The sequence below is a fragment of the Juglans microcarpa x Juglans regia genome, chromosome 1D (genome assembly GCF_004785595.1).
Source record: "Juglans microcarpa x Juglans regia isolate MS1-56 chromosome 1D, Jm3101_v1.0, whole genome shotgun sequence".
Classification (NCBI taxonomy): Eukaryota; Viridiplantae; Streptophyta; class Magnoliopsida; order Fagales; family Juglandaceae; genus Juglans; species Juglans microcarpa x Juglans regia.
In genome coordinates this window covers 14,176,280-14,248,368 of record NC_054594.1, presented here as the reverse complement: position 1 = coordinate 14,248,368, position 72,089 = coordinate 14,176,280, and the positions used below count along the sequence as shown (strand labels likewise).

Below are 72,089 nucleotides of genomic sequence, written 5' to 3'. Positions count from 1 at the left end.
TTTCTCATAGTTCTCCTGGCCCGATTGTTACAATGAATTGCATCGTACCTCTTAGGTCACATTTGTGTTCACAACTCCTCTCATCTCATCTAATCATTATAACTTTTTCAAATCCCAAAACAAAATTAATATTAAAAAAATATATTCTAACAATATTTTATTCAACTTTTAACTTTAATCTCAACTCATTTCATCTGCGAAAATAAATAAGGTCTAAATAGTGTTATTTATGGGTCTCTAAACAGAGGTTTCAGAAGGAGTTTATCTAGTTATGGAAGCTTGGCTCAGAGGTTTTTTTCTCAAGATGTGAGTTTAACAAATAGATATGAAAACATTGGTGTTCGTGGTAAAGAGGGTGATGGGAAGTCCTTGAGCTTCCAACCATTTAGTGAACACGGGAAAGGAGCAAAAGCATTGGCTGCTCACATGAAAAAAAAGCTGCAAATTTGAATATTTCAGCCTCTAAAGATGTCGACATGATGACTTCTAGTGAACAATTAGTGGGAGATGGGAGTAAGGATGTGAAGCTGGGATCAAATATTTCAATTTCTCCTGTTAAAAATGATAATCAGAACACTAAAGTTCATGGGAAACAAAAGCAGCACTCAAGAAGCAAGAAAAACAAGGTGCATAAAGTTGCTGCTAATGCTTCAGAAGAAGCAGTTGAAGCAAAAGGACCCCAAAGTTCTTCTCAACCAAAGATGCCGAATGTTGGCAAAAGATGCAAGAATTCCACACAGGCGTTAGAGGTTAGTGGTTACTAATTTGTAGGATCACCAAATTGACTTATTTATATATAAAAAAGATGTAACCGCATCAAAGTTAAGTCCTTTATTTCATTAGAACATTTAAGCTAACACCTCAGTTTTTGAGAAGAGTTTAGTTGAATGAAAGAAATGGGAACTCTTGTAGAAAGGTGAAATCTATCAAAGCAGCTAACAAGTCACCAAATAAACAGAAGTCACAAGAGAGGCCAATTGAATAATCAGGGTCCAAAGACATTGAAACAACTATATTCCCCCCTTGTGAAATCTGTAGTGGTGGTAGAGTCTACAACAAAGGCTAAGGTTATTCAGGGCTACCTTGGTGATATGTATGAAGTATTGCCTAGCTATGATTGGCTAGCTATGGTCATGTAAGAGACCTAGCTGCAAGGTCAAGATCTGTGCGGCCTGATGATGACTTAGCATGGTGTGGGAGGTCCCATCCGCCTCCTGGACCCATCTGAAGAGCATCAAAGTTGCACTAAGTAGGTATGGTTCTCATTGCCTTCAATCACCTTGAACTATTCTAGAGTAGAGTATTGAACAAACTACATAAGCACAATGGAGCATTTTTCTTTTGTTGTACATATCACCTTATGTTTAATTTTAAGTTTGAGGTGTTTTTTCTCTGTGTGGTCATTTTCATAATACTTAGTGATGTTGATGCATTATGCTAATATTGTTAGTTTTTATTTGTGGTTTTTTATTATTATCTCTACCTTACTTGTGCTTTTTTGTTTCCAAATTTTCTCATTCATGTTTCCTTGTTTCTCAGAGTAGAAAATCTTATCCTTGCATTAGATCCAGACCGTGATGGAGAGGCTAATGCTTGGCACATCATTGAGATGCTGCAGCAATAGGATGCGTTACGTGAAGACATTAACATTGCAAGGGTTGTCTTTCACGAAATAAGGGAGTCCTCCATCAAAAGTGCTCTCGAAGCTCCAAGAGAAATTGATGTAAACTTGGTTCATGCTTATCTTGCACGGCGTGCTCTCGATTATTCGATTGGATTTAACATTTCACCATTATTATTGTTGATGTCGTGTTTCGCATCCCAAGCTACACCACGGCGACCAAACCACAAGTGACTTGCAACAACGAAAGAGGATTGGCCTTGGCGGTGCCCGTGGACACTCCGATGCCTAAGTAAGTGATAGCCCTTTGGTGGCGAGTAAAGTTCAGAAGGTTAGAGAGAATTGTAAAGGGTTTCGAGAGCCTTCCCATTATGGGGATGGCTTATATTTATACCTGTTTCGGACTCTTCTGCCGAGAGTGATTGTGGCATGTCAGGCCGTACCTGAATTAGTCCTGCCACCACTCCCCCTCCCTCTTACTGGCGCAGTGTGTCAGTTCTTAGCTTAGTCAGCCGGGGGGAGATCGTGGTGTGTTAGGCTGTGTCTAGTTGCACCTACTGCCACCTTTTGGCGGTGTCAAGTCATGGCCAATCCGTCTCACATCCTCTGGTTGCACAATATTGCGTGCCGGGTCCTCTGACACATGCATTGAATGCGACATGCCGTAAGTCTGACAAGGCCACGACTAGGCACGTCTAGCCGTCTGCACACGATAAGGTATCCTGGGTGATGCCTATCAACGGACAGCTTTGCTGTCCACACTTCTTTCCTTATTTTAGCCCACAATTGTTTCCTTATTTCTCCATTCATTATTCTGTACAGTTAGCATACATTATTTGACAGATTATAGTTTACATGTATAGGGCTAGAATCATGCGGGAACTTATTTGCTTTCCATGTAATGCTTGGTTACTACATGAAGTGTTTCATCGTTTCCCCTAATGCCTATTGGTGGCTGAATTCATTTAGTTGCATAAAATTTTGATTTTTTTTGTGGAGTATAAGTAACTAATCTATCTAATTCTTGTGATGGTCAATTATTTTTTTTAGCAAAACATTTTTTAGCTAGCACATTACTACCATAATTAAGGGCTTGTGGGATGCGACTTTGGTTGTCACTAGTGAAGACAACAATTTTGCCTTGGTACGATAAGGATGAGACAAATGCAGCCAGATTGCTCATTATATGATGGGTAGCCCTAGTGTAAATGTAAAAAATAATTTATAATTGAGTTTGGAAGATTAATACATAATATCCACGTGATGATTTGTTTGATGCAGAACAAAACTCGAGTTGTAAAGTTGTGGACATACGATAGCCATGTCTCCGAAGAGAAAAAAAAGTATACATACCCAAGTCAATCAAAAAAGAGAATCCAAGATACTCCCATAGGATTGCTTCTGCTATTGATAAGAAGACCAGTGCTTTAGGTTATGAAACTAAGGCTATTTGATGATTATTTTGAATATACTTCCCATAGATTTGTTGGAAAAGAGGTATTTGTGGCTAGTAGCAACCCCACTTACCATCCAAGTTCCATGGGTTCTTGAATCTTGATATTGCCGCTAGTCATCATGTGTCCACATCGATCATGGTTTAGCTCATATGAGTCATGTGAAGGTGGGCATGTCTTGATGGGAAAGAATTCCATGAGTCAAATCATGGCGAACTTGTTTGTATGTACAATGGCTTTAAGGAAGGTTCTCATATTAGATAATGTAAGAAAGTGATGACTTGTAGCAATAGATTGGTGTTGTATTTGCAAGAAGAGTATTACTTTATGGAACATGGTCTTTAGCCTTTTCTGGGTTGTTTGGGTCATGCCTTTATGGGTGATGGGTATTCTAGCTCATTAGAAAGGGCAGCTTGGGTTCGGCCATGGCTGACTTCTCAACTTTAATTTTTCAGTTGGATTTGGTTGACCTTCCTTTAGATGGGGGAGATTTTACTTGGTTTAATGGGAGGGCTTGGTCTAGGTTGGACAAATTTATTATCTCTCCTTCTTGGGAGGCTCACTAACTTCCTAACCTATACAAAAAAGGTATCCCTAGGCTTTGTCCTAATCATTTTCCCCTCTTAATGGATTATGTGGGTCTCCATGAGGGGTGGAGATACTTTAAATTCGAGAACATGTGGCTGAAGGTCGATGGGTTTACGAACAAGGTTAGATCTTGGTGGTCCTCATATCCATTTTCGGACACTCCTAGTTTTGTTTTAGTTGGAAAACTTAAAGCCCTGAAAAATGACTCGAGAAAATGGAATATGGAAGTTTTTGGGAACATTAATGACTGGTGGAACATTTAGTTTCAAAAGATGCAACGTTTTGATGAAAAAGAGGTTGATGGAGCCCTCTCGGTTGAAGACAAGGCAAGGAAAATGATTGTTTTAACTAAGCTGGAAAAAATACTCTTATGAAGTAGATCTCTTGGAGACAACAATCTCGGGCTCTTTGGTTGAAGGAAGAGGACAAGAGCACAAAGTTTTTCATGACAATTATAGCTTTGACGGCATTTAGAAAAAGGTTGATAATTGAACTAAATCTATGCAAGTAAATTAGTAGTTTGTCAGCGTTTATATTGTTACGTTGGTAATAATATATAGTTTTGGCGGCGTTTCCAAAAACATTACTAATTGAACTAAATCTACATCGGTAAATTAGTAGGTTGCCGGCGTGTATATTGTTACACTGGTAATAATATATAGCTTTGATGGCGTTTAAAAAAGTATCGAAAATTGATCAATTATAAACAGGTAATTTAGTAGTGTGCCAGCGTTTATATTGTTACGTCGGTAATAATATATAGCTCAAAGATGCAAGACTATTATAAATTTATTGGTAGTTAAAGAAATATTAAAAATAATAAAAAAACTAATTTAAATGATACGAAGAAAAAAATACTTAAGTTCTTGCCACAAAAAAGGGAAAAAGAAATCATAATGTATCACTACCACCACCTCTCCTGCTCAACAAACAAAAACAAGATCATAATAAAATCTTAAGGAAATTATAAAGAAAATATGATGTGTCAATACATGGCATAACCATAAATATTATTTCAATTAACGAAAGTTGCAAATACCATTAAACTAAAATGTTAATATAATTTGATATTTTTTTACTTATAATCCACTCAATCCTCGTTGTTCTCTTCCTCTTCTTCTTCCTTTTCATCATCTTTCTCTTCCTCTCTATTTGGTTTTATCCTAAAGCCTACATATAAATTCAAATGAGGGTCCAAAAATTCTAAAATAAGGTTGATTGATATCAACTAAACATATGTGGTGTGCTCACCTATTCATGCACGAATGTGTTTACTAAGTTTCGCAATTCAGTTAATTCGTTTTGCATTTTATCAAACTCTTCCTTGGATATACCATCTTCTTACTTAGAAGTTGGTAGTGAATGTTGACAAGTTTACCTTGTAGGGGTTGGCCCAATCTCCAATCTCCAAACTGTGCATACGTCCAGGCCGTTTTGGGCCCATAACTTTAGAATAAACATCATCTAATGCCCAAGCCATGGTTCCTCCAGACCCCATTTCTATGAGACTTGTGTCCTGTGTTAAAATTTTATTCATCTCAGCCTGTAATAGATAATAAATACACATTCTTCATCTTATAAATCCATTAAAATTTGAAAGTAAAAAATTTGAAAATAAACATACCACTTTCTTCCTCGTCTCATCATTGTAGTGCATGTCATCCTTTCTCTTATGGGGTGTAAATATTCTAGATTAAGCACATATCAAAAATAAAGAATTAACAAATATTCAACAATAAATAAATACTAATTAAACAAATACCACATCACGGGCATATCTTGCATAACTTTTTGATCCTCCGTTATAAACAACCACCTGCTTCTTATGTCACTCCTTGTTTTTATTACATTTTGACTACAACTTCACAAAGATTATGAGAATTATGATTAAAATAACTAGTTGGTTGACTTTCTAAAGCTATAAGAGAAATGCACGCATTGTTACCACATATTCTGGATTGAACCAAAGATTAATTAACTCCACTAGTTGCGATAAGTCCACCATATCGAGACTTGCCCTTGCCACAACTTGTGCTGTAGATGTTTCTTTTTCATGAAGCAACTTTTTCTTGAATTCGTGCTTGTAGTCTTTGCATTTCTTCCCCAGGTCCTTTAGTAGCCATTTTTTGAATGCATCCAATTTGTCATTAGGAACTTTAAACTTGCCCTATAGTCAAAATAAAATTGCACAAGTATATGTCTTGCTTTCTAACAAAATTTTCAAAATATACCTATTTAATTAATAATAATAGTTTAATACAAGTTCTATATCAATAAGACCCCATGCTTCCACCATTATGGTTGTAGGCACCGACCTCCAATCCTTATAAATTATTGGAACCAACCTATTAGTTCTCGCTATCAGGCCACCAAACCTTGCCACCTTTAAGTCTTGCTTTTTGATGGGTTGACCAAGACTAGAGCTCCATATCAATTCGCTTCCCTTCTGGAAGATGCCAAATGTCATGAATCGAATGAAATGGTCTCTTTACTCTACCTCCATTACTATCTGCATAAAGGGATTTAGTGACATTGTTACTATTTTGTAAATATGCATTCATAGTGAAATAAATAAGAAGTAAGAAAAACAAAAAATACCAACAAAACGATCTCCAATGTCAGAACACAAGTCGGCATTTTTTGCTTCCAAATATAGTTCTATTCGTACAAATGTGCATGGCAGGGTCTCTCTGTTGATCTCTGTATGTGTGGATATCTGGCCTCCCATTTGTGTCAATGTAGAAGGTTGGGTCCCTTTCTGTGAAGATAATGATGATTGGGAAGGACAATCTATAGAAGGTGATGACTCCACAATCCTATCAACGGAAGGGGGCGGCCCATCGATAGAGTGTAATGAATGGGCCACCCTATCAAGGGATTGGTATGATTGCGTCTCACTATAGACAGTTGATACTGAAATAGATTGTCTTCACAAGTGTGGTCTGATAGTCTTTGCCGTCTTTTTTGGACCCATTGTACCTATACTAAAACAAGTCGTTATATTTGCAAATCAATAGAAATAATAATATTTGGAGCATAACATGAGAGAGAAGTAAAGTTATAAGAGATATCATGTAAGTTAAAAATACTATACAAAAAATCCTTCAAATTAAAAAGTCTAAATATATATTTCTTACACAACACTATTAAGGAATTTCGTTCGTCGTTCCATCTATGTCATTTTGCAAGGACACAACATCGTCAAAAGCAGATTCAATAGCTTTATCATTGTAAGTGTTACAATATTCATTGACTAAATATTTATCATCATCGTCATCAGTCACTTCCTCTTCACCATTGTCATATACGTCTCTCAGTTTTATCTTAATGAAGACAATCCAATTTGGGCATCTTTCATCTGCTACATAATATACTTGGAAAGATAAAGTGAACAGATCATTAGTAATTCGATTACCGGTATTTACTAGATGAAAAAAATTTAAAAGACTAAAGCCAAACTCGTCCTCCTTGAAACCTTTACTACTAGTAACATCTTCCAAATCACATTTAAATAACATATATGGAAACCCATCATAATACATAACCTCAATTACTGTGTTAATTGGCCATACCAAGTAGGGCCATCTTCAGTACACACACTAACACCACAATTCTGAGTTTTCTTTCTATTTTCGTGATTCCTAGTGCGATATTTTGTGTCATTGATGACAATTCGTTTAAATTTTGTTTGCAACTTGCATGGGACCTTTAGAATGCATTACGACTTTATGGCCTAATTCACTTCTTCCATTGTCATCTATTTTCATTACCTGAAAGGTTGGATTATTAGCATTGATTAAAATCACGAAAACTAGAGAGACATAATAAATTATGTGATATAATATTGAATGGGGTGTAAATAGTACATAGTCTTGAAACCAATTACAAAATTGGTCTTGGTGCCCTTCTGTAGTTCATCATTCGATAAATGATTCTCATCAATTGTATTCCTCAATATTTCCAAGTGCATCCTATGTATGTACACAACATCACAAATGTATGTTTTGATTACACAAATATAAATAAAATATAATTTAATTCATACGTATTAAGCAATGCAACTCACATGCGGAATAGAGTGAAATCATCAAAGTTGAAGTGAATATAGTGATGTGCATGAGTCCACGATGTAAAATCAAGGCGAACGTCAAGAACTTCCCCTTTAGAATCATCCGGGTTTCTAGATGGTCTATTGAAAATCATTTGAGCAGATTCTAAATAACAAGAACAAAACGTCAATAATTCCTCTAGCAAATATCCTTCAGTAATGGAACCTTCTGGCGTAGCTTTGTTACACACATAAAACTTAAGTCGGTGTAGGTATCTATCACAAAAATCATGAGATGACTTTTACTATTTTTTTAAAAATATGTTTTTACTTTAATAGATTTATGTGTTTTTAATTCAATAACTATAGCATACATTTCAATGGGATACATCCATCGATAATGAACGGATCCTCCAAGTTTACATTCTGCAACTAAATGTATAATTAAGTGCACCATAACCGTGAAAATGATGGCATAAATATCATTTCCAATTGGCACAATATGTAAGAAATTCTAGATTCCAATCTGTCCAAATCTTCAAGCCGCATCTTTCTCAAACAAATTCTCCCTCAGAATCCAAATAGCTCAATTAAGGGTTCTATTACCTTCTGAGGTAATGACTCACGTAATGCAATTGGCAGGAGTTGTTGCATCAGTAGATGACTATCTTGACTCTTCATGCCCACTATAGTACGGTATTGAAGCTTGACACAACATCCAGATGGTTATTCTTCAAATGTTTCACATTGTGTCAAGCTTCAACATCGTACTATAATGGGTATGAAGAGTCATGATAACCATATAATGATGCAACAGTTTCTGCCAATTGCATTACGTGGGTCATTGCCTAAGAAGGTAATAGAAACCTTAATCGAGCTATCTGGATTCTTCATGGGAATTTGTTCGAAAACGATGCGGCTTGAGATTTAGACCGATTGAAATTTAGAATATCCTACATATTGTGCCAATTGTAAATGATATTTCTGCCATCATTTTTCATGGCTATGGTGCACTTGATTATATATTTAGTTGCAAAATGTAAACTTGGAGGACCCTTACATTACCGATGGAAGTATCCCGTTGAAAGGTATGTTATAGTTATTGAATTAAAAACACATAAATCTATTAAAGTAAACATATTTTTTTAAAAATAGTAAAAGTCATCTCATGATTTTTGTGGTAGGTACCTACACCGACTAAAGTTTCATTAGCATAACAAAGTTGTGCCAGATGGTTCCATTTTTTAAGGATATTTGTTGGAGGAATTATTGACGTTTTGCTCTCGTTATTTAGAATCATTCAAACGGTTTTCAATAAACCATCTAGAAACCCGAATGATTCCAAAGGGAAAGTTCTTAACGTTCGCTCGATTTTACATCGTGGACTCAAGCACATCGCTATATTCTCTTCAACTCTGATGATTTCACTCCATTCCACATGTGAGTTGCATTGCTTAATGCATATGAATTAAATTATATTTCATTTATATTTGTGTAATCATAACATACATTTGTGATGTCGTGTACATATATAGGATGCACTTAAAAATATTGAGGAATACAATTGATGAGAATCGTTTTTCCAATGATGAACTATAGAAGAGGCACCAAGACTAATTTTGTAATTGGTTTCAAGACTATGTACTATTTACACCCCATTCAATATTATATCACATAATTTATTATGCCTCTCTAGTTTTCGTCATTTTAATCAATGCTAATAATCCAGCCTTTCAAGTAATGAAAATGGATGACAATGGAAGAAGTGAATTGGTCCATAAAGTCGTAATGCATTCTAAAGGTCCCATGCAAATTGCCAAAGAATTTAAGCGAATTGTTAGCATTGCACAAAATATCGCACTAGGAATCACAAAAATGGGAAGAAAACTCAGAATTGTGGTGTTAGTGTGTGCACCGAAGATGGCCTTGCTTGGTATGACCAATTAACACACATAATTGAGGTTATGTATTATGATGGGTCTTGATATGTATTATTCAAATGTGATTCGGCAAACATTAGTAGGGGTAAAGGTTTCAAGGTGGACGAATTTGGCTTTAGTCTTGTAAATTTTTCTCATCTAGTACACACTGGTAATCGAATTACTGATGATCCTTTCGTTTTATCTTCCCAAGTATCTCAAGTATATTATGTGGCAGATGAAAGATGCCCAAATTGGGTTGTCGTCATTAAGACAAAACCAAGAGATGTGTATGACATTGGTGAAGAGGAAGTGACTGATGACGATGAGGATGAATATTTAGTAAACGAATATTGTAACACTTACAACAATACAGTTATTGAACATGCTATTGACGAAGTTATGTGGACGCGAAATGACATAGATGGAATGACGATCGAAATTCATTAATAGTGTTGAGTAAGAAATATATATTTAGACTTTTTAATATGAATGATTTTTTATTTTTTATTTTTAACTTACATGATATCTTTTATAACTTTACTTCTCTCTTATATCATGCTCCAAATATTATTGATTTGCAAATATAACGACTTTTTTTTATAGGTACAATGGGTCCAAAAAAGAAGGCAAAGACTATCAGACCACACTTGCAAAGACAATCTACTTCAGTACCAGCTGTTTACAGAGACGCAATCATACCCATCCCTTGATAGGGCGGCCCATTCATTACCCTCTATCGATGGGCCGCCCCCTTCTGTTGATAATCCGGTGGAGTTATCACCTTTTGTGGATTGTCCTTCCCAGCCATCATTATCTTCAAAGAAAGGGACCCAACCTTCTACATCGATACAACTAGGAGGCCTACTATCCACACATACAGAGACTAGCAGAGAGACCTAGCCATACACATCTATACCAATAGCACCACATTCGAAAGCAGAAAATTTAGACTTGTGTTCTGACATTGGAGATTGTTTTGTTGTCATTGTTGGTATGTTTTTGTTTTTCTTACTTCTATTTATTTGACTATGAATGCACATTTACAAAATAGTAACAATGTCACTAAATCCATTTCTGCAGATAGTAATGGAGGTAGAGTAAAGAGACCATTGCACTCAATTCATGACATTTGGCATCTACCAGAAGGGAAACAAATTTATATGGAGCTCTAGTCTTGGTCAACCCATCAAAAAGCAAGACTCAAAGGTGGCAATGTTTGGTGGCCTGATAGCAAGAACTAATAGGTTGGTTCCAATAATTTACAATGATTGGAGGTCAGTACCTACTACCATAATGGAGGAAGTGTGAGGTCTTATAATGGTATAAAACTTGTATTAAACAATTAAATTAAATAGGTGTATTTTGAAAATTTTGTTAAAAAGCAAGACATATACTTGTGTAATTTTATTTTGACTATAGGGCAAGTTTAAAGTTCCTAATGACAAATTGGATGCATTCAAAAAATGGCTACTAAAGGACCTGGGGAAGAAATAGAAAGACTACAAACACGAATTGAAGAAAAAGTTATTTCATAACAAAGACACCTCTGCAGCACAAGCTGTGGCAATGGCAAGTCCCGATATGGTGGACTTATCGCAACTAGTGGAGTTGGCCAATCTTTGGTTCGATCAAGAATATATGGTAACAATGCTCGCATTTCTCTTATAGATTAGGAAAGTCAACCAATTAATTATTTTAATCATAATTCTCATAATTTTTGGGATCTTGTAGTCAAAATGTAATAAAAAAAAGAGTGTCATAAGAAGCAGGTGGCTGTTCACAGAGGAGGATAAAAAAGTTATGCAAGATATGCCCATGATGCGATATTTATTTAATTAGTATTTATTTATTGTTGAATATTTGTTAATTCTTTGTTTTTGATATTTGTTTAATCTAAAATATTGGACGCATCAAAAATCAATTGGAGCATTGCTAAGTTGAGCCCAATTGTTTGTCACGACCCATAAGAGAAAGGATGGCACCCACTACAATGATGAGACAAAGAAGAAAGTGATATGTTTATTTTCAAACGTATTACTTTTTAATTTTAATGGTTTTATAAGATGAAGAATGTGCATTTATTATCTATTACAGTTTGAGACGGAGAAACTTTTAACACAGGACACAAGTCCCATAGAAATGGGGTCACGAAGAACCATGGCTTGGGCATCAGATGATGCTTATTCTAAAGTTATGGGCCTAAAATGGTCTGGACGTGTGCGTGGTTAGGGGTTTGGGCCAACCCCTACAAGGCAAACTTGTCAACATTCACTACCAACTTCTAAGCAAGAAGATGGTATATCCAAGGAAGAGTTTCATAAAATGCAGAACGGATTAACTGAATTGTGAAACTTAGTAAACACATTCGTGCATGAATAGGTGAGCACGCCACATATGTTTAGTTGATATCAATCAACCTTATTTTGGAGTTGTTGGACCCTCATTTGACTTTATATGCAGGCTTTCAGACAAAACCAAATAGAAAGGAAGAGAAAGATGAAGTAGAGGAAAATGATGAAGAGGAAGATGAAGAAGAGGAAGAGAATAACGAGGACGAGAATTGAGTGGATTATAAGTGAAGAATATCAAATTATATTAATATTTTAGTTTAATGGTATTTGCAACTTTCCTTAATTGAGATAATATTTATGGTTATGCCATATATTGACGCATCATATTTTCTTTATAATTTCCTTAAGTGTGATCTTGGTTTTGTTTATTGAGCAGGAGAGGTGGTGGCAGTGACACATTATGATTGGTTTTTTCCTTTTTTTTTTTTTTTTTTTTTTTTGTGGCAAGAACTTAAGTATTTTTTTCTTCGTATCATTTAAATATGTTTTTTTTATTCTTTTTAATATTTCTTTAACTACCAATAAATTTATAATAGTCTTGCAAGTTTGAGCTATATATTATTACCGGCATAACAATATACAAGTCGGCAAACTACTAATTTATAGGCATAGATTTAGTTCAATTATCGGTCTTTTTTTAAATGTCGCCAAAGCTATATAGTATTACCAGCGTAATAATATAAACGCATACAAACTACTAATTTACCAGCGTAGATTTAGTTCATTTTTTTTTAAATACCGCCAAAGTTATATATTATTATTGGCGTAATAATATAAATGTCGATAAACTACTAATTTATTGGCGTAGATTTAGTTCAATTATCTGCATTTTTTTACATGTTGCATAAGCTATATATTATTACCGATGTAACAAATAAATGCCGGCAAACTACGAATTTACCGATGTATAATTAGTAAGTTGTTGTCATTGCCAAAGCTATATATTATTACCGATGTAACAATTAAACGCCGGAAGACTCAATAATTTACCGGCGTATAATTGATCAATTATTGGCGTTGTTTATTATTACCAGCGTAACAATATAAATGCTAGCAAACTACTAATTTACCGGCATATAATTGATCACTAGCGCATAATTGATCAATTGTCGGGCTTTTTTTAAACGCTGCCAAAAATTATATCTTATTACCGGCGTAACAATATAAACGTCGGCAAACTCAATAGTTTACCGAGGTAAAAAATAAGCGCCGACAAAAATATATTTTTACCGGCACATAAACAAACACCGATAATATAAATATCGGCAATGCTTAATTTTTTTTGTAAGTTTCAGTCATATAATTACCTTTGAGAAATAAATAGGAATGACTTCACCATTCCAAGGTATTACAAATGATGATGTCAGGTTTTCATAACATTTTATGCCACATTGCACACCAAAATTTACTATAGCGGGGCAGAACTAAACCCAACATTGGATTAGATATTAATATTGTGATGCCTGAGAATTGTAGAGAAGTATGATATAGGATGGGTGAACTGTGAAGGCATTGTGTGGGTACCAAGGCTACAACAAAACTGCTTATTTGCGACCAGTTATTTCCAGCGAAATGCCTATTTTCAGTTAAAATGAGTATGTTTTCGTCATAAATAGTCATTTTTGTTGCAAAAAAAATGATCACAAATATCCATTTTTTTTTGTAGCCTTTTGGTTATGTACTTATTGTTAGGGTTAGGGGCTCCAGATATAATAATATATGTTAGATCCCAACCCAGATCCAAAGAAACCAATTTTTATTTGAGATCGATGCTCCAATTGTAACTTCAACTACTCCTTTCGAGACGTAGTATCCTTGATCGAGGCATTAATGATATCAAGTAAAGACATGAAATTCCAAATGATACATACATGGAGCATAAAGGAGATAGAAGGTAAATAAAAAAAGACACTATCATGATATATACACATCTGAGACATAGCAGCGGCAATGACGCTAGGGTGGTACATTTGAGGTTGCTGAAAAAGGGCTTGTTGAATTAGGGCTTGCTGTTGTTGTTGCTGAAGCTTCAGCCTCTGTTGCATATTCCTCTCTCAACCTATGTATATTTTTGTTCCCAACAAATAGTTAGATAGATCACAACTTTCAAGACGATAACATTATTATGATTCCCTCAGTTCGTTTCCAAAACAAAACGTAGGAAAGCGTTCGAGCAAGAATTACGATTCCAAAAACTCTGCAATCTCTTTTCATTCATTGTTTCCTTTTGTCGAGAGGTTTTTTCAGTAATATTATTAATTAATATTGAAAGTCGAAGAAGAAAGAGAACCTAGAGAGCTGATCGACGAGAAGTGAGTACTCCGTTTCTCGAACTTTGACTTTGTAACTTGTTTCTTCGTATAGGGTTTCGTATTTGTAATGTAGTTTATCGGAGCATCTCTAAAGACGGGAAAGGCACTCTCGCTTCAGGTTGTTTGAGGTTTTTTCTTTATTTTTTTTTTGCTTTTCAAATTTCAAAATTATATTGGGACAAAACATGATAATATTAGAGAAATAATAAAGTTATAATGCTTTTACAAATAAAGTTAGGAAGATGCTTTGTTGACCGACAAAGTATACCGATGGAGTGTACCCAGTACTGTTTCCCCCCTCCCCCCTAAATGTGTGTTTATTTTTAGTATTTAAAAAAAACATAAATATATTTAAAAAAAGAGGAAAAAAAATATTTGCAATCATAAATTGTGCAATTACCACGTAATCACTTTGAAAAAAGTGAATAAAACATGAAATAAAATTACTTTTTTAATAGTGGACCTTACTTTTTTTCAAAACGATTATGCAACATTTACGCACTTCATGATTGTATGTAAAATTACTCTTTAAAAAAATCACAATACACTATTCGGTATTCAATTTGGTACCTTTTCTAAGTGGTCCTAGCAGGTTCCATTATGTTCTCTCTTTTTTATTTTACAAAGATAACTAATGAAATTATTTCATTTTATAAAAATAATTTTAATTTTACATAGTTATTCTTAATTTGAAATAAAATTATAAAGATGGAAAAAGCATTAAAGGTGTATTACTATTGTTAAAAATATTATTCTAAGAACTTTTTTATATTCATATAATTAAAAACATCTCATTAAATATTAATATTTATATAATTAACCTTTTAGATATAAAAATTTGTGATAATATGATAGAATTAAATTATTTATTTTCGTAAAAATTATCCAAGTTAAAATGATTAACTTTTGTCAGAAAAATTCGACTTATCATCCTTATCACACCTACATGTGCGTGGTGTAAGAACAATGAGTAGAACTCATTTTGCTATAGAAAAATATTTGATTTACAAAGGCATCTCACAAAAATAAGCCCACAATGTGATTTGTTTTAGTACATCAAATTCATTGTCCTTTTATTAAATAAAGCTGATAAATCGATGTGACTAAATGTAATATGTTACATGTATTTTTCGTAAAATTAGTCTGCACCTCTGTATCTTAGCAAACCAAAGAGGAAACAACGTCATAAAGGTAGTATTTTTATGCAATCCATTATTGCCAATAGCAAGAGGTAATAATTCACTGAAATCTTCAGCTTTGAAAGCAAGAACTAGCGTTCATAGCTAGTGAAAAAGACGGCAGAGGGTTACTTAATAAAAAAGAAGCAAACAAAGAGATCAATTTCATACCACAAAATACATCATTAAAATATTAAAAACTTGAAAGGAATGCTATTAAACTCGAATAAAACCAGGCACTATTCTCCAACATTATTACTGTGAGGGAACAAGGGGCTTAAATAAATGAATACGACAAACAAAACCCTGTTCGTTGCTCCAAGCAGACAATATTGCATGCAAATTGATTTCACCTGAAAGAGTCACGAACGCTTGCATATTCTGCATCTTCTAATTAACCATAAAGAAAAAGGAGAATAAAATTTCCATAAGAGCAGGACTTATTAGAAGCTTCAATAGCTGCTGAATACTCAATCACCAATATCATTTGGGTTGTTTGTAAAGTTAAAGAGCTTTCATATATATTCTAGGAACAAGGAATATATGCGTTCTATAGAGAGAAAAAAAACAGATTATAAAGACATCAAAACTACGGGGATCAGACAGACGCTCGTCCCCATATTCCGAATAAATGCTAGTTGCATATCTCAACCGACATCATTATTTTGACATAATGATGAAGTGGGATCAACATATACATGATCCCAAAAGAATCGACAACAATTGTACATGATCATACAACAAGAATTACAAACAGACGAATTACTATCACAGTTTGTGTGCGCACCTCTTGTTGATGCACAAAAGAGTCTCCAGGTGATGGAAGTTGATGCTCCAGCATTGATCAAATCTTGTTGCAGAGTGGACAATTTGCCACTATTTAGTATTTCATAAGTTATTAGTCTGCAAAGAACTTGTACTCTTCTACTATTTGCCAAGGCTACATGGCCCGTGCAGCTTCTTCAACCTTTGGTTTGTTCTTAGGTCGGCCACATCGTCTAACATCTTTACTCGACAAGAGCTTTAATGCTTTCTCGAGGGTGATTTCATTTGGCTTCACATTCTGCACATTTTAGAACACAAATCCATTATTTTAAAATTAACCATGGTAAGCCTCACATTGATAATCACTTGAAGTTAATCGAGCCAAGTTTTGCAAAGACATCGCTAAAGAACATGAGGAAATGGTAGTACAACAAACTCACACATACATTGGAAGCACTTACGTAAAGTTTTTAGTTTCGAATAGAGGACTGTTCATCCGGGTTTCGGACCGGGTATACCTGCCCTGGAACCTGGATTTCAAACCCAGGCCGAGTTCCGGACCGGGTATACCTGATTATGACCCTTGAAAAGCATATTTTTTATATATAAAACAACTAATTATCATTTTAACTAAATGCATCTAAAAAAAAGAAATTCATTATTTATCATATAAAATGCATGCAACATATAATGCAACTCACCACTACATATTACATTATTTGATATTTTATATATTATATTACAAAACACAAAATTACAAGCCATGATTGATCATCATCAGTTTAATCAGGAAGAGCTTCTGGAATACTTGGTGCCAGATCTCCTTCATTGCTCCCCTTGCACGTCGAGCTTCTATTACAATTCCAAAACATGTTGAGCTTCTAGAAACCAGAGGCATGCCACAACATCCCCTTGCACATTAATATATATAAAGCAAAAGACATGGAAATCAGTTAAATAAATAGCTTGTACCCCACAACATCCCACAAACTCCATCTCAATCCACTCTGAAAAGAATCCTAGAGAGATTAGCGATGATGTATAATTAATCCTTCTAGAATGCAGCTAGCAATCAACTAATTAATGACTCGTGGAGGGATAGAACCAAACAGACCCCTGTTTGTAGCAAATCAATCGGCCTAGACATGCATGCATACCTCAAAAATCACCTGCTCAATGCATGGTGACATTTAATTGGGAGCTTCATGACAACCAACTAGTTTTCAGTTGGTAGAAGTGATATTGATTCTAGGCATGTTACCAGTTATTTTTAAATTAGCAACAGCACCAGAGTTACACTCACTTTTTGCATATTGCATCAACTTTTTTAAGCATCAGAAGAAAAGGTTGATTTCACTTTTTGAATTACACTCACTTTTTTTTTTTTGGATAAGTAATCGAAGATTTTCAGTATAAGCTATCTTGAGGATAGAATAAGATCATATTGGAAGAAGTATGTTAAGTGTCAAAGTTGTTCTGAATACCCTTTCCATAGGGATTGTATCATATTATATAGATAAATGTTTACATAATAGTGCCTGATTTCCTGGCTTCATGTCTACAAGTGAGTGCCAGAATTCCTGGCTTTGTGTCTACAAATTTTCTGGGTTTGTCTATTTACAATAGTTAGTGGGTGGCATGAGATAATGTACAACTAAGTGTTAGAGATAATGATATGAAATCCTATCTTAGTGTCATCCCCCCTCAAATTGATGCTGGAAAATCTAGAAGCATCAATTTGTTAATCAAGAATTGATGTCGATGCCTAGGAAGAGCTTTAGTGAAAATGTCGGCCGTTTGAAGTGTGGTTGAAATGTGAGGAAGAGTAATCACATGTTTGTCAAAGGCTTCACGGATGGAATGACAATCAACTTCGATGTGTTTCGTGTGCTCATAGAAAATAGGATTAGCAGCAATCTGAATAGCACTGGTATTATCAGCATGGAGAGGAGTGGAATGAAGCTGAGGAAAGCCATGTGATCTCAGAATAAGCGGAAGACATAGCACAATACTCAGACTCGATGGAGGACTTGGAAACTCTATCTTGCTTCTTGCTCTTCCAAGAAATGAGTGCATTGCCTAAGAACATGCATCACCCAGTAATAGAACGAAGAGTATCCACACATCTAGCCCAATCAACATTACTATACCCTGCCAACTGTAAGGAAGATTCTTTAGGAAAGAACAACCCGTGTGCAGAGGTTCCCTTCAGATAGTGGATAATACGTCGGACAACAACTAAATGAAGATGTCGGGGAGTCTAGATAAATTGATTGACTTGCTGCACAGCAAAAGAAATGTAAGGACGAGTAATCGTTAGGTAGTTCACACTCCCAACGAACTGCCGATACAATGATGGATCTGAGAGAAGCTCACCTTCCTCCTGATGAAGCTTGAGATTTACCTCTAAGGGAGTAAGAACAGAGTTACCCGATTGGAGAGTAGCCAATAAAATCACCTCCTGCATGTATTTGTGCTGGTGTAACAATGTACCAGCCTGAGTAATCTGCACCTCAAGGCCAAGAAAGTATTGCAGGGGACCAAGATCTTTCATGTGAAAAGAGGCCTTGAGATGCTGTTGTACTTTCTGAATTAATTCAATATCAGAGTCGGTGATCACAATGTCATCAACATATACCAGAAAATTTACAATTCCTAAAGAAGTCTTGCAAATAAAAAGAGAAGAATCAAACTGACTCTGAGTAAAATGAAAAACAAGTAGGGTAGAGCGAAATTTATCAAACCATACACGCGGAGCCCGTTTCAATCCATACAAGGATCGTCGTAGCCGGCAAACCTCTGAGGAAGGTGTGGCAAACATCTCGAGAGGTGGAGACATAGATTTCTTCCTTCAGATCCTCATCTAGAAAAACATTCTTCACATCCATCCTGTCTGAGAGACTACCCTTGCAACGCAACAATTGCCAAGATACTCCTCACAGTAGTCATTTTGACAATAGGTGCAAATGTCTCTTCATAATCAATACTATACTCCTGCTGGTTCCCAAGAGCCATGAGGCGGGCTTTATATTTGTCCAGTGAGCCATCAGACCAAAACTTGACTGAGTACACCCATTTACAACCAATAGGTTTGACACCATAAGGACAAGTCACAAGATCCCAAGTGTGATTGTCTTGAAGAGCTTGGATTTCTTCTTGCATGGCCTGCTACCAACATGCTTAGGTGGCTGCTTGGGTATAAGAGTGAGGAACAGAAACAGTGTCGAGAGTGGCAGTAAGCGAAGCATGAGGAAAACCATACCTATTCGGTGGATGTGTAACCCGAGTGGAATCCCGAGGTATAGGAACCACAGAATCAGATGCGGATCAGTGTATGGAAGGGGTGTTGAAGAAGGGAGAAGACGACGATGATACACCACACCTAGTCTAAATCGCTCAATAGAAGAAGACATTGTCAAAAGCAGGTAGAAAAGTAATAGGAGGGTTAGAAACAACCTGGGACTGAAAGAAATATTAATTTTCGATGAAAACCACATTCCGGGAGATTCATAATTTGTTTGCATGAGTATCATAACAAACAAATCCTTTCTGAGTAAGACTATATTCCATAAAGGCAAACATGACAGATTGGGCAGCAAGCTTGTGACGCTCAATAGGTGGCAGATGAACAAAACATATACATCCAAAAGTATGAAATGATTGATACTCGAGATATGCCAAACAATCGAAAATAGGGAGAATCATAATTTAGAGTGACAGTAGGCAAACGATGATCAAATAGGCAGCAGTAGATAGAGCTTCTACCCAGAATTTAGAAGATATAGAAGAATCAATCAACAAAGTATGAACGACATCTAATAGATGACGATTCTTGCATTCAGCGACTCCATTTTATTGAGGTGTGTAAGGGCAAGAACGCTGAGAAATGATCCCCTTTTGCTGAAGAAAAGTTTGAAAAGAGTGAGACATGTACTCCCCCCCTGAATAGAAGGGTAAAGATTGGATACAAGTACTGAACTGTGTCTCGACAAGCACAACAATTTTTTGAAAGACAGAAAACACGTCAACTTTAGAACAGATAAAATATATCTAGGTGAATCGACTATAATCATCGACAAACATCACAAAATAACAATACTGACCATGAGAAATAATAGGACTCACACCCCAAGCGTCAGTATGCACAATCTCAAAGCAATTAAAAGCACGACTACTATGCGCACAAAAATGTAAGGTTTTACTTTGACCAAGATGACAAGTAGCACAATCAAAAGATACAGGAAAGGAAGAGAAAGAATCTTTGTTGTCCAAAAAACCATGTTTCATAAGATGAGTCAAGACACAAAATTAGGATGACCTAATTTCTTATGCCAGACTTCATTAGTATTGGCAATGGTCGTACAAGCAAGAGAAACATCAGGAATAGAAAATTGTGAAGGAAAAAAACAACCTACTTTAGGCCCCTTCGCGATCACTGTCCTTGACACCTGATCCTATACGATACAACCACCACGAAAAAAATGAACATCACAGTTATTGTCTACCAATTGTCCAATAGAAATCAAATTGGTATACAATCCAGGAGAGACAAAGATATTGCGAAATGAATACCATCAACAGTAATAGGAAGTGTACTGCCATCAGCAATCTGAATATTTTGTGTGCCTCTATACTTACGAACACCATGAAGACTAGTCGAATTACCAATCATATGATTAGAAGCATCCGAATCAACAATCCAAGAAGTTGAGTTAGTACCCATACCTTTCAGGCCCAAGGCCGAAAAAGCAGATACAATCATCTATTGGACCATTGCTGGTGTGAGAACAGATGATTCAAGGCTTACAGTATAGGGCGCAGAAGAAGACAAGGACTGAACAGAAGCTTGGGATTGGCGATTCTAAGGCCGTACTTTACAATCTTTGATGATATGGCCTTCTTTCTTGTAGTAGTTGCAAACTTTCTTAGGGCAATTGCGGTCAATGTGACCAAACTGCTTGTAGTTAAAACACTGCAACCTATTCCTCCCTCTCCCTTGTGCTGCATAGACTACAGTAGCAGATTCAGAAGTCATACTTATCTGAGTGCAGAGCCGTTGTTCTTCACACAATAATTCTCCCAAACAAATATTCAAAGAAGGAACCGGATTACGGTTCAATAGACTAACCCAGACAGCTTCAAATTCAGGCCGCAACTTAATCAGAAATTGGTTGTGTTGACTCTCAGCATGAACCACTTGAAGTGCCTCTTGTGCCACCAGGCTAACCTTAGTATGAACAATTGCAGAATATTCGCTCCAAAGATTAATAAAACCCGAGTAAAACTATTCAATGGTCGAATTACCTTGACTAAAATTACTAATTTCCAACTCTAATTGAAACTTCCTAACTGTGATCTTTGACCAATCTTCATTGTTTTATTACGGCTCGGGCTATGTGGAACTATCTCCACCGTATTTATTAGGGCTCAATCGTCCCCAGTAGCCAAGAGACTACCTTAGCATCCTTGACCTCCCATTGTGCAAGTCCTTTTCATCAATGGGAACTTTAGCAGAACTATTAATATGATCTGATAATTCTTTCCATTTCAAGAACATTTTAAATTGAAATTCCCACATAGGAAAATTCTTTCCAGTAAAACGTACAATAGTATTTTCAATGGACATGATTAAAGCCTAAAAAAAAGTAGCCCAAGCATTTAAAAAAATAACAGCAATCCCAAATCAAATCAGTTCCAACTTCAAGTGAAAGAGAGGCCCAAACACGTAATGTAAGTTAGAGAAGCCCACGGACACAGAGTGATTAGGCCCAATCACGTAGTAAGAGGGCTCAAATAATACCTGCCCACCTACCACTTGGCACGAAACACTTCACTCCCAAGCACAAAGTAATCGGCAAACCAAGGATCCAAGATGCCGAGATCACGCAGACAAGCCAACCAGCACCAGCCTCCCAAAACCAACGCCAACAGAAGTCGCCAACCACCTTGTAGCCGCCACAGAATAGCCACCAGGTCTCAAGCTCAGCATCATCTCAACCTCTCGATTCAGATAGAACACATTGAGAAGCCCATAGAGGAAGACGTGTCCTTCACAGCACCAAGAACAACTCAGAAGACGTCGGATTCACCACGAAACATGCCGAAAACCACCACCAATGACCACTTAACCACCACAAAACAAAACGGACACCACCACAGAGATGGCTGACTGCCACTGAACAATAAATTCACAACGTGGGTCACCCTCAAACGACGCCGATGACCACCAAAAATTGCCAACAGACACCAAAACGGCAACCCACAACCGAGAACAACTACAGACAGCTTCAACTCCCACGAAGAGCAAAAAAATCTTGCAAACACTGGTAACAATATTCTCTCGAGAATAACAAAAAAAAAATTGCACTCAGTGATTAAGACCAAATCAGAGGAGGAGGGGCTCTGATACCATGTCAAAGTTGGTCTGAATACCCTTTCCACAGGGATTGTATCTTATTATATAGATAAATGTTTACATAATAGTGCCAGATTTCCTGGCTTATTTCTTGGCTTCAGGTCTACGAGTGCCAAAATTCCTGGCTTTGTGTCTACAGATTTCTTGGGTTTATGTCTACATATAATAGTCAGTGTTAGAGACAATGATATTAAATCTTATCTTGGTGACATTAAGCACTGGTCATTATTACATATAGAGTTTGATAGTAGCATTGATAGTAGCACTCCATGAACATCATAACAAATTAAGCCAAATAACAATAAGGGAAGAAAGTCAAGTATGAGAAGCCCCAACACATGCCACTCCACACCCTTCTTTCTTGGCTATGCTTAGCTGGCAAAGGGAACACATTTTTTTTTTTTTTTTTGAAAAGGAGCTTAAAGCTCATTCATTCATTCAATAGAAGATCAGAAATACACGAGGGAGGATCCTCAATGTCTACAAAAGTTTCAGATGAAAGGAGAGCCTTTCCAGCTAGCACATGAGCTAATCTATTGGCTTTTCTATAAACATGCTTAACGGACCAGACCTCAAATGGACAAAGGAGTTTGTGTGTATCCTGGGTAACCATAGCCATTGAAGACTCATTCTTGGCCTTTGACAAAAGAGCCGAAACAACCTGCTGTGAATCCCCCTCTAGAACCACCTTTGACAGACCAAGCTGCAGACCAAATTTTGTTGCCTCATACGCCCCACAAGCTTCAGCTAATGCTGGATCAGGATACAGGGGTCTACTTACTCTCAGTGCAGCAATCATAAGAAATTTGTGATCCCTGATAATAACCCCTATACCAATTATGCCTCTATATTTATCCACTGCAGCATCCCAATTCATTTTGAACTGATTTTCAGGGGGGGGGAGACCACCTTTCCATCTGGCCCTCTTTTGGTTGATGACTTCTTGAGAACCTGCATGGTTCCAACTCAAGCAAGGCTTCTGAGGCCTGTCTAGTCACCACTTTAGGATGCGGGAAGTCCTTTTGGAAGATAAACGTGTTCCTTCTATGCCAAATGAGTCTTGACACAGTGGCAAATTTTTCCAGGACCTTCATCTCAGCATACTGACAGAGTAAGTGCCATAGCTCACTAAATGTCATGGGAGGAAAATATTTCTTCTGAAGGAACCTAGAGCATAGGCCCCACACATCTTGAGCTGCAGGGCAGCTCCATGCCATATGGAAAACAGTTTCCTCTTCTCTCAAACAGATTGGGCACCAAGGCTTCTCAGAAATTCTCTTTTTGAACAAGTTGCTTAGTGTGGGGAGACCATTTCTACATGCTTTCCAAAGAAAATTCTCAGTAGCTGGTACCACATTAAGCTTCCATAAGACCTTCCATTCCTCTGAGAGCTGCTCTCTATTAGAGGATTGACCCTGAGCTTGAGTCAACAATTCCTTTTGGAGATGGTATGCCCTTCGAACTGTGAAAAGGCCATTTGCAGCACTCCTCCATATGCAGCTTTTTGCTTATGACTCTCACCTCTGGTTGTACTGTACCTGTCATAACCTTTTTGTGGTCAACAGACCTAGCTCCTTGATCTTCACTGTTTGGAGCCTGCCCAAGCTTTTTTCCTGGTTTCCATGGTGTGGAGGCTGGAACGAGTTCTCACCATAGCGCTGCGTATCAGGAGCTCCTGCTCTAGGAGGGGCGGCCCTAAGCCAAGGGCCATACTGGTGGCCTGCTTCCTTTTGAACAAAACGACTATTCCCTGAGCAAAGCCTGGTATGTTTGATAGCTCCACATTCAAAACAGAAAGATGGCAGCCTTTCATATTTGAAAGGGATCCAGTGCTGCATCCCTTCCAACTCTAAAAACCTCCCTCGGATTAAAGGCTTTGTTATGTCAATCTCTACTCTGGCTCTTAATGTGCTTCCCCATCCACATCCTGCTTCATCGGTTTCAACCTCCTCCACACTTTCCATTCCAGAAAACAGCTTCACCCCAATCTCTCTTGTCATGCATGCCAGGGGCATATCGTGTGCTTGGACCCAGAAAAATTCTCTAGAGAAAGTTAACTCTTTTAATGGGGCTTGCCCATCAATCTCTTGTAAACAAATAAGGTTTTTGTCAAACGACCATGGCCTCCCCTAAAGCACCTTAACTTTATCCCGTTCATGCTGGAACTCGACAAGCATCCTGTTTTCTCCCACATCTTTGAACTGAAACCACCCCTCAGATCTCCAAACCTTTGACATGGTTGTCCTGAAGGCCTGACGGTTCACCACTCTGTCTGCATTGATCATTAAGAGTAAACATCTTTTGCCTTTTACCTTTAGAGGTTCCAGAACTTCACTCTCCACTCTCATGGTATCATACTTTCGTTCCGTTAGAGAGAGCCCTTCCCATTTCTTCTGCAGCGCCTCCTCCATGATGGAGAAAAACAATTGAAAACTCCCTAGACCACGTCCAGAAGACTGAACCTCTTTGCCGAGCAAAGACTCTCCTCACCACCCAGTGAGACTCTTGCATCCGTTGTGGCAAAGGGAACACATTAGATATAAATTGTCTGCTAGTATCCTTATATATCTATTTACAAGCATAGTTGTCTACTTAATCTCAAATGATTTGTTTTATTTACATAAAGACTACCATTTTATCAAACATATGATGTTTTTAATGGCAATCCCCAACCAAAAGTGTGGGCAAACCTAGCATAAGATCCAAATATCAATCCAACACTTGTAAATTCAAAAAACAGAACAAGCACCCATGTAAAGGAGATACTTTATTCAACTATAAAAATGCTAGCACCGAAAACCCTAAAAAAAGCCCATATTATTATGTTCTTAAACTATTTTTTTTGTTTGAAAAGCATATCTCCATGAAATAATGCAAGAAACTGATTTTCTAAGAACATCAAAGTCATATACCAGATCTCCACGAGTTAAACAACCCAAAATAAATAAATAAATAAATAACCTAGATATTAGAGCACATCAAGGATTCTAAGATCTACAAATAAATAGAATATATAATGCAAATTATGGCATCGGATCTAAGAGTAGATCTAGAACAAAAAAGCAAAACAACTCAAAGCCACGTCTTAGATCTAAGCATAGATCTACGAGTATTAGGGTTTCGGCACTTGGCAGAGGAAGGCTAGGGTTTCGACAGAAAATACCGAAATTTCCCTCACCTAGTCGGGGAATGGAACCCTGACGAGAGAGAGAGAGAGAGAGAGAGAGACGACGGAGCAACGGAGGTGATGAAGGCAGAGGAGGCTAGGGTTTCGGCACGAGTGAGAGTGAGAGTGAGAGAGGACATTAGTGCAAGTTGCAGAGAGAGAGAGAGATCTGAAGGAGTGATTATAGTGAATTCGAAAATCTAAAGGGTTTCAACCCTTTGCCCTTTGGGCTTTGAGCTTATGTCGTTTTGATATGGGGGTTCTAAAAAAAAAATCCGAGTACCGAGTTTTAAATCCAGGTTTCGGGTTTGAAATCCGGTACCCAAACCGGATGAAACTGGGTTTAGTCATGCGGATACCGGCCTGGGTATGTTTCAGGCTGGAACCTGGTTTTCCGAGCCAGGACCAAGCCAGGAAAAAACCCGGCTCGAATGAACAGTCCTAGTTTCGAGCTTATCATAAGCAAACAAACAAATAATCAAAACAACACACATTTCAGAACACAATCCATCAACAAGTTAAATATGCTACTGAACCTTTTTTTTTTTTATAAGACAGACAAAAACAAAATTTGTTATCAACCTTTATAACACACTAGAACTGCGAAAAAGCTGAATGGACCAATTAAACTGCAGAAAGAATAACATAGCATCATACTCCATACTCATTTGACCATAACTCACACCAAAATTTGTCAAGTTAGTTAACGTTAAGAAACAACGCTATCCAAAATGTGCTCTGATATCTTTAAATGTATTTCAAGGCACCAAATGCATTTAGAAGATGATTGATCAACATCATACAGGTAGCAATACCATTTGTACCTTCCAACTTATCAAAATAAAATTTGTAACTTCCAAGTACAATCATGAAATTCAAACACACATAGGACCAACCAATCTAAAGTTAGAAATTACGAATGAAATGGTGATATTATAAGCTAAACAAATATGATAAATAATGGCCCACTTGTCAGTTATGAAACAAATTTTGCACAATATTTCTAGGTTTTAACCATCTGATAAATAACTTCTCTAGATACAATATGTAAACTTTTGTCGTCTTTATCACGTGTTATATGCCTCGATGCATTTTACGGGAAGTATTATTTTTCCATGCTAGATCCCCTTTTACATTTCCCATCTAAACATTTAGTGCCTTTACATCATCACATCTCAGACACTGCAAAATAAATTTATAACAAAGCTTTGAACTGCATAGCGACTAAACTTATAAAAAAAACCCATAGCGACTAAACTTAAAAAAATTGTTTTAGACGATCACCACCATGTTACAGCAAAATGCTAAACAAATAGAAGCATACCTTGGGGACTGGAGCATTTGAACTTCGATGTTTAATAGAAAATCCCAGCTTTGCAAGCCTTAACACCACTGGTTGGCCATCCTTTGGATGGTTCCCCTGAGAAGACGGTGAAATGAATAAGCTCAGCAATACATAAAGAAATAAACGAAAGAAAACTCAATTTAGAGAATGACAACCATACCAATGTCACAGGGTAGCGCAGCAACTCAAGAGCATCTTCAATAGTAAAAGACTCCACATCCTTTATCTGAAAAGAATAGATTTTTAAAGCACATAAACCCAATTAAAAGTATCACAATAAGAGTGTTTGCATGGGAGAAACTGGGGAAGAAAAAGGGCAAAACAGTGGTAATGGTAAGACAAGTAAATAGAAGTTCAAGCATGACCACTAACATACAAAAACAGCTAATTAAGCAAGACCATGAACATTCAGTTTTACCGTGGTTGATACAATTTAATCATACTGGGTGCTGACAATCGATCCATATAAGAGAACTCTGAAAAGAAAAAAAAAAGGACTGAATATGGATGGAAGCAGAAAGAAAGGGACCTGAATTAGAATTTGGTGAAAAATACCGCTTTAGAAAGGGTAATGGACCACCAAAAAAGTTGGGAAGCAGATGGACTACAAAGGTGATGTCCATTAAACAACATGCAAGAAATCCCAGGAGAGAATGATAAGTTGCCGTATGTATTTATTTATTTATTTATTGTTTCAGGATGTGTAACCTTGCCAAGGAAGAACCCTCCGGAACACCCTTAGGGAGTAAACCCTGGATACATGACCCCAACCGCCAGAATGGTGTAGGCAATACCTAGTGCGAACTGAACCCAAGATGTATGAGTCTACAGTTCATCCTAAGCTCACCCTTTGACCACTAGGTTGCACCCTGATGGTAAATAAGTTTTTTTTTTTTAAGTAAAAGGTAATAAGTTACAGTTGATATGCTGCATCTGCATGGTTAATGGGATTCCTCGCAAAAAAAAAAATGCATAACTTTAATTCCCCGTGATAATCATTTTGCAAAAAAGACAGATACAAACACAATTCACTTGTTGACAAGATAAACGATATTCAACACAGCATGACCAGAGAGGAGCACATGGTCGTGCCAACAGACAACAAATGGGAATTATGAATTTTGATATTTGCTTGAAACATGAAAGATGCAAAGATATGTGTATATATATATATATATATATATATGCATATATATAATAGGATCCACTTCAATGCAAAAGCTTGCAAAAAGACAGGAGTTGGTTCCAAAAGGTCGTCAAGAATGATGTTACATACATGGGAAACAGAGGTTCTTTTAGGCAAGTATCCCTTCCTGTCTTCACCAAGCTGTACATAGAATCCATATGGACCATTCTTCAAAAGGACCTGAAAGGATAGAACATTTGCGCTTGACATGTACAATAAATATAACAATTGCATCAAAACAAATCAAACTCCACTGATAACATAAAACAAGTTATTCCAAGAACAAAATTCAATCCAAACCTTTTCGGTGGAACCAGGATTAATACCCAGCACTTTTGGCTCCTCTATGTTGTCCTTTTGAGGAGCAACTTCTTCATCATCATCATCACCATATAATGTCTTGGCAATATATCTATTCACAGCAACCAGAACAAATAACAGGTAATCAATAAGGAGTTTTTCGTCACTATTGACAATCTTTATCACTAGCACGGATTTCAGTAGAACATGTATGAAGAACTTTTAGGCATATAACATAGAAATTAAGCTGTTATCATGCAGTTTCGTACTCACTTGCACTTTGGGTGTTGATCACAACCAATAAAATATCCAGCACCGTATCTGCTTACTTTGAAAATCAAAGTGCCCTCCATACAACTGAGACATGTCCAGACAAAGATTACTGTAAGACCATTGAAGAGTGAAGCAATAAAAAACATGTAGGGAAATTTTAAAACAAAATATTAAATCATCATATTAGAGCTAAGAACTGCAATAACTCCACAAAAACAAGAAATGAAATCATATTTAATTACATCAGAACAATTTCCAAGTGTTGCATCTGTGGTGGAATTTGCAATTACTCCACATCATTATTTAGAAACTGTGGAATACATAATTTGGCAAGCTCATCACTGGTTTGTCTCCTTTCCATGCCCATCATGCTCACCAATATCAATTTGTCCATAAATTGAGTGCTTAAAATTAAAATTCTATTGAAGTATTTTATAATTAAATAACTGTGTGAACAACAGTATATCCCGTATTTTGCTTGAAGGATGTGGGACGATAACATTTAATCCAAGTATACCACAAAGAAATGTCCTTCGGGTGTAAAATAGGAAGTTGCGTGCATGGTGTGCTTTTTTTTTAGGGGGCTAGTGTATGTGCATATCTAGAAATCTCAATTATTTTCAAAAGCCTCTTAAAGCAGAAAATCAGGATTTTTTTATGTTACTACTTCATTGGGAGATCATCAAGACTTTGTGGAATGAAAGTTTTTGCTCAGTTGGGATTTAGCTTGGGTGATGCCGAGAAGGGCAAGCGACGTCCTAGCTTCTTGGAGAGGCATTCGGGACAACTCTCAAATTGCAGCAATATGGAAGATGGTACAAATATGTCTATTGTGGTGCATTTGGAGGGAGAGGAATGAAGAAGCTTTGAAGACCAACAGCGGTTAATGGATAAGTTTAGAACTTATTTTTTCCAATTCTTTACTCCATTGGTCGATTGTAACTGATTTTCATGGCATGACCTTCCATGAATTCCTTGTATCACTAACCTAGCACGTTTAGGCGTTGCTCTTGTATATGTCCTGTATACTTGGGCTCTTGCCTACACTTTTGATCAATAAAAATTTGTTTACCGCTAAAAAAAAATAAGTTAGTGATATGCTCAAGGCTTGACACACAGACGCAAGGAATTAATCAAATCAATGGAGCATATAATCTGATGGAAGAGGGATAAAAAGTAAACAAATTATTTTCCTCTGAAACTGAAGCATCCGAGCACAGTAAAATGTCAAATTAATCATTTTTAACAGTAAACCAAATGGCATCATCTTCATCACCTTCCCCATAAACAGAAGGTTGAGTGTGACTTCAGACAGAAGTCACTGCTCCTTTTCATAATTATGTACATTTTTCAGTTCCCACAGAACACAGAAATGGAAGCATGTGCCATATACATACCTTGGGCATGTTCTGCTTTTATCTGGGAGAGAATCGAATAAGGAATCCCCGAACTTTTTCTCCAACATTTTCTCCACCTGAAAATATTTTTAAGCGATAGTAATTGAAAGTTCCTGCCATGGGGATAGCACACTCAGGACCTTCAACGAAAGAAAGCCAACCTGGTGAATATGGACGCTATTAGCACGATCACAATATGAGCTGAATCTTGTCCAATAATCTCTGAGAAGGCCTTTCCATTCAGTTAATCCAGCAGAAACATTATCAAGCTGGCGCAAGAGTTAAAGAAATCAATAATAGAAAAAAAAAGGGCTGAAAAGCTATCCAATTCTGAATCAATTATGTGATAAGAGATAAGGTAAGGTTAGCTTTTTCTAGTCCCTAATGTTTAACTAGGTGTTTCCTTTGTATACTCCTGTGTACTTAGACTATGCCTGTTTCTTTAATAAAACATTATTTTACCTATAAAAAAATAGAGATAAAGTACGGGGAGTCATCATATCACTAAATGTATAAATCATAACGCTACGCAAAGGAGGACGGTACGTTGAAAATTTCACAAAGAAGCACTAGCTAATTACAACCAGAGCAAAGTATGCAACAAAAAGTGCAACTATGTTACCTCAGTCTCCATGTCGGCAGTGAAACTGTAGTCTGAGACCTCTGAAAAATGGTGACAAAGAAATGCTGACACCTAGATAATCAAAACAAAAGCAGATTATAGAAGAGGAAGACAAATATTTCAATAGCATTCCAGAAATACAACATTAAGCATGATATAAATAGGAACTGTTAATCAATAACAAGGCATGAATGGAAAGGAATTGATCTCCTAGACAACTGTAGATGTTTCTATGGTAGTTTCCAAATTGCAGCAGCATGGAAGACGGCATCTATATGTCTATTGTGGTGCATTGGTTGGAAAGGAATTGCCAGAGCTTTGAAGATCAGGGATATTCTCTTAATGAACTTTAAAATTTCGTTTTTAATACATTGTTTCTCTGAGCTATAGCTATAGATTTCAATGGAATCAGTTTTCATGATTTCCTTGTATCCATCTCTAACCCTTAATTGTCTTCTCTTGTATATGTCCTCTCATCCCAGGCAGTGGCATGGCACAGCAGCAACATGGGTATGACCCAGGTCCCAGGCCATGCCTGAGTAGCACAACCCACGAAGTCCACCTTTTTTTTCTAATTTTAGTTTCCAAATGATTTTTTATTTTATTTTTTATTTTCTACACAACACGTGGCATCTAGTCATAGCTAACAAGGCATTTTTTAGTAAATTATTGATGGAAGAACTGATTGATCAAGATTGATTGAAAGCAAAGAGAGTAAAAGATTTAAAATTAAAAACCATGAGGGCGATTTTACTATGTAACCATATAGTTTATCTCAACATTTCAATGGGACCAGACCAACCAATCTTCAAGGCTTTGGTGAGAGGAATTACTTGTCAAAAAAGTTTTATGAGGAAGGAATTAGATGTTCCTAATTGGTTATAGGGAAAACTTTCATACTTTAGGCAACATCTAGTCTTTTCATGAGAAATTTTCTTCTAAAGGGATTTGCTAGTTATTTTCTAACCTTCAAGCCCAACAAATTTTTATCTTTTCAAAAGTGGAGATGATAACAATTACATGGCAATAGTTTCCCTCTCTCATCGACCTTACATGTGAGAGTGTAAACCCTAATACTCCCATCCAGCCACCACCCATTACCCTTCATCGACCGGAGAGTGGCACCTCACCTCCGCCATAGACGAGGCCGACGATCCCTAGCGTCCTCGCTGAGGGCCGCCCGACATCAGTCCTCTCCGGCTAACTGTTTCTTTTTGCGAGATCTCCTTGTCAGAGGTGTCATTTGCCTTCCACCCACACTTGCCAATGAGTGCACCCTCAACACCTCCACAGACAAGGCTGATGGGCCCCGGCAATCTCGTGGCGCTGGTCTTTCCATTAGCAAATAGGACTTTCGCTAGGTCCTTTTCTGCCATCTTCCAGAGTGCTCCGGTGGCCGTGTTGGCTAACTCAGAAAGGTTGTATTTTCTAGAGGGCTACGGTGACAGCCCAACAGTCGCATCTTTCCATTCCCTTCAGCAGGCGATTTGGTCTTTCTCAGAGACGACAGTTCAGTGGTCCTTAGATCTGGTTTCTGATCTCCTTTTATCCTTGAGATGACAATTGGTTGTTGAGCAAGTTTATGATTTTTTCACGACTGGGTTTTGGGGCTATCGGGCTCAGTATGGGTTCTTCTATGGAGTTGATCATAGAATCTAAATCCTTCACACTGGTGAAGGAGGGGAGCATGTTGGCCATTACTGAAAAGAGTCGAAGGGTGATATCAAAATTGGTTCTGGGCTCAACAACATACAGTGGCTAGCCAAGGCCATGGATGGGTGCACAAAGGATGAGAAACAGGATTTTTTCTCAACTGTCCGAGAAGGTAGACACAGTTTCACGGCGCATAGCTGCTCGAGGACGTTATATGGCGGTCGAGGAGTATGGAGGTGGTGGGAGGAGGAATTTTATTTTCATTCCCAATGAGGGGGGCAATGGTTGGAGAAGGATGGGGGAGGTGCTTTGTGAGTTTTCCCTCGGCAAGATCAATCTTGTGGATCAGTCCCGTGTGTGTCATTTTGGGAGTGATGGCTTGGAAGGACAACGAGGTGTTGTAGGACATGGTCCTATCAGGGAGTTGCGTCCAACTCAAAGGCAGGGGGGCTGTAGCAGACATGTAGGTGGCATGGAAGAGAGGGTGAACTTGGAGGTGAAAGACCCAAGTACATCCTCGGTGTCGAGGCGATCCTATGTGGCAGCTCTGAAGATGGGTCATGCCTCAAGGGTTCAGAGTGAGGGGGGTCTGCAAATCACGCCTTAGGACCAGCTTGTCGAGATGCACAATTCTTTGAAGGAGATGGAAACCCAATTGGCCGAATTGAAGGCAGCGATAGCTTGCTTGTTTACGAAAATAGACTTGCTTTCAGTTGGAGGCAACAGGGTTGTAAGAAACAAGATAGGGCCGAACCCTTTAAACTCTGATAAAGGAAAACGGAAAATCGAATTCGGCCCTGTCCCTATAACCAGATCCAGGAGAGTATGACGGGTCAAAAGAAAATCTGGGTTATTTGAAGTGGGGCTACATCCGATATCAGCGTTGAGACATCAATAATGGAATGTCATTCGCCTCGTCTCACAGGATAGACCGATAGTTGGTATTACACCCTCGGTCCCCGAAGAAACTATGGCTCCCTCGTCGGAGTTGAAGGAGAATGGTGTACTGTCGAGGGCTGAAGGAGTTGTAGAATCCACTACCACCCCAGAGGTGAAAGGACTTGCTATCACCCCAGAATCTCCAATGGGGACCCTGAAACCATTGGAGAGAACCAATGGAGTTGCTGGAGAACCAATGAGTCTGGCGTTGGTGCCTCATATAAAGGAATGTCCAAAGTCGGGAGTACAGTTGGATACTGTGTCTAGGGATAATGTTGCTCCCTTGGTCTCTCTTCCTCCAATAGCGGATTGAAGTCTACCTAAAGTTAACGAGATTCAACAGTTCGTGGGAATTTCACATGGAGGATGTGAAGACCAATTTAAAGAACTAATCACTGCGATTGAGACACGTCACGCGCTTGAAACCAAATCAAGTTTCAATAAAAGCAAGGAGTTACAATGTCTTTCTTGGGCAATCAACTACGACGCTAATGGTGGTAACTCAACTAGAGGAAAGTCTAAAGGGAGGACATTGTGAAGTTTTAGTTCTACGGAAGATAAGGGGTTGGGGTTGCGTTTACGGGTAGAGTTTTAGTTGGATTTTTGGGTAGAGTTTTCGTTCTACGGGAAACAAGGGGTTGGGGTCAGGCTTGGTGTATTTTGGGTTGTTTTTCACGGGCTTTTTGGGTCATTAGGAGTTTCTAATATAGGCAAGGTGTTTTCTTGTATACATTCAGTGTACTTAGTTACTCCTTTTCGATATATATAATACATTTACTTATTAAAAAAAAAAAGTGGAGATTTCAGGTCTGACAAAAATTGGAAGCTCACCATCATTCCATGCTTTTTAGCAATTTCAGAAACACCCAATTTGCAAAAGAAAAGGAAAAACTAAAATGAAGGAATTTTGAAACTTCAACATATTAGAATCCTAAGAGTTTTAAATACCCATGACTAGAAAGCATCCTGATAAGACCAATCTGAAGGGAATTTTTTAATAGTTTTGTAGAAACTGACTTCTGACGCACATCTACACAAATAAAAAGATAAAATCCTCGAAATATTGCAATTCCAAGTAGCCCCTTATATAAGTAGAAATGAAACCCCCAGTAAAAGTAGTCTTTACAAACAAATGGCAATAGTATTAGATTGTTCTAGCAAAAATGCGGTATTTAAATGCCCACACGATCATTGAAACGATAATAAATCTAAGTATTTAGTGGCAAGGCCAGAACATACCATGCGACCACGAAATTCTGGATGCAACACACGGCTTTTCACATTCACATAGTTTCTGTCCTGATGCCGAGGATAAATAAGAAGATAAAACAATGGAGAAAAACACAGATGAGACAAGTAAGTTCTCCACAAATTTGAACATATACAAATCAAAGATTACACATCAATGCTGATGAAGAATGTCCAATAGATAAAGTTTTATTTTTGCACTGACTCACCAAAATTTCACTAGTTCATAAAAGCAGACAAGAATAATTTTCAAGTACTAATCATATGCTCCTCTAAGCTCTCTCTACGAGAGAGTATAGGTGGTGTGGGCAGTCTCAGTGTTCCTAGAACAGCCTGAGGGAGTGATCCCCTTAGTTCGATTCTGCAATTAAGGGTGGACAGGATGGAGGATTTGGAGGAGAAATGAGACCAGCTTAGTTTCATTGAGGATGAAAACTCGATTATTGAAATTGACTCGATAAGCTTAGAGACAGTAGCAGAAAAAGGGGAGAGGTGTTTGGTGGGTAAACTGTGGTCTGATCGTAGATTGGGGAAAGAAGTAATTAGATCGACAATGGCTAAGATCTGGAAAATTGGAAGCCCTTTCCAAGTTCAAGAGATCAGCACAAACCTGTTTGTAATAAGTTTTGAATGCTAGGAGGATAAATGGAGAGTGATGGAAGGGAGGCCCTGGTTATTTGACAACTGTTTGCTGGTTCTAAAACCCTTTGATGGTTTGGTTCCCCCTCAGAAGATGAATTTTGACTATGAGGATTTCTGGGTGCAGATGAATAACCTCCCACTTGCTTGTATGAATCGAGAAGTGGGCCAACAAATCGGAGACACAATAGGTGATGTTAAGGGGGTAGATGTGAGAGAGGATGGAACTGGGTGAGTGAGCTATCTGAGAGTTAGAATTAGGCTAAATTTGAAGAAAGCAATTGAGAGGGGCCGAACTGTCAATCTGCTTGGGGAGAAAATGTGGATACCTCTGAGGTATGAGAAATTGCACAGAATGTGTTTTAAGTGTGGATTTATTGTCCATGGTGGGAAGGGTTGTAGCAATACGGGAGCTAACACAACTATTAAGCAGGGGGGAACTTCAGTATGGTTTTTGGCTTCATGCACCAAGTATGGCGGGAAGAACGAATGGGAAACCACCTAAAGGGGGAAGTAGATCTGGATCTGGTGAATGGAAGAAGTATGGGGAAAATATGGCTAAAAATAGGTTTGATCCAGAGGTTAATGAAGAAAGAGTAGAGGGGTCTCAGAGCAGGAAGGGAACTGATTGTTTACATCAGTGTCTGGCTGTTCCTGATGTCACAATAGAGGTACCTATGGAGATAGTAGTGAGATAGGCAGAGGATAGTATTGAGGCTTGCCAGGTGTTTGAGGAAAGGGTAGAAAGACTAGAGGAAGGGAAGGAGGTAATGAAACAGAGTGGTTTTAAGAGTTTGGTCCAGAATAAACCTCAGAGAGCTACTAGGCTATCAAAGAAAAGTCCCAAGATCCAGAATCTTGCCAATGGTGTGGAGCAGCAAGATCCAATGCTAGTGGGGGAAGGTGGAGAGGTGAGCAGAGGAAGGTGGAAGAGAAGAGCTAGAACTGTAGGAAATTCTAAAGAGTTTGTTGTTTCCAGTAGTTGTAAACGCAGATTAACTGATGGTTGCATTGAGGGAAGCCCTCTGAAAAAAGAAAGACAGACTGTAGATTCACATGGTGTATCTCCTCAGGTATTGGCAGTGGCTGGAAGTCAGCCCCGCCAAGCATCATGAAAATCTTAAGGTGGAACTGTCGGGAGCTTGGGAACCCCCGGACAGTTCAAGACCTTCAACTTTTGGTGAAGGAGAAGAGACTCTATATAGTTTTTCTCATGGAGACAAAACTATTAGCATGGAAGTTTGAAGTCATTAAAAAGAAGTTGAATTGTGAAGGTTGTTTTGTGATGGAGCCAAGAGGACGTAGTGGAGGTCTAGCTCTTCTATGGAATCAAGAGGTGAAGTTAGAAATTCTTAATTTCTCTCGGCACCATATAAGTGCTAGTCTTATGCAGGAAGAGATGATGATTCGTTGGGTGTTAACTGGCTTTTATGGCCACCCTGAGGCAAATAAAGAAAAAATACATGGAACTTGCTCTCTCTTTTGGAACCTTCAACGGGGACATCATGGTGTGTAGTTGGTGATTTTAACGAGATCGTAGCCCAATCTGAAAAGATGGGAGGTAAACCAAGACCAAAGGGGTTGATGGAAGATTTCAGAAGATGCTTAGAGGGCAATGAATTACATGATATGGGATGGAGAGGAATGAAGTATACGTGGAGTAATAAACACTCTAATAACACTTTTACGAAAGAAAGACTTGATAGGGTAGTTGCTAATTCCTAGTGGACTGACCTGTTTAGAGAAAGAAGGGTGGAGGTGTTGCTAGCTAGGCAATCTGATCATAAGCCTTTGTTATTGATGCTGTCAACATAAATGGTTTATGTAAAATTCAGAAAGAAAGATTTCAGGTTTGAAGCTAAATGGGTTTTAGAAGAAGGGGGCAGAGTAGTAGAAGAAGCCTGGGGAAATAGTTGTGCAGCAATAGATACCCTAACAGAAATTTAGGGTAAGCTAAAGAAGTGTAGTGTTGATCTTTCTAGGTGGAGCCGTGATAAGGGTAGGGAGGGAGAGAGGGAAATTATGTTGATGTCTAAGAAACTGAAGCAAGAACTGGAGGTAGAAGGTCAACACAATGCTGATACTATTAAATCATTACAGAAGGAGTTAGGGCTGTTGCTTGAGAAGAAAGATCTGAAGTGGAAACAGAGAGCAAAGAGGAATTGGTATCTATTGGGTGACAGAAATACTAAGTTTTTCCACTCGTGTGCCAGCCAAAGAAGAAAGAAGAACTGGATAAAGGAAATTAAAGACCCCCAAGGAAGATGTCTGACTGAACAGGCAGGAATTGAAGAGGTTTTTTTCCAGTAGTACCAAAACTTATTTAGAACCTCAAACCCTTCCTGTGAAGCTATAGATGAGTGCTTAAAAGATGTTGAACCTAGAGTTACAAGGGCCATGAATTGTGAGTCACAGAAAAAGTTTGTTATGGCTAAAGTAGAGGACGCATTGAAACAAATGGGGCCATTAAAGTCCCCTGGGCCTGATGAGTATGGGGCTATTTTTTATCAAACATACTGGAGTGTGGTGGGGGAGAAAGTAGGTAATGTTGTTCTAGCTTTTTTACATGGTGAAGGGGGGTAGGTTAGTTCTAGTAATTTTACCCACATTGCTCTAATTCCTAAAGTTGAGAATGCTTCAGCAGCTAGTGATTTTCGTCCCATCAGCCTTTGTAATGTTTTATACAAACTTGTCTCAAAGGTGCTTGCAAACGGATTGAAGAAAGTCCTTCCAGTTATTATATCAAAAAGCCAGAGTGCTTTTATACTGGGTAGATTGATCATAGACAATGTCATCGTTGCATATGAAACCTTGCATACCATGAAAATAAGACAAATGGGGAAGGTTGGAAGCATGGCCTTGAAGCTAGATATTTCAAAAGCCTACGATAGAATTGAATGGAGATTTCTGGAAACTGTGATGAGGAAGCTGGGTTTTGGGGAGCAGTGGATTTCTCTGATTATGGAGATTGGAGTGTTACTTCAGTAACTTACTCAGTTTTGGTGAATGGCCAGCCTGGAAGAACAGTGAAGCCTTCAAGGGGAATAAGACAGGGGGATCCAATCTCCCCCTATCTATTCATTTTGTGTGCTGAAGGGCTTAGCTCCCTAGTTGAATCAGCTGAAAGAAGAGGTGAAATAAGGGGGGTAGCAGTGACAAGAGGAGGTACAAGGTTGAGTCATCTTTTTTTTGCTGATGATTATGTTATTTTTGGTAGGGCAATAATGTCAGAATGGGTTAAAATTCAAGGCCTTGGGACAGATTTTGAACAAACTAAAGACAACCATTTTCTTTAGCTCCAATACCCCTATGGCAGTGAGATCACATATACAGTAGGTAGCAGGAGTGACAACTTGCGGCAGCTATGAGAAATATCTTGGTCTACCACCTATTGTGGGGAGATCAAGGTATAATACTTTCAAAAGTTTGAAGGAAAGAGTATGGATGAATGTAAATAGCTGGAAGAACAATTTCCTTTCACAAGCTGGGAAGGAAATCCTATTGAAGGCAGTCATCCAGGCGATCCCCACATGCTCCATGAGTGTTTTCAGACTACCGAGAAGGTTGTGTAAGGAGATATCAGCTGTTATGGAAAGGTTTTGGTGGGGGCATATGCAAAACGATAGAAGAATTCAGTGGAAAAGCTGGTTCAAGATGGGAGACTCCAAGAAGAGAGGGGGATTGGGTTTAAGGGACCTTGAGAGCTTCAACAAAGCCATGCTGGCTAAGCAGTGTTGGAGGATCCTTAATAACCCATCTTCTTTAGTTGCCAGAGTGATGAAAGAGAAATATTTCAAAGAGGAAAGTCTTTTGGAAGCAAGGCTGGGGTATGCTCCTTCCTTAATACGGAGGAGCTTATGATGCTCTATTGGTTTGGTTAAGGAAGGCCTTCTTTGGAGGGTGGGAGATGGGAGTCAAATCAGAATCTGGAAAGATAGATGGGTACCATTGTCCTCCACTCACATGGTACAATCTCCTGTGAAAATTCTTTCTGAGGATTCTTGTGTGCAATAGCTTATTGATGAAAGCTCTGGTTCTTGGAAGAAAAGGCTGGTTGAAGATATATTTCTTAAGGATGAGACTGCAGCCATATGTAGCATTCCTATTAGCAGATTTGGTGCAAAAGACAAAGTGGTGTGGGGTTGTACTGACAAAGGGGCTTTCTCTGTCAAGAGTGCCTATCATTTGGAGCACTCAAGAATAAGGGAGGGGAAAGGTGAGCATTCAAATGTGGCAGAAGCTGAATCAGATTGGAACTCTATCTGGAAGGTGAACGTACAGGGGGTAGTAAAACAATTCATTTGGAAGGCTTGTCACAACTTAATTCCTACAAGGTTGAATCTGTTCAAGAAAAATATTTGTGATACCAACCTCTGTCCTATTTGTGAGAGGGAAGTGGAAACTATTACTCATACTCTTTGGTGCTGTCCAGCAGCCTCGAATGTATGGGCAGAAAATGGAAGTCTTGTTCGCAAATGGGTTAACATAGAGGTAGAGTTCATGGAGCAGTGGAAGAAGTTGAATGTGTGCTTGGAAAATGAGGAGGTAGGGCTGGTAGTCTCTACGATGAGAAGAATCTGGCTGAGAAGGAATTCAGTGATTTTTGAAAAGAATTTTGAGAACCCAAGGAGGGTGTTATGTGCTGCTAGGGAGGGCAGAGATGATTTTATTGCAGCAAGTACTTTGATACAGACTAGTCGTGCAGAAAGGGTAGTGACAAAGTGGAAAAACCCCCCTGATATGGTCTGTAAAGTTAATTGGGATGCAGCCATGGATGTGAAGAATAAGAGGGTGGGCATTGGAGTCATATGTAGGAATGCAGAAGGGGACATTTTAGCTTGTCTTTGTTTAAAAATAGATGCTGTCATGAGAACAGTTATGGTTGAGGCATATGCATTGAAAAGAGCCATGGTCTTTTGCTTGGAGCTGGGGCTGTCCAGTGTTATTTTGGAGGGGGATTCAAAGGTGATAGTCAATGATACGAACAGTAAGGAGGAGGTATGGGCAGATTATGGCATTTTAATTGAAGATACGAGAAGATTTCTTGCAGCAAACTCAAACTGGTTGCTGTCTTTTACTTATAGAGAGGCAAATAACATAGCTCATTTACTTGCAAAAATGGCACTTAATTGTAGTGATGAACTAGTATGGATAGAAGAGGGTCCCTTGCAGATCATGAATTCTGTGTTAAGGGAGAAATACTGTAATGATTAACCTTGTTGATAGTGAATGAATGAAAGATACCAGTTTATACTTCAAAAAAAAAAAAAAAAAAAAAAAAAAACGTAATAATCATATGCAGTATTTATAGGCATACTGTGTCTTATGATAAATTCAAATACTGCCATTCTAGTCAATATAATATGTTAGAAAAAGAGACTTTAGTGAAGAATGGAAAAGGCCCTTGAAAAGGAATTCCACCCATTAAAACCTAAAATAAAAGGGTACAACAAAGGAACGCAATCGTAAGAATATTTTTTCTCATTTGGCACCGGGTGTCCAAGAACAGCGTCCCGACTAATCCCGGGGTGCACAGGCCCTCGGCAATGAGTTTCCCGCAAGTACACCTTAGATAATTCAAGGGGAAAATACCCCAGTCCGATGGCCCCTAGAGATTGTTTGCACCCAAGGGGATTTGAATCCTAAGAACATAATGCAAAGATCTGTCAATTTGACAATTAAATTACAGTATAACCCTAGCAAAATATATTGATAAGTAACACTCACGCTATGTATATATAAATATCAATAGATATAATATATATTCGTTTGACCATTTGCGGACTACTTACCTGTAAAACTTTTAGTGTGCTGGCATATGTCGAAGGTCTTCCGATTCCAAGCTCCTCTAGCTTCTTAACCTATAAATTTCAAGATAGTATTAGAAGAAAAAGAGAAACCTAACATAAGACAGTAGTTCGTACATTAGATAGCAAAACAATGCATGTGTGTAAGTGGGACATTTTCCACTCAAGCCACAGTATTATCACATTAGATAGCAAATGCAACTTTTGGGAGAGTAAATTATCAAAAAAAGAAAAATATTTTTATGAAAGATAAGTTTTTATAAGTAATAAAACCATATTAATAACGAGACGCGTCCAAGTATATGGGAAGTATACAAGACAGTCACTTATCTGAGTATAAACAATGTACAAGAAAATCAAGTTCGTATATTAAAGTTTATAGAGACTCTAGAGGAAAAGAGCATTATAAAAATAAATTATTGAGCTCCTCCAGCATCAAAAATATAATAGTGCACAAAATGTCTTTTAAATACTTCAGGAGAGCAAAAGAACAACCTATCACATAGACAAGGCCATCAACCTTTTTTTTCTTTTGATAGGTACATAGGCAAAGCCATCAACATTTCCAGGGGAAAGTTTGGATAAGGCTGCAAATGACTCAAAACAAGGCAAAATAGAGATTGTTTTAGGTTGGCCAGCTAGAAAGTAACTTTGTTAAGCCAGGCTTGAGCTCGAGACAAGCCATCCAGCTTTAATTCAAACTCAGCTCCAAAAACAAACAAGCCATTCAGGTTTAGATAATCCCATGTGTTTACAAAATATACCAATCATTTGGTGGAATGCTCATGGGGTTGGGTTGAAGCTAAAAAATTCAATTGTGGCATGTACAGGCTGGGTGCAGAATACCTAAATCAGCAAAGTGACATGATCGTGTAACAAAGAGGCAAACAATTGAGGCAGGTTAGTAGAATTGATTTCCTTGTATAATAAGTGTGTTCTTGCTGAAGGCAGCTCAGGAATTAAGTTATAAGAAATAAATGGTAGCAAATCTTTTCAAGCTGAAATCCCAATATTGCTCATGCTCAGCTCATTAAAAAACTAGCACTGAAATTGTGCTAAACTACAATTATAAAAGTTACAAGCAGGTTTAAAGGAGCCCTAGCGGCCTTAGTCTTGAGTAGCCGTAAAATACAATACAAAATATGCAAGAACCAATGGGAACTGACCCTATTAAAAATATATTAAGAGAAGCCAATGAAAATATATTAAGAGGCTGTTGGCAGACAGATCAAAAAACCAAAAGAAGAAGAAAAAGTGCAGACATGCAACAGAACCTTTGCAAATATTGCAGGCTTGGTTTTCTACATCTTTATTTATATTGTACTAGGCTGTCACAGAACAGTTATTACACAAAGCTTCTATTTGGGCATGACAAGATGAAGGCTACGTCATTGGGGAACAACGTCGTAGAGAGAAACATGTTCTTAAATGCTACAGATATCGAGAAGGGTGCTGATTATGTACCAATGATGCCTCAGAGTAGCGTGGCGAAGGCTGGGTAAAGTGCTGCTTGAGTTCCACTTCACCAAGACACAATGGGTCTCCACACTACAAACAAGTTAATAGAGTTACACTCCAGAGAACATGTATAAAAAATTACTAACGTTAAAATAAATTTAAGAGACATATTCATGCAAATCACATAGTCAAGTTAAGTATTGACCTCATGATCCATCAAAATCTGTGGCTAGCCTCATTTAAAGATATGAATTAGTATGGTACTGTCGACCCATAAAAAAAAAAGGAAAAAAAAAAAAATGGAATGGTAGTCTTTCCTAGCAGGAGGCATATGCCACCTTCGGTAGGTGAAGAACGGAATTAAGAAAGAACACCAATTCAAAAGTATAATCTAATATCATTCCTGTCATAACAAATACTAGGAATGAGAATTTACTACCTTCAATAAACTAAGAATTTCAACAGCCTCATTGTGATCATTCTCTTCCTTTTCTTTACTTTGGATTGCTTCAACTTCCACATCCTAGAAAAATAAATAAAAGGACAAAAAAGACAATCTCACATATAAACAGGTGACAAAGTGCCGAATTAAAATAAATCTTATATAAATCACATGGAAGTCAACTGAATAAATACATAAAGTGATGCAAATTCCAGATCAAGTAGAATATAATGGAAGGTAGGCATAGTGGCTATAAAATGTTACCCCGACTTCTTATACAGATTCAATTTTAAATCCCAACCATGATTAACAACAAAAAAACTCATGCAAACATATATATCCTCAGACATGTCAAAGCCAAGTACATGGAAGAAAGCGAAAGAAACTATTGTCACAATCACAAAATTTAAAATCAAAACTCAAGAAAGATGAGCACAATCACTATTAATTACCGAGGCATCTCCAATTTGTATGAATTACAGAAAACTATATCGAAAGAAAGTGTGTCATGGCCACCAAACTCAATACAAGTGGACTAAAAAATTATCTCCAGCAATGAAAATCCATCAATAGAACTCGGAGAACAACACAATAAATCGGCAGCCGAAGAATACACTTCCATGGGGCCAAATGGATCTGATTAGGAACTGCAATATGACAGTGCATTATCTAGTAGGGAATCCAGAATCCCTAATAAACTTTGAACAACTCTGTTCCTTCTCATGACAAGCTCCTTTGTTTTTTTTATAAGAGAGAAATATTACAAATATGAATGAAATAGGCATAGCCCGTATACACAGGAGGTATACAAAAGAACACCTGAATACATTCTATGAACGGTAAATTAAAATGCGCATTGTTCCCATTTAGTACAATAGCTGAAAACCAAAGCATTAAGTGTACAAAGAAATTCTGCAGCTCTGCCATTGTGAACTCCTCGTCTTCAAAACAACGCTCATTCCTTTCCGATCAAATATACCACATGATACACAATTGGATCATCTTCCACACTGCCGCCACTTGGAAACAACCTTGAATCTTTTCCCAACGGCCCAATAAATCCACCACCCTCGATGGCATTACCCAAGTAACATCAACCCTTCTAAAGATCTCATCCCACAACACCCTTGTCACCTCACAGTGCAATAAGAGGTGATCCACTGATTCTCCATTCCTTCTACAAATATAACACCAATCCATCACAACGCATGCCCTCTTCCTCAAATTGTCCGTGGTCAAAATCTTCCCAAGAGCAGCAGTCCATATAAAGAAAGCTACTTTAGAAGGCACACGAGACCTCCAAATATTCTTCCAAGGGAAGGGAAAGTTAGCTTGTGATGTCAATATTTTATAATACACCATGACTGTACATTTCTTATTGTCATTGGACCTCCACTGCATTCTATCTCTCTGTGCCGTAAGGTGTCCCATGGAGTATATCAATCTGAAAAAATCTGAAACGGTGAGCAATTCTCAATCATGAAGGTACCTATTAAAAAGGATATTCCACTGGTAAGAGCTGTGGGAAAATACCCGCACATCCGCCACTGAAGCATCCCTATTAGCTGCAATACGATAGAGAGCTGGAAAGGCCCTATCAAGAGCACAGTCTCTGCACCACACATCCCGCCAAAACCTGATTCTAGTACCCTATCTGGCCACAAAACGGATATGTTTTTCAAAACATGTCCATCCCTTCTTTATAAATTTCCATAAGCCCACACCCTACCCCCCCCCCCCCCCCCCCCCCTCTTTCACTCCATTGGAGCACTAACCCCCCCCAAGCACATCCATGTCTAGAGTCCATCATTTCCTTCCACAACGACTCCCCCTCCAAGTGGTATCTCCATAACAATTTCCCCAATAAAGCTTTATTGAATGTTCTCAAGTTGCACACTCCCAAGCCCCCATTCAAGATTGGGGAACATATTGTTTGCCAATTAACAAGATGGAATTTCTTTTCCTCCCCCAGGGCCCCCCATAAGAACGCCCGAAAGAATTTCTCAATCCTATTCACCACCCTTGCCGGTAAAGGAAACAAAGATAAAAAAATAAGTGGAGAGATTAATTCAGGTGCTCTTTATTAAAGTGAGACGACCCCTTTACGATAAGTACATACTTTTCCAGCTAGCCAACCTTTTCTTCACCTTCTCCACTACCCCATCCCAAATAGCTCTAGCCTTAAACGTTGCTCCCAACGGAAGACCCAAATATTTCATAGGCAACGAAGACACCTTACAATCCAAAAGGCTCGCTAAGCTATTGATATTGGGCACCACGCCCACCGCAACCATCTCGGACTTACCAAGATTCACCTCAAGCACCGACACTGCTTCAAAGCATAATAACAGTGCTCATAGAGTTTGAATCTCACTATGGTCTGCTTCACAAAAGAGTTAATATCATTTGCAAATAGGAGATGTGAGATGATAATAGCGTCACTAGTGCTATTACCCACCTGGAATTCAGATAGGAACCCTCCTCCAACCTCAGCCTTCACCATCTGGTCGAGAGCCTCCATAACTATAATAAACAGAAGAGGACATAAAGGATCTCCTTGCCTCAAACCACGCACACTGTCAAAAAAACCCGCAGGAGTGCTGTTAACTAGAACTGAGAAGCGAGTAGTTGAAACGCAAGTATAAAAGAAATTCTCAATTCACATGATCATATGCCTTTTCCATGTCAAGCTTGCAAAGGATGCCTAGAACTCCCTCCCGCATTCTGTGATCCAAATACTCATTTGCAATGAACCGAGTCAAGGATTTGTCTCCCACGAATAAATGCGTTCTAAGGCTTAGAAATAATTTGTTCCCACACAGGACTTAGTTGACTAGCAAGAACCTTCGAGATGATCTTGTATACACCCAAAGAGGCCAAGACCGACCAGCCCACATATGGACACCCACATAAACTATGAACAATTCTTCTATCAATAACCTCCATCTTTGTTTCTTGAAAACACACTACATCAACCTCCCACATCCGCGATAACAATTTGATATGAAGGCATTTATTGCGATTATTAAGTCAACGTAATTTATAGAGCAAGTGACCCTAGAAAGGATCTTAGGCTTCATGGAAACAAAGAGTGACCCTCCCTTTCGGTCTATCCCTTCTGCCACTCCCTTCCTTCGCATCGTAATTAATAGAGCAAGTGAGTCTTTTAAGTTCCCTGTCTCGCTTTGTGGCTGACTTCAAGCGACCATCTTCAATTGCTACAAGAAGGGCCCTAAACTGTTCTTCAAAGCCTACACAAGAAACCCCAACACGAGCTCCTTTGTGTTATAATCAACATGAAAAATAGCTTCAAATTCAAACATAAGAATGGCTTTATATGTTAGCGCTGTACAAAAACTGAGGAAACCGGCTGTTATCGACGAGAACTGGCCGCCAGAATACAGAACTAGCCGAAACTGGTGTAGAATCGATCGGCCAGAGGTAGAAATAACTCAAAACCGACGTTGGCCGATTTGGTTCCGGTTTGAACCAATATCAAACCGCCAAACCGGCCGATTATATATATATGTATATTATATGTATATAAAACGATGTCGTTTCACTTAAGTGAGTGAAACAGCATCGTTTTAGTTCTGACTTTTATAAAATAAATTACGTTAAGCCAACGGCGCCGCCATTTCGACCTGGGATTAATAATCCCCCTCCTTTCTTCTTCTTCCCTCGTCTTCTTCCATATGCTTCTTCTTTCAGAATCGATGCCACCGACAGTACAACCCGCCGCTCCCCTCCTTCACAGCGACACCGACGGCAAACTGAAAAACCACACCGATTCATGCCAACACCAAGGCTGCTAGTTTTCTCCCCCTTACTCGGCCAGTTCTGAACATCTCAAAACGTCATCGATGCGGCATCGGTTTTGGACCAAAATTGCACCGACCACGTTGGTTTTCACCCCTATTATATGTAAATATCATGTCTGCCAGCATTTCCATACACTTGCACACAGCCATACATAGGTAGCACACGTTTGATTTCACTAGACAAGAAGTGCAGAAATAAATTGATGCAACTTTTAATGCAAATAGCAGAACAAAAAAGAAGAGCAACAACAAACTTAATTAATGAACTTCAGAATAGTAACTGTACTCGTCATCTTGAAGGTTTTCGTGCTCCTTCCTTCTGTTTCTTCTTTCTAATGTTATTCATCACTTCTTAACGATGAAAAAAGAAATTAACAGCAGAGAGTACACAATAAACACGATGTATAAATCTTACAAGCTCCATTACTTCAATAAATGTGTCTTAAAAAATAAAGTTTCATGATCCACTAACAGGCATCTGTCAAAAACCAAAAATGGCAAACCACTTTAAACCTTGGCTAGACCAAGCATTCAACTCATTAATTCCATTCCACTCTTCTTTCTCAAGACACATTTACACATTTGCTGAAATATTACCAAACACATAGTCCTAAGATAGTAGTATAGGTTATAATACCTCAAAAATTGCCTGATACCCAAGAAATTCAACTCGTGAGCATGCAGATCGCAAAATAATTGACTCATCATCATTTCCAACATCCAGTAGCATCTGGTTTGATAAAGAAAGAAATGTTAGCAAAAAGATGACTGAAATTAACAAGTACTGTTGGAAAGGAGAAACAAGCCACAGTTGAAAACAAATAAGTCCAAGCAGAGAGTGCAATTCGTTTACTCAGAATCTGGCTTTGCTGACTTGAATAAGGGATAATTTACATAAATACGGGAGCTTTTGGGGTGATTGGTGCTCTAATGCAATAAGAGGGGCCTATGGAGTGGGGGTTTGGAAATTCATTCGGAATGGATGGGATGACATACTCAGTAACTCCAGACTTAAGGTGGGAAGGGGTAAGCAAATCAGGTTTTGGCATTATATTTGGTGTGGCGATGTGGCCTTGAAAAACGCTTTCCCCTCTCTTTTTAGGATTGCGTCAGATAAGGATGCTTCTGTGGCTAATAATATGAGCATCACCGTAGATTCCCTACATTGGTACGTGAGTTTTTCTAGAGCTGTACAGGATTGAGAGGTGGATGACATTGTTGACTTTTATGATATTCTATATATGCTAAAAGTGCAAGCAGGAAGGGAGGACAGACTACTATGGACACATATAGGGAACAAGAAATTTTCAGTCCGCTCTTACTACAAGGTATTGAAGGTTTACCCCTCCAATGCCTTCCCCTAGAAGAGCATTTGGAGGAGCAATGCTCCCCTCAAAGTAGCTTTCTTTGGTGGTTGGCATCCCATGGGAAATTATTGACCATCGATAAGTTGAAAAAGTGCGGCCTCTAATTAACAGATTGGTGCTTCATGTGTAAACACAGCAGTGAATCAACAGACCACCTACTTCTCCATTGTGAAGTAGTTAAGGCTTTATGAGATGACATCTTCATTAGGCTCAGTATCGCATGGGTTATGCCTAGGAAGGTGATGGATTTATTGTCATGTTGGAGAGAGATTCGGGGCCATCGTAACATTGCAGTTGTTTGGAAGATAGTGCCTCAATGTTTAATGTGGTGTATATGGATCAAAAGAAATGGTCAATATATTGAAAATAGGGAACACTCTCTGGATGGTTTTAGGGTCTTTTTCTATCGCACATTGTTGTTTTGGGCTTCATCTATAGTATGGAACAGAGCAAGTTTTAATGATTTTTATGCTACTTTTCGTAGCGAGTAGTTTGTAATTAGGTTTTTTTCTTGTATACTTCATGTGTACTCAGGCATTGTCTATTTACGTGGATCAATAAAACTTCTTACTTATAAAAAAAACTATTAAAAAGAAATTTATATTTGAACCTGCTCTATGATAGCGGGTTCCATTTGGCATGCAACTGTCTGTGACCAAATAAGAGTGTATAACTTCATAGAATCTTCATCAAGTACTCCATCCAGCATTGCTGAAAGCCAATTTGAAAAAAACAAATTGTGGTCAATTGACTCTAAGAGTCCATCAGAGAGTAAAGTCAGAAACATTAAATTTGCATTACAAACTAAAATTGTCATGAAAATTCAAATTATTTACATGGTAACCTCCGAATATCAGTGGGTCTAATTGCTTCATGGGCCTCCTGAGCATTCTTCACCTTCTTAAAATATTTGCGACCATGCTCTGATGCAAGCTCTTGTCCATACCTGCATTTACCCAAAATTTACTTTTCCTCAACAATTAGCAAAGCTTGGCCCTTTAATGATTGTAAACAAGCATGACCTTTCAATAGTGGTAAGCAGTTGCCTTTGCCACCACTTCCAAAACACCACAAAATATACATATCCAGATTAACAAAAACAACCAACAACATAGTAAACCGTCACTCTTGTAGAGACCATGAATATACATGGTTGCACATACATACCAGAATATTAAAAAAAATGTAAATGTGGACAACTTTAAATGTCACCTTTCAATTACCAAAGCACGAATGTCCTTAACAGCTTCATCAGACATCTGAGATAGAAGATAAAAGGTGTTTTATCGGAGAGCACAAAAGGAGCATCTTCACAATAGAATTAACAATATTGGCGGAACATGGAGCCCTAATGAACACATGCACACACATCAAAAAAGGGGAAAGGGGATCACATTGAAGCATCCATAATTAACATTCAATTACTATATTCTATAGAACTACAGGAAGCATTCAGAATCACTAGGTTTCTAAGGTAACAATGGCAATATACACTAGCGAATTCTCATAACCGCTTCACTAGTTGGAGTGGCCATTTTTTCCCTTTTGTTATTTATAAGTAAAAGTCACAACCCAAGTATATAAGAAGTATACACGGAATACACCTAATAACCAACAAGCAACCATTATCAGTTAAAGATGCAAAGAAGTAAATGACAACTTTCATAATTTACTCGCTTCGCCTAGGGGAGGTCTTGGGGCGGATCATTACGAAAACCTAAAATGCAGTTGTAAGGGGAAGACAAATATTGGACTCAGTACTCATTGCCAATGAATGTCTAGATAGTAGATTAAAATCTATCAACCTGGGTATCTTATGCAAATTGGATATGGAGAAAGCTTATGATCACGTTAATTGGGACTTCCTACTATATTTGCTTGGGAGGTGTGGATTTGGGGAGAGGTGGCGCTGTTGGATTAGATGTTGAGTATCAACGTTAAGGTTCTCAGCTTTGCTGAATGGCAGCCCAGTTAGCTACTTTAACGGCTCTCAAGGTCTAAGGCAAGGGAATCCATTGTCCCCACTTCTTTTTGTCATTGTCATGAAGGCGCTTAGTAGAATGATCTTTGTTAAGGTTAACAGTGACTTTTTGGCTGGGTTTTTAGTTGGTGACACCAACCGGGGTACTCTTAAAACATTTCTCATTTGTAGTTTGTAGATAATACTTTGATATTTTGTGAGGCAGAACAAAACCAGATTCGGGCGTTAAAGGCACTTCTACTTTGCTTTGAAAATGTATCAGATTTGAAAGTGAACTTTTCCAAGTCAGAGTTGTTTCCAGTTAGTACTGTTTGCAACATCCGGTTGTTGGCTAACACTCTTGGATGTAAGGTCTCCTCTTTTCCCACGAATTACCTTAGTCTTCCTTTCGAGGCCACTTCCAAGGCTAAATCTATTTGGGATGTAGTAATTGAGAAGATTGAACGTAGATTGGCAGGTTCGAAGAGATTGTTTATGTCGAAAGGTGGTAGAATCCCCTAATCAAGAGCACTATGTCCAATTTACCAACTTATTTCTTATCTTTGTTCCCAATTCCAGCGAGTGTGGCAATCGAATTGAGAAACACCATCGTGACTTCCAGGCTGGGGAATGAATTCAAATTCCATCTAGTCGAGTGGGACAAGGTATGCTCCCAAATCTCTTCTGGTGGGCTAGGAATTAGAAATCTGAGGGTATTCAATCGGGCTCTACTTAGTAAATGATTGTGGCAATATAATATGGAATGGGAAGCTTTATGGAAGTTGGTGATTGACTTCAAGTATGGAGGGGGTGGAACACTAGGGAGGTACATGGGGTTTATGAAGTAGGAGTATGGAAGCACATTAGAGGTCGCCACACTAGAATTGTGATGAGAGACGGCTCTAGAATAAAATTCTGGTACAACTTATGCTGTGGAGATAGCACCCTTAAGGACTCATTCCCTACAGTTGTCAAGATTGCATTTGAGAGAAGCATTCGTGGATGACCTCATGGAGATGTCTGGTAACTTAGTCCAATAGAATGTTAGTTTCACTAGGGCAGCCCAAGATTGGGAAGGTGGCAGCTTTTCGGATTTTTTCATACTCCTACTATATGAGACCGAAGTACTCAAGGAATTGACACTTTGCGGCAGGTACCCGCTAAAAAATGTACATTCTCGGTTCATTCTTTCCATAAGTCCCTCACACAACCGCAGAACAACCACTTTCCATGGAGAAGGATTTGGAGTAACAAGGTGCCTCCCAAAGCGACATTTTTTACTTGGACAATTTCTCTGGGTAAGATTTTGATGATAGATAATTTACGGAAAGGCAGGGTGATTATAGTGGACTGGTATTGTATGTGCAAAAAAAGTGATAAGACTGGATCATCTTCTACTGCATTGTGAGGTTGCTAGAGCGTTATTGTAAGATGTCTTCAAAAGGTTAGAACTAACCTTGGTTATGCATGCTACGGTGGTTGAGGTTTTGGCCAGTTGGACAAACCTGGGCAGTATTCTACAAATCACAGTTGTGTGGAAGATGGTTTCTATTTATATTCTTTGGTGCCTATGACAGGAGCAAAATGATCGAACTTTTGAAGACAATGAGCGTTCATTGGAGGAGATTAGAATTTAGATTACTTTTTGTTAGAACTTTATTTGTATGGGCTGAAGCTGTAGATTTCAAGGACCTCGATTTTCATGATTTTCTTGTTTCCATTTCTTCTTCCTAAATGGGTGTTACCTCTTGTATATCCCCTTGTGTACTTGGGCTATGCTTATTCTTATTGATACAAATGTTTACTATCAAATAATAATACTTTACTCACTATATGTGAGTTATTATTTTTCCCTATGTGGGATTTGTGGTGTTACAATAATGCATGCTAATGACTACCAAACTGCCCTTTCTTCTTTTCTTTTTTTAAGTAAAAAGAATTTATTAAACCACCTAATTAGGCAAGGCCCAAGTACACAAAAGTATACATAAGATGAACCTAATCACAAGCTAAGCGTTGTGAAAAACAGCATAAAAGTTTAAAACTCATCCCATTCAAAAAAGCTAGTTTTCTCTCCGTACATGTGGCAAAAAGTATTCTCTGGGTAGAACCAGCGATGTTTTTTCTATTTTAACTTGGAGGTGGTTCTGATGGGCTTCTCTAGGGAGCTGCTGATAGACTACAAACTTTTTTTATTAGTGAAATAAGGGGGTCTATAGCACCATTAGAGAAGGTTATCGCAGCTTTCTAGCTCAAAAGTGCCGAAATTCTCGGGGTCGTTATGTGGTGGTTACTGAATATGGTGAGGGTGGTAGAAAAAATTTCATCTTCATACTTGAAGGGGAGGGGGAAGGGGATGGAGAAGGCTGAGGGAGGCACTGGGCTAGTGCATGCAGGAAGGCAGAAGCAGGGGGGTCCTTCACGGCAACAGAAGGAGGTGGTGCAGCCTGTGGTGCGGTCATACAAGGAGGCGCTAGTACCAGAGGTGCTATACCGTGAACAAAATGGGGGAGGTGGTGGCGTCAGTTTCTCTGATAGTTATCAGTGTCAAGCCCTTCATCTTGTACAAAATTTTGGAAATGGCAGGGGAGGAGTGGGACGTGCGTAGGATGTAGGAAGAAGTGATTTGAGTTTTTTGCAGTTTCTATAGAAGGAGATTGCTGAAATCAAACGGAGTGTCGAGCGAAATAAGGAAGGTGATGTTTTAAGGCAAGTGGGCTATAAAGGGAATGGGCCGGCCTGGAACAAAGGCCTTTTAATCAGAAGAAAGGGTAGGTTCCGCGATGAGTTAAGGTGAATGGGCCGGACTCAATAAAAGGAAGGGACGGGCCTTCTGTTAAGGGAACAGGCCAAATGGGCGGGTCTAAATCCATGGGCCCACCGGGAGGCACCCAGGAGAGACAGCACAGGCCTCAAGTTGTGGGCCAAATGGCTGGGCCTCAACCCAGAGCCCATCATGCACTTTACGATAGCACGAAGGCTTCGTCTAGCAGCGTTGCAGGTGGGTTGCAGAGGAGGATCACACCATGTAGCTCGCCGGTGCTGGTGAAGCTGCCGGTGGGTAACCAGAAATCACCAACGATGCCAGTGTCACCCTCCGATGATGGCCCACTCGTACGGGAAGATCAAATTTTAGTGTTAGAAGGTGCGAATGCCACGCCACCTCTATTTGGTGGCTGTTCTCTGCCGTCTGGGGGCCAGACTATGCCAATGAGGGGTGAGGAGGTTGGGGTGTCATCAACAAACCTAGCTATTGGCCCTCATGTGCGGGAAGCTCGAATTTTAACACCAGAATGTACGAAGGGCTCACCCACTCTGTCTAGTGGCTTTTCTTTGCCGTCAGGGGGCCAGATATTGTCGTTAAAGTGTGAGGAGGAAGGGGTGTCACCGGAAAACTTTTCTATCCAGGTCGTGGAAGAATCTGTGGTCGATTTGAAGGAGGGGGAGTTTACATTGGATGGGGCGAAATTGATGTTGTCCAATGATGGTTTCTCTTAGAGTTTTGTCCAAGCCATGGGTGAGCACTTAGAGTTTATGGAAGAGATACGAGACACACAGGTGGACAGCAGGGAGGTGAATCCGTTACCTCTAAACTTTATGTATCTTGGTCTTCCTGAAGTCTCAGATTAGGTCATTGATAAGGTAAAAGAAATTCATAAATTTGTGAGTTTAGAGTGCGAAATTTATGAGGAACAGTTTATGGCCTTGTTTACAGCCATTGAAGCGGGGCATCAACAACAAAGGAAAACGGGCTCCAAAAAACAGCATGAACTCAACAAATTGACGTGGTCTATGAATTCCAAGGGTAGTGCTAATAGGGGCAGGTCAAAAGGGAAGGGGCTGGCCTTCTCCCAATGAGACCAAAGATTGTGTCATGGAATGTTCGCGGGCTCAACAAGGTCAATAAGCATATGCAAATTAAAAACTTGCTTTGTGAGTGGAAGGCAGACATCATATGTCTACAGGAGACTAAGTTGAAGATGATCAATAGGAAAATTGTGAGAAGTTTATGGAGCTGTACTCATATGGATTGGGTTTATTTGGCCTCTAATGGGGCATCAGGAGGGGTTGTGGTCATGTGGGATAAAAGGGTGGTGGAAAAAATGGAGGATTTCATAGGAATGTACTCGGTTGCTTGCTCCTTCAAGAGTGTGGTGTATAACTTTTTGTGGGCTTTTGCAGGTGTATATGGGCCAAACTTAGACATAAACAGAGCATCTTTGTGGGACGAGTTAGCAAGAGTACACAGCTAGTGGGAACTTCCATGGTGTATTGGGGGAGACTTCAATGTTACTACATTTCCAAGTGAGTCTTCAAGTAATAGAAGAGGGCGGCCAGCAATGGTAGAGTTCTCGGAGTGCATTTCTGACTTGAACTTGGTTGATCTGCCACTAGCTGGGGGTATAGCCACGTGGGCTAACAATCAAACATGGTCTCGGTTGGATCATTTCTTAGTATGTCCAGAATGGGAAAGTCACTTCCCAGATGTTAGGCAAAAGCGCTTGCCTCATGTTAGTTCGGATCATTGGCCTATCATGCTTGATTGCGGTGGCCTTAGTAAAGGACGACGGTATTTCAAATTTGAAAACGTGGCTGAAATCTGAAAGTTTTGTAGAAAGAATAAGGCAGTGGTGGTCCACGTACCAGTTCGAGGGTACCCCTTGTTTCGTCCTTGCAGCAAAATAGAAAGCGCTAAAAAAAGACTTCAAGTTGTGGAACACGCAATCGTTCGGAGACATAGGGGAGAACAAAAAATGCAAGTTGAAGGAGATCTAGGAAATTGAGAGAATCCAAGAGGGTAGGCTTCTTACTCGGGAAGAAATAGATCGGAAGGTGTCATTGGGGGTGGAGCTTGAAAGGATCATATTATTAGAAGAGACATATTGGCGGCAAAAATAAGAGCTTTGTAGTTGAGGGAAGGAGATAGAAGCACAAAGTTTTTCCATAGTATTGCAAATTCTCACAGGAGAAACAATAATATAGAGATGCTGAAGATTGATGGGTTAGAATGTAGAGAAGAGCAGGCAATTCATGATCATATAGTTGGTTTCTATGAACAACTACTATCTGAGCCGTTTGGATGGCGGCCCTCCCTTGATGGCCTTGTATTTGATACCATTGTACTGTGTGATGTTTCTCAGATGGAGAGGGTATTTGAGGAGGAGGAAATTTTCAAAGTAGTAAGGAAGATGGGCAAAGACAAAGCTCAGGGGCCTGACGGTTTCTCTATGGGTTTCTTCCAAGAATGTTGGGATGTCGTCAAGGAAGATCTTATGAAGGTATTTCAGGAGCTGTTCGTGTTTGGAGAACTTGAGAGAAGTTTAAATACCACTTTCATCTCGTTGATCCCAAAGAAGGTGGGGGGGCTAATGAGGTGAAAGACTTTCGTCCCATTAGCCTTGTGAATGAGGTGTATAAGATCATATCCAAAGTACTTGAGAATCGACTAAGTGAGGTAGTGGGGAAGATCATCTCCAAACTCCAAAATGCCTTTGTTAAAGGTAGGCAAATCCTTGACACGTTCCTCATTGCTAATGAATGTATGGACAGCAGGTTGAAAGATGATATAGTAGGGATCATTTGCAAGCTTGACATGGAGAAAGCATATGATCACATGAACTGGGACTTCCTTCTATACATTCTTGGGAGGTGCGGTTTTGGAGAGAGATGGCGGTCTTGGATTCGTTGGTGCATATCAACAGCGAAATTTTCGATATTGATAAATGGTAGCCCAACTGGCTTCTTTCATAGTTCGCGAGGCCTAAGACAAAGTGATCCATTGTCGCCTCTGTTGTTTGTTCTTGTGATGAAAGGTTTAAGCTGGATGACATCGTCTTTGGTGAATAACGACTTTATGGAAGGTTTTTCGATTGGGACCTCGTATAGGGGGTATCATTAATATATATCACTTGTTGTTTGCAGATGATACACTTGTTTTTTGTAAGCCAAATCTTAATCAAATTCAAACGTTGAAGGTCTTGCTGCTTTGCTTCGAAGCAGTCTCCAGTTTGAAAGTGAATTTAAATAAATCAAAGATGGTTCCAATTGGAGATATTCCTAATATCCAGCAATTGGCTAACACTTTGGAGTGTAAGATAGCCTCATTTCCTTTGATGTACTTGGGACTTTCGTTGGGGGTGGCTGCGAAGGCATTCTCTTTATGTGAGACGGTGATTGAGAAGATAGAGAAAAGATTAATGGGATGGAAGAGAATGTACTTATCGAATGGCGACAGGATCACTTTGATCAAGAGTACACTCTCTAACCTGCCAACTTATTTTTTATCACTTTTTCCTATACCTGCAAGTGTGGCAAACCGAATTGAGAAACTTCAACGTGACTTCTTATGGGGTGGCATGGGGGAGGAGTTCAAATTCCACCTAGTGAAGTGGGAAACGGTATGTTGTCCTATCTCTAATGGTGGTTTGGGTATTAGAAATGTGAGGATCTTTAATCGGGTGTTACTTGGAAAATGGTTGTGGAGATATAACAACGAACCGGAACCCTTGTCGAAGGTGGTGATCGAGCATAAGTATGGAGGAAGCTTGGGAGGGATGGAGTACTAATGAAGTTCGAGGAGCACATGGAGTGGGGTTGTGTAAACATATCAGAATAGGATGGGGGGTTTTTACTCAACACACTCGACTCCAATTAGGGGAGGGCTCTAGGATTAAATTCTGAAAAAATATTTGGTATGGGGATATTTTCCTACAAGTTGCCTTTCCTCCGCTTTTCCAAATTGCTAATGATAAAGATGTTGCAATGGCGGATGTCATGGGGTTATCGGGTGGACAGATACACTAGGACATCAATTTTAGTAGAGCAGCTCAAGATTGGGAGATGAACAGCTTTGCGGATTTTTACAGCCTCTTGTACTCCGTTAAACAGAGAAACCAACAAGAAGATGGGTTGTAGTGGTCACCCGCGGGGAAATGTGCTTTTTCGGTTCGCTCTTTTTATAAGGTTCTAACCCAAGAGCCTAACTCTCATTTTCCATGGAAAAGACTTTTGAGACATAAGGCACCATCCAAAGCTGCTTTTTTCGTGTTGAAAGCATTATTGGGTAAGATCCTCACAACTAATAATTTGAGGAAACAGAGAGTCATCATAGCGGATTGGTGTTGCATGTGTAGGGGAGGGAAGAGTCGATGGACCATCTGCTATTACATTGTGATACAACAAGGGCCTTGTGGACTGAGGTAATCAGTCGAGTAGAGTTGGCTTGGGTTATACCGGAGACTGTAGTGGCAGTGTTGGCCAGCTGGACAACTATAGGAGGTTTGCAATGAAAGCGGTTTGGAAGATGATCCCTCTATGAATCATGTGGTGCCTATGGCAGGAGTGTAATGCGAGGACGTTTGAAGACAGAGAGAGATCACTCGAGGAACTTAAAGTTTTATTTTACAGTACTCTATGTACCTAGGCCATTGCTGTTGATTTTAATGGCATGGACCTACATGATTTTCTTATTTCTTTGGCGCCTTCTTAATCAGGGCACTCCGTGTTCTCTTTTTGTATTTGGATATGCCTTATTCTTTGATCAATAAAGTTTTGTTTACCTATAAATAAATAAAAACTCATCTCATTCAATACAATAGTTGAAGCCTAAAGCAACAATGTATGAAAGAAAAAGTCTCTAAGACCTTCCGATGAGCATTCCCTATTGTCGAAACAGCGACCATTCCTCTCGTTCCAAGTACACCACATTAAACATAGAGGTACCATCTTCCAAATAGCCGCGATGTAACGATTGCCATGAATTCCTCACCAACATGACAATAAATCTATCACCAACCTAGGCGTTACCCATGCAATATTGAGCCTAGTGAAGATTTCATCCCATAAAGCCTTAACTACTTCACAATGAAGAAGGAGATGATCCACCGATTCCCCATTACTTTTGCACATGAAACACCAATCTATTATATAGTGGCCACACTTACTCTACTGGTTGATAGTCAATATTTTCCCATGGGATGCCAGCCAGCCGAAAAAAGCAACCTTGAAAGGAACATTACTCCTCCAAATGCACTTCCAAGGGAAGGCAATTGAAGAATGGGTCAACATAATCTTATAATAGGATCTAACCGAGAAGTTCTTATTCCCTGTCTGTACCCAAAGCAACTTGTCCTCACCTCCAGCCTTTAAATTCAGTGTGTATAACGCACTGTAAATTCAGTAATATCCCCCACCTCCCAATCCTGACAGCTCTAATAAACCTCACAGACCATTGAAAAGAATCAATAGAAATGTCCACATTGTTAGCCACTGAGGCATCCTCATCCAACACAATCCTATAAAGAAAGGGGAAAGCGTTCTTCAAGGCAGCATCACCACACCAAATATCATACCAGAATTTGATTTGTGTTCCCCTTCCCACCTCGAATCTGAAATTACTGAAGAAATTTTCCCAACAATTGCAGATAAATTTCCAAACACCCACACCACCATAAGCCCCTCTTACTTCATTAAAGCACCAACCTCCCAAAATACTCTCATATTTAACATCGATAACATTCCTCCAAAGAGCATCCCCTTCCCAATGATACCACTATAATCATTTTCCTAATAGTGCATTATTGAAGGTTCTCAATTTTCTAACCCTCAACCCCCACAAGATAAAGGGGTACAGATCTTATCCCAATTAATCAAATGGAATTTTTTCTCATCCTCTAAACCTCCCCACAAGAAATCATGAAACATCTTCTCCAGTCGACTCTCACCCCTGTAAGCAAAGGAAATAAAGATAGAAAGTAAGTATATTGGGAGATTGGATAACGTGCTCTTGATTGAGGTGATTCTACCACCTTTGGACAAGTAAATCCTCTTCCAACCCGCCAATCTACATTCAATCTTTTCAAGAATCCCATCCCATATTGCCTTGGATTTATTAGGAGCCCCCAAAGAGAGACCACGGTATTTCATGGGCAAGGATGACACCTTGCAGCCCAAGTTGGCAGCCAATTCATTTTAAATTATTAACCAAGCCAACATGAACCATTTCAGATTTCGATAAATTTACCTTAAGACTGGAGGTAACTTCAAAGCAAAGCAAAAAAAGCCCTCAAGGAACTAATCTGGCTGGAATCCAGCTCACAAAGAATCAGCGTGTCACCAACAAAGAGGAGGTGAGAGATAGTTAAGCTACCATGTGATGAACCACCCACCAAGAAACCCGAGATAAAGCCCCCATCCACCACCACCTTCAACATTCTACTCAACACATCCATAACTAAAATGAACAGAAGAAGAGATAAAGGGTCCCCTTGCCTTAAGAGAGCTATTAAAGAAACCTTCCAAAGTGCCATTAACCAAAACTGAGAATCTAATAGTTGTTATGCAATGTTTCATCCACTGACACCATCTCTCCCCAAAACCATACCTACCAAGTAAATACACCAAAAAGTCCCATTTTTTATATTGGCACAGGGTGTCCAAGAACAGCGTCCCAACTAATCCCGAAGGTGCACACTGCACAGGCCCTTGGCAAGAAATTTCTCACAAGTGCACTTCGAGTAATTCTAAGGGGAAAATCTCCCAGTCCGATGACCCCTAGAGATTGTTTGCACCTAAGGGGATTTGAACCTTAGACCTGCGGGGAGCATACCCTCAAGCTCAAGGCCTTTACCACTTGAGCCAACTCCTAAGGGTTCCAGAAAGTCTCAATTAACATGATCAAAAGCCTTCTCCATATACAATTTACATAGAATACCTGAGGTGCCAACTCTGACTCTACTCTTCAAGCATTCATTAGCAATGAGGACCGCGTCAACTCAGTCGAGGATTTGTCTTCCCTTAACGAAAGCATTTTGTGACTTCGAGATGATCTTCCCCATAACTTCACTCAACCGCTTAGCTATAACTTTTGAAATGATCTTGTATACCCTACTCACCAAACTCATGGGACGGAAGTCTTTCACCTCTACCGACCTAGCCCTTTTGGAATAAGGGCAATGAATGAAGCGTTAAAACTTTTCTCAAATTTCATTAACGAATGAAATTCAAGAAAAACTTTCATGATGTCTTTCCTGACAATGTCCCAACAAGCCTAAAAGAAAGCCATTGCGAAGCCATCTGGGCCCAGTGCTTTGTCTTTTTCCATCCCTTTTAACACACTAAGCACCTCATCCTCTTCGAATGATCTCTCCAACCAAGCCACGCTTGACTGATCAATCGAATCAAAAACCATCCCGTCAACCAATGGTATTGCTCCGTGAGAAGCTTATAATAAAAGTGAACAATGTGATCCTTAATATCGACTCTGTCCGTAAGGACCCTACCTTCTGAATGAAGAACCTCAATGGCATTATTTCTTCAATGGAAATTAGCTACTCTATGGAAAAACTTTGTGCTCTTGTCCCCTTCCTTCAACCAAAGAGCCCGACATTGTTGTCTCCAAGAGATCTACTCCATAAGAGTATTTTTTCCAGCTCAGTTAAAACAACCATTTTCCTTTCCTCGTCTTCAACAGGGAGGGCTCCATCAACCTCTTTTTCATCAAAACGTTGCAGCTTCAGAAACAAAATGTTCCGTTGGTCATTAATGTTCCCAAAAACTTCCATATTCCATTTTCTCAAGTCATTTTTCAGGGCTTTAAGTTTTCCAGCTAAAACAAAATTAGGACGAAAATTGATATGAGGACCACCAAGATCTAACCTTGTCCGTAAACCCATCGGCCTACAGCCACATGTTCTCGAATTTCAAGTATCTCCGCCCCTCATGGAGACCCCCATAATCCAATAAGAGGGGAAAATGATTAGAACAAAGCCTAGGGAGACATTTTTGGCATAGGTTAGGAAAGTGAGCCTCCCAAGAAGGAGAGACAATAAATCTGTCCAACCTAGACCAAGCCCTCCCATTAAACCAAGTTAAATCTCCCCCATCTAAAGGCAGGTCAACCAAATCCAACTCAAAACTTAAAGCTGAGAAGTCAGCCATGGCCGAACCCAAGTTGCCCTTTATAATGAGCTAGAATACCCATCACCTGGAAGGGCATGACCCAAACAACCGGGAAAAGGCTGAAGACCATGTTCCATAAAGTACTACTCTTCTTGCAAATACAACACTAATCTATTGCTACAAGTCATCACTTTCTTACATTATCCAAGATGAGAACCTTCCTTAAAGCCATTGTACATACAAACAAGTTCGCTCTCATGGGTGCTTTATTCAAGTATTCTCACAATGCCATCAAACATCCTTAATTGCACCATACCACCCATGATTTGACTCATGGAATTCTTTCCCATCAAGACATACCCACCTTCAAATGACTCATATAAGCTAAACCATGATCGATGTGGACACATGATGAGTAGTGGCAGTATCAAGATTCAAGAACCAACTTGGATGGTAAGTAGGGTTGCTACTAGCCACAAATACCTCTTTTCCAACAAATCAATGGGAAGTTTATTCAAAATAATCATCAAGTGACCTTAGTTTCATAACCTAAAGCACTGATCTTCTTATCAATAGCAGAAGCAATCCTATGGGAGTATCTTGGATTCTCCTTTATGATTGACTTGGGTATGTATACTTTTTTTTCTCTCTGGAGACGTGGCTATCATATGTCCACAGCATTACAACTCGAGTTTTGCTCTGCATCAAAAAACTCATCACGTGGGTATTATGTATTCATCTTCCAAGCTACATTATAAATTGCTTTTTTACATTTACACTGGGGCTACCCATCATATGACAAGCAATCCAGCGGCATTTGTCTCATCCTCATCGTACCAAGGCAAAAGTGTCGTCTTCACTAGTGACAACCAAAGTTGCATTCCACAAAGCCCTTAAGCAAGGTAGTAATGTGCTAGATAAAAAATGTTTTGCTAAAAAAAATAATTGACCGTCACAAGAATTAGATAGACTAGCCACAAAAAAATCAAAATTTTATGCAACTACATGAATTCAGTGACCAATAGGCATCAGGGGAAACGATGAGTAGTAACCAACATTACATAGAAATATCCACGCAGCCAAAGTGATACCTACATGTAGTCCATCTGTTCTGATGTACGTTATCAAACCTGCTGCCTTAGAGTCAGATAATTGAACCCCCTCATAAAGTTTTTGTGCAAGCTGCATTCATATAATAGCGTAAGTGAGAGGCTCCAGAATACATCGCATCTCGTGAAATATTGCTACTTATCAGCAATAAAAGTCAATGCTCAAGCAAGATTTTCCTCATACATTCATTAATTTTTTCTAGGCAATTTTATTGAAATTGCAAAGGGGCACAACCAAGTACACATGATGTATACAAGAGAAGGCACCCAATTAGGGGGAGAGATTTTCAAAATGACTCTAATCAGATACTAGCTTAGACTTATAGTTCTTTTATGGGTAGCTTAGCCTTATACTAACCTGTAAGCTTTTGATTCCTTGTGGTAGCTTTTATTTACCAATGATTAACCATGTCAATTTGTCATTAGATAAGGGGATATGGGGAAGAGAATAAATTGCGTCAAGCCTTAAGCCAAGAGCATCTTCATAAAACGTAATAGTAATTTTCTAAAACAAAAATGCTACGAATATAAAATCTGAAGAGATAGATGTACATGACTTTCCTAACCTTCATTGTATAGGTCGCAGTAAAATGTAATTTGTTTGCAGCATCCTGCAGAAGTGTTGATGTTATATATGGTGTCGGTGGGTTTTTCCGCATTTTGTTTCTTTTAGAGCTGACCACTTTAAATTTTGCTGAACTAATCTTCCGCTCAATTTCCTTGGCCTCAGTAACAGAGCTGATTGAAAACTGATTCAACTTTTTAGAATCATATTGCATCAAGTGTGCTGGGAAAGAAAAGCCATTCACTAAAGAACCCGGTCCATATTGGTTCATCTTCACCTCAATACTCCAATACTCCTGAGGTTTAAATTCATCAATTTCCATTTCCCTGTCACATATAAGAGCGAGCACGGCGGATTGTACTCGCCCAGCTGACTGGCAACCAGGTAGTTTCCTCCATAATAATGGTGAAATATTAAATCCAATCAAATACTCGAGAGCACGCCGTGCAAGATAAGCATGAACCAAGTTTACATCAATTTCTCTTGGAGCTTCAAGAGCACTTTTGATGGAGGACTCTGTTATTTCATGAAAGACAACCCTTGCAATGTTAATGTCTTCACGTAAAGCAACCTGTTGCTGCAGCATCTCAATGATGTGCCAGGCAATAGCCTCTCCTTCACGGTCTGGATCTGATGCAAGGATAAGATTTTCTGCTCTGAGAAACAAGGAAACAGGAATGAGAAAATTCAGAAACAGAAAAGCAAAAGTAAGGTAGAGATAATAATGAAAAACCACAAAAAAAACTATCAATATTAGCATAATGCATCAGCATCACTAATTATTATGAAAATGACCACAAAAAGAAAAAAACACCTCTCGCCTCTAACTTAAAATTAAACATAAGGTGATAAGTATAACAAAAGATAAATGCCCCACTGTGCTTATGTAGTCTGTTCAATACTTCTGCTCTAGAATAGTTCAAGGTGATTGAAGGCAATGAGAACCATACCCACTTAGTGCAACCTTGATGCTCTTCAGATGAGTCCAGGCGGCGGATGGGACCTCCCACACCATGCTAAAGTCATCATCAGGCCGCACAGATCCTGACCTTGCAGCCAGGTCTCTTACATGACCATAGCTAGGCAATACTTCATACATATCACCAAGGTAGCCCTGAATAACCTTAGCCTTTGTTACAGACTCTACCACCACTACAGATTTCACAAGAGGGGAATATAGCTGTTTCAATGCCTTTGGACCCTGATTATTCAATTTGCCTCTCTCTTGTGAATTCTGTTTATTTGTTGACTTGTTTCCTGCTTTGATAGATTTCACCTTTCTACAAGAGTTCCCTTTTTTCTCATTCAACTGAGCTTTTCTTGAAGCAGAACTATCAAGCACTTCCACATGTGTTTTCCCAACTGAATTCTTCTGAAAAACTGAGGTGTTAGCTTAAATATTCTAATGAAATAAAGGACTTAACTTGGATGCGGTTACATATTTTTTTATATAAATAAGTCAATTTGGTGATCCTACAAATTAGTAACCGCTAACCTCTAACGCCTGTGTGGAATTCTTGCCTCTTTTGCCAGCATTCGGCGTCTTTGCTTGAGAAGAACTTTGGGGTCCGTTTGCTTCCACTGCTTCTTCTGAAGCATTAGCAGCAACTTTATGCACCTCGTTTTTCTTGCTTCTTGAGTGCTGCTTCTGTTTCCCATGAACTTCACTGTTCTGATTATCATTTTTAACAGGAGAAATTGAAATATTTGATCCCAGCTTCATATCCTTACTCCCCTCTCCCACTAACTGTTCACTAGAAGTCATCATGTCGACATCTTTAGAGGCTGAAATATTCAAATTTGCAGCTGTTTTTTTCCTGTGAGCAGCCAATGCTTTTGCTCGTTTCCCGTGTTCACTAAATGGTTGGAAGCCCAAGGACTTCCCAACACCCTCTTTGCCACGAACACCAACGTTTTCATATTTATTTGTTAAACTCGCAACTTGAGAAAAAAACCTCTGAGCCAAGCTTCCATAACTAGATAAACTCCTTCTGAAACCTCTGTTTAGAGACCCATAAATAACACTATTTAGAGGTACCATGCAATTCATTGTAACAATCGGACCAGGAGAACTATGAGAAGAGGAAGAACACATGAACCATGCGAAGAGGAAGAACTCATGAGGGAGGCCTGGACGTGCGAAAGGAAGAATACGAATGGAGTTAGGGTTCCAGAGGACAGTACTTTTTCGGCTAAGCCGTTTGATTTCGTAACTGATTTCAATTTATTTCATTTTATTTTATGTAATTATTATAATTAATAATTCAATTTTTTTAAATTTTAAAATAAAAATAATATTAAAAAATTATTTTAATAATATTTTTTTCAATTTAAATTTAAATTTTAATTCATTTCATATTATCTGCCTAAACAAACGTAGTAAGTGTACTTGCTGTTTAAGAAAAGTGATATGAAGTCTTGTTGCTGCGTGGGATTATTCACCTGAAGACAAAATGGGCATGGTTATGATGGGCTTGTTGTGGGCTATAGCCTATTTGAAGTCACAGTAGTTTAGTAATCCTTAATTAGTAGTATTGTAGCTAAGTTGGCAATGGGCCGTAATATTGGGTTTGCTTTTTACTTAACTTCCTGCATTCAGTCCAGTAGAGTTGGCCTAAGATAAAGGCATCAGTATGTAAGGGTTTAGTCTATCTGTATCAGGGTTTTATCATAAAAGCATCAAAACTCTATGTTTCTCTCTTACAACTTTCTCTAGAGGTAGTCACCCTCGAAGTGAGATTTGCTATCAATACAAGTTTATTTTATAGATCTGTTACATTCAGGAACCCAGGACTTAAGTGGAAAGCATTCTGAGAACCATTAAGAGAGCTTTGGAAAAGATGAGAATCTGTCACAGCCTTGGCATGGTTAGTTGAGATCCTGCAAGATACTCTGTGTCTCTCAAACTTAAGCTGAGATGCTCTTCTGTATCTGTTGCCATTACCAACGTTAAATGAAGAACACAATAAGTAGGTGCTTGGGTTCGCACGGAGTCTCCTATGCTATAGCTGTAACAAAATGTCACACGGCTCACTAGAGACCTTTCTTAGGGTTTCAATAAATGGCATGAAAAAAGGGTATTTTGTGGAAAGAATGAGTATTGTCGAGGGCTTTGGTCAAAGCTTGGAACTGAAATGAAATAAGTGAAGGTTAGTCAAACAGATGGCTAGTGGGCTGGGCCCAAACCCATGGGCACTTTAGGAACGCTAGAGGCCTTTTTATTTTTGTTACTAGCATTGTTATGTAGTGGTCTGGGAGTATGTTTCCTTAAGCTCGTCGTTTATTGCTTCTTAATGTTGGACAGGCCTTCTGGCCTTATTTTGAGGGGGGCCTTTTATGGTATGCTTGTTGCTTGTTGCTTTGTCTATTTTGTCTTATCCTTACCATTAGCCTGACATTTTATAAGCTGGATAGTGTCCTTTGCTGTGATATGCTGAATGAAATTACAAATTTCTTATCCTTTTCTATTTCTCTCATTCTAGAGGAGCTCTTCGAAGAGAGCAAAACCCTAGTTTCTATAGCCTTTACCTTAGGCCTGTTACAAAGTGGTACTAGAAAAAACCTACACTACCTTTTTATAGAGGGGCAAAAAACACAAGACTCAATGATTTACAAGAGAGGTTGAACAACCTAAAAAAGACAATAGATTCCCAATATAGAACCCTAGAAATTGAAATGTTGGCCCTAAAAAGACAAACTAATACAATGCTACAACAGTTAACAATAATCTCGAGTGAGCTACAGAGGAGAGGTCACAATCATAGCCTTGGAGGATCTTCATCTGGAGTGCATGCCCATGAGGAAAAGGGGGACTCAAAGCCTGCTGGTGATGTTCAGACAAGGACGGTGAAACTTGATTTTCCCACTTTCCATGGAGATGATCCAACGGGATGGATCTACAAGGTACAACAATTGTTTGTTTTCCATAGAACCCTGTCACAACACAAAATTAAGTTAGCCTCGTTCCATATGGATGGGAAAGCTTTAACTTGGTTCTAAGATTGGGAAGAATCAGGGCAAGCACTTGAGTGGGATTCTTTGACTAAGGCCTTGCTGGCCAGATTTGGTCCAAGTGGGTATGATGATCCAATGGAGTCTCTGACTCGGTTGAGGCAAAGCAATATAGTGGAGGAATACAAGGATAAATTTAAATATTTATCTAATATATTGTGGAGCTTATCAAAACAATATAAGTTAAATTGTTTTCCCAGTGGTCTAAAGGATGAGATTAGACTAACTGTTAAAATGTTCGATCCACCCAACTTAACTACTGCCTACAGTCTAGCTAAAATACAAGAGGAAAACATGAACTTGTCCAAGAAACTAAATAGATCTGGCCTTATGTATTCTCCTTACCCAAGTATCCTAAAAAGACCCAACCTACCCATTAATGAACCTTCCAAAATATTTCCCAAAACCAAACCTACAGATCCACAAGATAAACCAAAATCAAATTAAAGAAATGAGAGAAAATGGGTTATGTTATTACTGTGAGTCGAAGTGGACACCTAGGCATAAATGCCAAAACTCCAAGTTGTACCTATTAGAAGAGGTTTTGTTTGAATCTATAAAAGAAGGGGATGTGGAGGAACCCGTGAGTGAGGTTGAGAACCCAAAATCTTTCAAAATAGAACCAGACAATCCCATCAACCCAGAAATTTCTCTCCATGCTTTAACAGGATCCCAAAACCCAAAAATCATGCGTGTGATGGGGAAGATTTGACCTTAGTGGGTAACAATACTAATAGACACTGGATCAACTCACAACTTTTTGGATCAAGCCCTATTAAACCAAGTCAAACTACCCATTAATCAAGAGGAAAAAAGTGAAAGTGAAAGTGAAAGTGAAAGTAGCAAGTGGGGAAGTCCTCCCAAGTGAAGGGAAGTGCAAGGGAGTGTGTGTTAAAATTCAGGGCACCAACTTTTCAATTAAAGTGCATGTGCTAGTCTTAGCTAGCTGTGATATGGTGCTAGGTATCCATTGGTTACAAGAGTTGGGAGCCACAAAATTAATTGAGGAAGGCTCTTTAAATATGTTTAATAAATTGGAGAAGAGAGGCATAGTTTTACATGTCTTGGTGGGTGAAAACATATAGAATGAAGACAAAACACCAGCATCAATACAAAAAGCACTTAAAGAATATCTTGAAGTGTTTAAAGAGCCCAAAGACCTACCCCCTATCCAAATCCATGATCATTCTATCAACACAAAACCCATACCCAACACAAAACCCATTTCCATGCAACCTTACCGTTACCCATACTTCCAAAAATGCAAGATTGAAAAAATAGTGCAAGAGTTATTACATTCGGGAGCAATAAGGCCCAATCAAAGCCCTTACTCTTCCTCGGTGTTGCTGGTCAGGAAGGCGGATGGGTTGTGGAGATTGTGTGTGGACTATAGGGGCCTTAATGCGGTCATTATTAAGGATAAATTCTCATACTTGTATTGGAGGAGTTGATGGATGAGTTGCATGGTGCCATGGTTTTTTCTAAGCTGGATCTAAGATCCGATTACCACCAAGTTCGAGTGAAACCCTTAGACATACACAAAACAGCCTTTAGGACCCATGAGGGTCACTATGGATTCTTAGTTATACCCTTCGGGCTAACTAATGCCCCATCCACATTTCAAAACTTGATGAACGAGGTGTTCAAACCCCATTTGAGGAAGTTTATCATGGTATTCTTTGACGATATACTGATTTACAGTAAATATGAAGCTGACCATTTGAGACATTTGTAGGTGACTCTTGAAACTCTAAGAGAGCACAAATTGTATGCTAAGCTTTCTAAATGCAAGTTTGGGTGAAAAGAGGTAGCCTACTTAGGGCACTTAATTTCTGACCAAGGTGTGAAGGTAAACCTAGAAAAATTACAAGCCATGGAGGACTAGCCCCTTCCTGGGTCTATCAAAGCCTTGTAAGGGTTCTTAGGGCTGACCGGATACTATAGAAGGTTCATTAAGGGCTACGGGGACATCACTGGCCCACTAACTAGAACGTTGACGAAAGATGGATTTAAATGGAGTTAGGAAGCAAAAGTCGCTTTCCACAAATTGAAGGATGCTGTTTTTTGCTCCCGGTACTAGCTTTACCAGAATTTGTAGCACCCTTTACCATCGAGTGCAATGCTTTAGCCACGACTATTGGAGCTGTCCTTATGCAACAAGGTAGACTCATTGCATATTTCAACCATGCACTTAAAGGGAGTGTCTTACACTTATCAACCTATTAGAAGGAACTCTTCGCATTAGTGATTTCTGTAGTGAAATGGAGACCATATCTACTAGGTGGGACCTTCAAGGTTAAGAAGGACTAGCAAAATCTAAAGCACCTATTGGACCAAAGGGTAGGAACCCTAATGCAACAGAAATGAGTTTCCAAGCTGCTAGGCTACGACTTTGTGGTGGAGTACAAAAAAGGGGCCGAAAATAGAGTTGCAGATTCCTTATCCCGAAGAGAGTAGATTGAGGAAGAGACATTAATGCTCATCTCCTTTCCCATAGTCGCTTGGGTGGTGTTGTGCTAAAAATATCTACAAGTGCACAGAATCGTAACAAGTAGTAAAATATTTTAAAGAAAACGAATGTCAAACCCACATAGATTAATTATTCTATTGAGTACTGAAATTTACTAAATTAATTACTATTTGGAAAATTGAAATTTAAAGAATAGATTATCTAAATTAAACTGAAGAAAATAATATTAAAATTTAGATTTTTATAGATAATAAGAAAAAAAAAAGAATAGATCTAGAATGTTTGATTTCATCTAGCAAATCCCACACAATTTATTATTTCTTGTTATAAAATTCCAATTATTCCAAGTTAATGATAAAAATCTCTTAACTATTCTATATTTTCTCTTGAGCAATACTAAAAATATTTCCAGTTAATAACTCAACATATCTATGTGAATTTAACTAATTGGAAACTCATTAAGTTTTTTGGATTTTTCTTAAAAATCACACTAATCGCGGTAAAGTCTCTCTACTTTCGCTCAACTAATGGTGCTTAATCCTAGGGCTCTAATTACAAATGACCTCTCGGTCTCATTGCGATTCAATAGATCGAACAATAATTAGTTAGAAAATTGCAAGTATTAAGAACAAGAAATAAACACTCAATCATGGAAATATTGAAAATAAAATAACTTAGAATATAAATTGTATGTTCAATGCTAGACTACATCAAAATTCTAAAAAATAAAATTATTTCATAATAAAACTGAAATGAAAAATAATAGAATTAGTGTTCATCGTTGGAGTCGGTTGATGAAACATGAGACTCTTGCCTCTGCTCCCCAGATCCGCCTCCTTGAAAGAAACTTAAAGAATAAACTCTGGAATATTGGACTCTAAAACTCAAACCCCCCCCTCCCAAATTTCGTGCTAATGATATGCTTATATAGGGTAGAAAAGAAACCCTAATATTTTCATGATTTACGCCTAAAAAATGGCTTAACTTTTAGGCCTAATTTTGATAGGCTCCTACGTGCTCCAGGATTCAGAATTTAGAAATTCTTATTAGATACAAAGTTGTAGTCATTTAAGGTAACTTTCTAACCAATCTAGAATCATATCAATCGTATATGTGAGTAGAAAATTATGATCAAAACACTTAAGCATGTCCAGACTGTCTCCTAGTGTATTCTGAACTTGGATTTCTTGTGGATTCCTTCTGTGATTTCTTTCTCTTTTTCATGATCAAAATTACTTTCAAGCCATTTGCTAGTTGTTACCCACGATATCATCTAGGTTGGTCTTTTAAGTTGGTCGGTTAGATTGGTCACCCAATCTAACCACCAAGAGTCTTATCACCAAGTCTTATCACCCCAGAGGTAAAATATCTTGCTCATCGCCTAACTCTTGTCGCCAATTCTGGTCTCCATTGAGTCTCCTCGCCTAAACTTTCTCAGCTCTATTCAGATCTCATTACCTCTCGTCGGTCTGGATCTGTAGTCTCTTCTTTTGTACCAAAATGCTCTCATTTTGTACTAAATCTTCTAATTCCTTCAAATCCAAGAAAATAAAGAAAAGAGAAAAACTTCTAGCCGGTCATTCTATTTTCCCTAAAGAAATAGCCTCTAATGGGTAGGTGCCACGTAGGCTTCTATTTGGCTAACGATAGGATTGCACAGCATAGGATCGAGGAGTTATGCACAACGCTCAACTAATCCAAACAACTTGCACCAGAATCAAATGAAAATGATTCAAGCCAACAAATCCATCATTAATGGGGAAAACTCGGAAAATGATTGACTTCATATAGAAAACTGTTCAAACGTTATGCACTCTTGAATCATCTCTCTCTCTCTCTCTCATATTGTTTCGTGCTGCAAACAAATTGTATTCTTCCATTATACTCTCTTTCTTATTCAAAGAACGATCACTCTCGACACGATCGATTGGATATTCTTGAAAAAAATCTCCAATAATCCCTTTTTTTTTTTTAGCAATCTGATCTGGTTTACATTCATTTGAAAGAGTAACAGGCCTACCAAAATGGAACAAGAAAACCCAAAGTTACCCGTATGCAATTTGGGAGGATTATCATTTTGCCCCCTTCATTTCTTGGTGCTTCTTCTAGATGCAGTTTGGCTCTGACTGCCTTCTATTTGCATTAGCTTTATTAAAAGCTTCATATCTTGCACCTGAGATTTGATGGTAAAAACTCGTTAGCATGAGTTGTTGGCGACGAAACAGGTGCCTACTGAGCTGGTGGCGACAAAGCTGCCGGGTGACGCAAAACATGGTGGTGGGCGGTTTGAAGTCTGTGAGGGGCTCAGAAGAGGATGTGGTTTTGTATTTTCTGCAGAAATAAAGATTTCATCTAGTGTATTGATCCTTATGATTTTTGTGTGGCCTTGCTTAGGTGGAGCACTTTTATTGAATGTTGTTGATGGCTTAGCAACGGACGGTCTGTTCCAAAGAGGAACTCTAAAGAAAAATATGTAGAAATAAAATAAAATCAATAGTATTGAAGGAGAACTGACACTTTTCATAAATAAAAGAGTAATAAAAATCACATAAAAATCACACTTGTTAGCTGGAGGACCTAAAAACTGCCTACGCAACTGACCCTAAGGTACAAGCTCTAATTTCACTTTTCAAAGAAAATAAATTGGACCTTGAGTACACAATGAGATCAAATTTACTCATGTACAAACAAAGGTTATATATTCCCCAACATGATGAGTTTAATACTCGATTGCTTGAGCTGGGCCATAGCAACCCAT

At 38.7% G+C, this 72,089-nt stretch overlaps 1 protein-coding gene and 1 long non-coding RNA gene across 2 annotated transcripts; both read right to left on the bottom strand.

Annotated features, from left to right (window-relative positions):
- Nucleotides 1-15,914: 15,914 nt before the first annotated feature.
- LOC121240909 (DNA topoisomerase 1-like) lies at nucleotides 15,915-65,042 on the bottom strand. Its single transcript, XM_041138433.1, has 21 exons — nucleotides 64,346-65,042; nucleotides 63,801-64,222; nucleotides 62,852-63,506; nucleotides 62,272-62,358; nucleotides 49,530-49,576; nucleotides 49,154-49,263; nucleotides 48,928-49,028; nucleotides 47,588-47,680; nucleotides 43,127-43,210; nucleotides 42,694-42,777; nucleotides 41,215-41,283; nucleotides 34,775-34,834; nucleotides 30,944-31,015; nucleotides 30,483-30,590; nucleotides 30,322-30,398; nucleotides 28,925-29,008; nucleotides 28,652-28,763; nucleotides 28,442-28,531; nucleotides 27,326-27,391; nucleotides 27,145-27,240; nucleotides 15,915-16,537 (listed from the first exon to the last, which is right to left on the bottom strand). Exons 1-21 carry the CDS (start codon nucleotides 64,943-64,945, stop codon nucleotides 16,415-16,417), a joined length of 3,240 nt encoding a protein of 1,079 aa, XP_040994367.1. The 5' UTR covers nucleotides 64,946-65,042; the 3' UTR covers nucleotides 15,915-16,414.
- LOC121240917 lies at nucleotides 43,462-45,762 on the bottom strand. The gene is made up of 2 exons (XR_005935603.1): nucleotides 44,663-45,762; nucleotides 43,462-44,583 (listed from the first exon to the last, which is right to left on the bottom strand). It is a non-coding gene; the product is annotated as an uncharacterized LOC121240917 (long non-coding RNA).
- Nucleotides 65,043-72,089: the final 7,047 nt, after the last annotated feature.

Excerpts from the sequence above, each read along its gene's own strand:
- LOC121240909 (XM_041138433.1), bottom strand. The coding sequence starts at position 64,945 with ATGTGTTCTTCCTCTTCTCATAGTTCTCCTGGTCCGATTGTTACAATG. Across the intron at positions 34,835-41,214 it reads GCACACTAAAAGTTTTACAG|GACAGAAACTATGTGAATGT; the intron begins GTAAGTAGTCCG and ends CCTCGGCATCAG. Across the intron at positions 30,591-30,943 it reads CTGCCGACATGGAGACTGAG|CTTGATAATGTTTCTGCTGG; the intron begins GTAACATAGTTG and ends CTCTTGCGCCAG.